This window comes from Cynocephalus volans, chromosome Y (genome assembly GCF_027409185.1).
Source record: "Cynocephalus volans isolate mCynVol1 chromosome Y, mCynVol1.pri, whole genome shotgun sequence".
Classification (NCBI taxonomy): domain Eukaryota; kingdom Metazoa; phylum Chordata; class Mammalia; order Dermoptera; family Cynocephalidae; genus Cynocephalus; species Cynocephalus volans.
The window spans coordinates 6,712,532-6,784,620 of NC_084479.1; positions in this window are offsets into that span (position 1 = coordinate 6,712,532).

The following is a 72,089-nucleotide window of genomic DNA, read 5'->3' on the forward strand; positions in this document are numbered from 1 at the left end:
TCTGTCCTGATGGTGGCCTTGCCGCGAGTGTGGGCGTGATCCCACCAAGTTCACACTGTGTGCGCCAACGGGCCTCAACTGCCTTGCCTGGGACTCTGATGGGGTCAAACTGTGCAGTGTTGGGCTCATATGCACAGGGCTTATGCTGGCAGGTGCACACTTTGTAGCTGACCAGTGTGTCTTGGGAGCAGCTGTCTTCAGAGGACAGCAGTGTCGTGTCCCTGGCTTACCCCTGTCAGCTGTGGACAGGAAGACTCTCGTTTCTCCTGGGCCTTTCTCAGGAAAACGTGTACTTCAGCTTTGTGGTGTGTGTGAGTGAATGGCAGACGTTTGGCCACCCTTGCCTTCCAGTGTGGACCAGTGCTCCTGGCCCCTATCACGTGCTCAAGCTCGACCTCTAGGGGCGGAAAGTCACCCATGCTTTGAGCTCTTTTATAAGACATCGCCTCAGCCCCTCCCTGCTCCCAAACCTCTGCTCATCCTGCATTCCTCCTCGCTGACACGCACCCTCCACCCACAGGCCCCTTTGGCTTCCCCCCTCCACACACAGCCCAAAGGATACAACTTTGGCCCAGAAGCCAGGGATGTCCTGGATGATGGCCATTCTCCGCTCAAGATGACGCCTGCATGTCTGCCCTAGTTTCCGCTTCAGCATAGCAGAAGCCCTGCTGCCTCAGGTGTCCACGGCTTCCAACTGCGAATGTAGGATCTCCAAAGCCTCCAATGGTGGCACGGGCACCATGGGACCCCAGGCTAGCGGTGCCTGCCTGTCGTCCCGGTGGTCCTGCCCGTTCCGGGAAATGTCCCTGCTCTGGGGATCCTCATTACTACTCTCTATTCCTGGAGCGAACATTTCTCAGTACGCCTCCTGGTCTGGGATGGAATGCGAATGCCCTCTCTGTATGAGTCACTACGTTTTCTGTCCCAAAGTGTGTGTCTATCATGGACATTCCCACACTAAAAACAATCCATGTAGCCTAAACATATGGAATTAACCACCTGTCATAAACATCCTGGTTCACTGAGATATGAAAGAGTTTCCCTTTATGTCAGTGAAACAAGGTGAGATGTCCAAGTCACCCTGCGACGGGCTGCAGAATAATGGTGACCAACATGAGAGAAAGAGCAGTAAGGGCATGTGACACAGAGTGATATGGACATCTTGAAGTGAAAATTTTGCCATGCAGGCGTAGAAGACGCCAGACTCATCGAACAATACACCTAGGGAGATCAGGTGACACCGTCTCACTGACACAGACAGAGAGACAGAGAGAGAGATAGAGAGAGAGAGAGAAGCAGAGACTGAGGATATGAATGGACGAGTACGGGGACATCCTCACGTTCACGGTGCACTGTAAAAGACTAACTACAAACACCTCGTCGAAGAGGACACGACGAAAGGAATTGTTACAGAGGGATTGAGACAGAAAACTCACAAATTGATCAGGTCATTACCCCTGAATTGTGATGGGCTTGGGCCCATTGGAACTGGCATTGAAGAGAGGACAGCAGGGGCAAATCAAACCCATGGAACCTCCCTTGGGATATCCCCCCCCCCCAACATTTGGCCCCGGAAAAAGCCCTAGTGAGAATGGGTTCCCTCTAGGTGTAGATCTGTGCCCCGACAAGACACTCACCTTAGTCGTGTTCTCTGGGATGGCACCCGAGACCAAGCGATGGTACAAGAGCCTGAAGACGGCTCCGTCAGACTTCACTGTCCGGAGCACGTCATTGCCCTCCACCTGTATGCTTCTTTCTAAGGCACGGCAGAGTTTATTGGTGCCATCGTTTGTCCCTGCTGGGAGGTGACCTTGGCTTCGAGACATAGCCCATGCTCTCCCCCCATCTTCAGAGTCTCAGTGGCTCCTTCCTGAAAGCCTGGAAGTGACACGAAGAAGCCTAAGGCACAATGAAATGGACCAGACTCATGAGCTCGGAGTTGGGCACCAGGTTCCTATCGCATCAACACTGTCCTGGAAACATAGTTGCATGTCCCATCAGGATAAATCCTGAGCGCTGGGACGTGACAGGTAGCATAGTCCCTGAAGTTAGGGCCTGCGGGATATGAAGGCCTGTCTCCGTCCTGTGCGTGGAGTGTCTGTGGGGACAGCAGGGAGAACAGGTCAAGACTTCCTCTCTCCAGATTCACTTGCCTGCCAGCCCAGGTTTGCACAAGAGGGGCCATCGTTCTGCATTCCGATGCTGAGAAACAGGAAGTGACTTCGAGGGCCAGAAGGAGGGGTGGGCAAGGGGATTCAGAAACCCGCTTACTCAAGCTACCGGGGCCACAGGGATAACTCTGCCGCCATCACATGTGAGGAGGAGTCCTTAGAGCTTAGGGAGAACGTCGGCATGACATGTCCCGTGATGGCCAGAGCTATCACATACGCAGAGTGGGAGGAAGACCTGAAGCACACATTGAGACCTGCCACCCGCAGCTGTGGCAGGATACACCCTTTACCGTGAGTGCCAGTTTCAAGTATTCCCAGGGAGCAGCAACCCAATACGGAAGGAGCCGTACTCAGGAAGTTCCTGCCCCCAAGAACGTGAGGTTTTTGACCTTTGCTGTACCTGCCCTGTTGTCTCTCACTTCCATTCTCCTCACTTCCATTCTCCTGCATCCCACAAGCTGGGAAGGCCTCAGAACACAGACGGGCCCGGGGTTCTTAATACGTGTGTGGGCGGCCAGTCTACCCAGAAGAAGACAGAGCCTCACTGGACTGTCTCCTGAGCAGAAAGTACTCATAGCGGGCACTTGTGTTTCTGAGTCATGCGGCCTGGGTCCAAGGCCTAAGCCTTCTTATCGGAAACACACATGGCACAACCATACTGGCCACCTATACCATCGGTGGGGGTAGACGCGCGGGTGGATTGGTAACTTGGACGTGGCTTTTACCCTGGCCTCTCACCATTCGCCTGCAGTGGACGCCAGCCCCGAGTAACACAAGAATCCACAGGGGCCCACGCAGTCACGAGGGCTTGTGTTTCTTTCCGACACTGCCCCATTTTCCCTAACCTCTATAGTCAGAATCCCAGCATCACTTACGCGTCGCCCAACACCCTCCTACTCTCCCCGTAGACGCCTCCCACCTGCATATCCAGCCCCGTCTGTGCACCTTCCTCCTGAGGGCTTGCTTCATAGTCCCGAAGGAAGCCTGTATGTATGTGGATTCTAATCAATGTGGATCTGCGAGAGATCCCAAAGATCCCGAGTGAAGCTCAAGGACGCATACTGCACACGGAACATATTGTGACCAGCCACTTACACCCCTGCTCACCACACTTGTTCTTTGATGCCTTGGCCTCTCTACGTGGAAGGTCTCCGGTTTAACAGCCTGTCTTGTTCTCTCCCCATACTCCCTGGCTCCCGCCCCGTTGGCTAGATTGCTGGCCTCGACAGTGCTCAGCTGGGGCTGTGCCCACCTCCTGCCCTCTCCCAGGTCATTCTCCAGGCGCGTTCTTACACAGGGATTCCCAGGCAGCCAATTCAACAGTCCACTCCCGTTTCATCTATTCACCGGGTCGGTTCGCTTTCCCAGACAAGCACACAGAAGACCCATTCAGTCTTTTAGTGTTTTATTGGTCCCTGGGGGCAGTTCCAGACCCACGGCATCTTCTCCATATACGATTTTTCTTGGAAGCCGTTCCTTGTTTATCTCCTCTCCTTCAGTAGAGCTGGGGTTCCTTAACACGCACACACATGCACACAGGAAGACATGAAAATGTGTGTCTCTGAACAGTACTGCACATACTGTCAGTTCTCAGGCCCCGTTCCGGGACACACCATCCCTTGCCATTTTAGGATTCCTCCAAAAGTCCCTCCCTTAAAAGTCAGTGGGATCCTTAGAGGCCCTGAACCCTTGCCCTGTACACAGACTGCATGGTTCTGGCAATCTGCGGATTGAAATGGAAACTCAGAGCCTGCTCACATTATCACCCCAGTGAAAGGAGACACACGAAAGCGCAATTGTACAAGAACGTGTGCACATCTGAGTGAATGGCCAGAGAGTGACCTAGGTGGGCCACAACTCAGTGGACCTCAGCAGGCCTGAGTTCGGGAGGGGGTGTAAGGGAGCCATGCAATGAAATTTAAAAGGAACATCGTTACTGTCTTAGCCTGGCTTCTTCTCCAGGGACCATGGACGTGGCAGGCGGCCTAGCTGGCTTACGCTTACCAGCTCCTAAGCTGCTGCCATTACGTTTCCCCTGAGCTCCTACCTGTCCCACTCCCTGGATGACCACGTTGTGGTCACTGTGGTCATCCCTGAGCCTCAGGTCCTCCATCTGAATCCCAGGTACCTCACATGCACACATTCAACCCCACCTTCGGGATGCTCACCTGGATTCCTCTACGTTTCCTCTCAAGTTGTCTTCCTCCCTGCGGTAGTACTTCAGCGGATCAAGCCACAGGTCCTCGATGATAATCTGGTGGGGGAACCAGGAAATCTCAGATCACCATTCATACCCCATTCCCAGAACACAAGAATCCCCGCTCCTTACTTGCACATCACGTCATTTCTGATGATGCCCAGAGGGGCCTCACCTCAGCAATCCAGTCTGGCCCCGGCCAGTTGTGGTCACACAACCAGTCGAAGAAGCTCTGTCTGATGGTGTCCTCCGTGGGGTAGGGGGCTTCAAACTCATCATCCCAGAACCACTGGATTTTACTGGAACAAGATGCCCTGTACCCTGCAGGAAGTGGAAAATGTAGGGAAGAACCAGGTTTGGCCTTGCCTCCAACCCCAACACCTACCTCCCCAAGTCCACAGAGACACTTCTGACCAGTGAGGCTCAGGTGATACTCCTTCATGATCACTTCATTGCGGAAGTAGGGGTTGTTGCCAAACAAAAACTTTACGCGGCAGCGGTACTTGGGTTGGCTGAGTTCCTCCACCTGCGTGACCAAAGAAACAAATAAGGGAGAACCCGCTCTAGGTCTGTGGACATTCCTGGTTTTCTGGGATGAATCAGTTCTACTTCCCAGCTGTCCCTCTTTCACACTCAGTCTTCCCGCTCTGACCTGCAGGTCGGTCATGTAGCTAAGCACGTCTTCATCTTGGGCGCTGATCACGGCTGATATCTGGGGGTGGTTCACAATCTGCCTCAGGTCAAGGAGCCTTCCCTTGCTATGCAGGCAGGCGCTAGAGGCTACTGAGCACTTGTAAAGGGCAAGCACAGTGTGCTGTGCGGGAGTCTTCCAGACCTCATGAATCGCACCCTGCCATCCTGGTCCTGAGGAACTGCCTTCCATGACAAAGGCTCAGGGCTATGGGCACCTCAGGGCTGTGAAAATAGGAGACTGTCCACGAAGACACAGGGAGGGGCTGTTTTCTGGGGTTCCTAAGCTCTATGTGATCCCTGTGTGCTGGGGGCTGGACAGATACTTCTGATGTCCGGAGGGGCTCTGTCCTGACCGTGGCATTGCCGGGAGTGTGGGCGTGATCACACGAAGGTCCCGCTGTGCGCAAAGGGGGCTGAACTGCTTTATCCGGGGCTCTGATGTGGTCACACACTCCAGTGGAGGGCACATATGGCCAGGGCTTTTATGCTCTCAGCTGCACACTTTGTAGCTGACCGATGTGTCTGGGGAGCTGCTGTCTTCAGAGGACAGCAGTGTCGTGTCCCTTGCTTACCCCTGCCGGCTGTGGGCAGGAAGACCCTCGTTTCCCCTGGGCATTTCTCAGGCAAACGTGTGCTTCAGCTTTGTGGTGGGTGTGAGTGAACGGCACACGTTGTGCCACCTTTACCTTCCAGTGTGGACCAGTGCTCTTGGCCCCTGTCACCTGCTCACGCTCGACCTCTAGGGGCGGGAAGTCAGCCACGCTTTGAGCTCTTTTATAGGACATCGCCTCGGACCCTCCCGGCTCCCAAACCTCTGCTCATCCTGCAGCCCTCCTCGCTGACACGCACCCTCCACCCCCAGCCCCCTTTGGCAGCCACCCTCCACACACAGCCCAAAGGATACAACGTTGGCCCAGAAGCCAGGGATGTCCTGGATGATGGCCGTTCTCCGCTCAAGATGAGGCCTGCGCTTCTGTCCCAGCTTCCGCTTGAGCCGAGCGTAAGCCCTGCTGCCTCGGGCGTCCTCGGCTCCCAGCTCCAACTGAAGGATCTCCAACGCCTCCAGCGGTGTCACGGGCACCACGGGACCCCAGACTATCGGAGCCTGCCTGTCGTCCTCGTCCCCCTCCTCCTGCTCCTCGGCCACGACCTCCACCACCTCCATTACGTCCAGCAGGTCCAGCGCCACCTCCTGCTCTGTCTCCGCCGCGTCCCTCTCCACAGCTTCAAACCCGGTCCTGGAGGCCTCCTCGGGCGTCCCACCCAACTCTGCCTGGGTCGCACAACACACGCCATTACTGGCCTCTGGCGGCTGCTCCCCAAGAGGCCTACCGGCCCCTCCCTCCCCAGGGCCCTTTCCCACACCTACGTTCATCCAGGGTTCCAGGGCAGCCCCTTCCTCCCGGGAGCCCGCCTCACTCACCATGCTGCACTGGTCCTCAGCAGGCTCAGCGGCGCCGGTTACGCAAGGACGAAAGCCTTGAGCTGCACACCCCCAGCAGCAGCTAGAGAAGCCGAGCCGCAGGCCGATTCCGGCTCTGGGAACATCCGGGAACCTCGCGGTCGGGCTCTGCCTTGGGCGCATGCGCAGGTCTTTGGCGCCCTCTCCTGCCTTCTTAGCGTCAAGGCGCCAGCCACGCCCAGACAGCTTTGTGGCTCCACGGCCAATGGATGAAGAGGTAGTGGCTGTCACCCACGACGGCTCCGCCTTCCGGACGCAGTCATCTGGGGCACAACTGCCCTGCATGCGAGCCCTGGCCCGTGTCTCCAGGAAGCTCTCCCAGCTTGCCAGGTGCAGTACGCACACACAGCCGGTTTGCCCATTGCAAAGTCCAGTGAGTGTTCCACTGCAAAATCCAAAGAGTGTTCCACTCCAAAGTCCATGCCAGCGTCTTTTGTGGCACCGAACTCAGACAACATAAAGTCCTTAAGGACACGAAGCGGGCGCAGTGGACAGTGCTGGGTATTTCAGTTCCAGGCCACAGTCACAGTGAGGTTCTCTGAGGGCCGGGCCCATGTGCTGATGTATATGTTGCTGCGCTGGATTTCATCGGGTCTAGAGGCACAGAGCACTACTGCAAGGCCTCCCTCAGGATTAGGAAAATTAGGGGTCTCAGACATCGTGCACGATTGTCTCTGTAAGTATCAGACCCTCTCCTCCTCAGTGCCTGGCACAATGGAGATGATTCAGGAGTGTCCGGCTGCTTGCATGCACACATTTATGCAGTGCCTTCCCAGAGACTGAGAGAGGAAGCCGTGGACTCCTTTCTACCAATGGCAGATGGCCCCCGGGTGGATGTCACTGGCCGTGTGTACTTTGGAAGAAAGGAAGTCCTTGGAAGGTTTTCAGGTTCCTCTCTTCTGTATGTATAGTGGGTCCGTAGGTCAAGGGTGCCATCCAGATCTCCTACACCCTTCTGCCTCGTGATCTTTCTCTTTTCTCCCCTCCCTGTTGGGTAGACGGTAGCGAGCGTGGTTCCACACATGCTGTGTTGGGTGACTGATGTCCCTGTCTTTTGTTCTAGTGTCGCGATGGAATTGTACACGGGCACCCCTTTGCTTCACAACTGTGTTTTCTGCCCTTCCTTCTTTATTCTGTTAACATGGCTTTGCGCTTGCACTTGCACAAGTAGACTCCCGGGCTATCTCCTGCAAAAGAGGCAAGGTGAAAGCGACCAGGGCAAAGAGCGCACGAACTACACAGTATAAAATGCCTGGGGCAAAGATGTGTGAAGTCCTACTTGTCCTTCGACCCTGTCGATGTTCACAGATTAGCAGCAATAAGTACACCTGCACCTCCACATCCTTCTTTCTGGATGCAACCTGTCCCCAGACACCATGCTTGAGCCTCAAGCACTCTCTGGTCAATCAGACTTTGAGTCCGACTATCTCTTCACGGCGCACACATCTTCCCATGCTTTCCCCTGAACTTCCCCGGGAGGGTCCTTACACAAGCTGCTGTGTGAGCCCGTGTCTTCACTGACTTCTATTCTCTCTAACAAACCCGGAGGAGGCCCCTGGGGGCCAGCGAGCTCTGAGATGTTCTCCTTTGCCCCTACATGCACAAATGTAAACTGTCTAGGTAAGTATCGGGAAGGGGATGTTGAGGGAAGTAGAGCCAGGCAAACTCGTGGAAGCATTAGGTCATCTGAAAGCGATTAAAAGAGAAGGCGGCCTCCCCTCCTGACCGATGGAGACTTTCCGCTGCACACCCATGGACACTGCTTGAGAGTGGCCGTTCTGGGAAATGTCCCTGCTCTGGGGATCGTCATTACTGGTCTCTTTTCCTGGAGTGAACATTTCTCAGTACGCCTCCTGGTCAGGGATGGAATGTGAATGCCCTCTTCGTATGAGTCACTACTTTTCCTGTCCCAGATTGTGTGTCTTCCTTGGACATACCCACACGAGAAGCAATCCCAGTAGCCTAAACATATGGAATCAACCACCTGTCAGAAACATTCAGGTTTATTGCGATATGAAATTGTTTCCATTTATCTCAGTGAAACAAGGTGAGCTGTCCAAGTGACCCTCAGAAAGGCTACAGAATAATGGTGACCAAGATGAGAGAAAGAGCAGTAAGGGCATTCGACACAGAGTGCTATAAACATCTTGAAGTGCACATTTTGACATGCAGGCATCGAAGACGCGAGAGTCATATAACTATACACCTAGTGAGATCAGGTGACACTGTCTCACTGACACAGACAGCGAGACAGAGAGAGGCAGAGACTGAGGATATGAATGGCCTTGTACGGGGACATGCTCACATGCACCGTGCACTGTAAAAGTGTAACAGAAAACGCCTGGTTGAAGAGGACATGAGGAAAGGAATTGTTAAAGACGGGCTGAGCCTGAACACTCAGAAATTATTGAGGCCATTCCTCCTGGACTGTGATGGGTTTGTTCCCATTGGAACTGCCATTGAATAGAGGACAGCAGAGGCAAATCGAACCCATGGAACCTCACTTGGGATAAACCCCTATCCGTTGGCCCTTTAAAAATCCCTACTGAGAATGGGTTCCACCTACGTGTAGATCTGTGCAACGAGAAGACACTCACCTTCGTCGTGTTCTCTGGGATGGGCCCCGAGACCAAACGTTCTAACATGAGCCTGCATACGGCTTCATCAGACTTCACTGTCTGGTGCACGTCATTACCCTCCACCTGCACTCTTCATTTTAGGGCAGGGAAGACTTTCATGGTGCCATTGTTTATCCCTACCATTAGGTGACCTTGGCTTCAAGACACAACTCAGGCTTTCCCCTGCCCTTCAGAACCAGATTGGCTCCTTCCTGAAAGCCTGGATGTGACACGAAGGAGCCTAGGACACAAGAAATGGACCTGTCTCAGAAGCTCGGTGTCGGGCACCAGGTTGCTATCCCATCCAAACTGTCCCGGAAACATAGTTGCATGTCGCATCAGGATAAATCCTGAGCGCTTGCGCGTGAGAGGTGGCATACTCCTTGAAATTAGGGCCTGCGGGCTATGAAGGCCTGTCTCAGTCCTGGTTGTGGAGTGTCTGGGGGGAAAGCAGGCAGAACAGGTCAACGCATCCTCTAGACGGATTCACTTGCCTGCCAGCCCAGTATTGCACAAGAGGGGCCATCGGTCTGCACACCGATGCTGAGAAACGGAAAGTGACATCGAGGGCCAGAAGGAGGGGTGGGCAAGGGGATTCATAAACCCACTTGGTCAAGTTACCGGGGCCACAGGGATGCCTCTGTCGCCATCATTTGTGAGGAGGAGTCCTTAGAGCTTACTGTGAAACTTGGCATGATATGTTCCGTGATGGTCACAACTATCTCATACGCAGAGTGGGAGGAAGACCTGAAGCACACATTGAGACACGCCACCCCCAGGTGTGGCAGGATACACCCTTTACCGTGAGTGCCAGTTTCAAGTATCCCCAGGGATCAGCAGCCCAATCAGGAAGGTGCCAAACTCAGGAAGTTCTTGCCACCAAGCACCTGAGAATTTTGACCTTTGCTGTGACTGCCAGTGTCTTCCAGCCCATAATCTGGGAGGGCCTCAGAACACAGAAGGGACCGAGGTTCTTGAAACTGTGTTTGGGTGGCCAGTCTTCCCAGAGGAAGACAGAGCCTCAGGGGACGGTCTCCTGAGCAGAAAGTACTCAGAGCGGGCACTTGCGTTTCCGAGTCGTGCGGCCTGGGCCCAAAGCCTAAGCCTCCTTATCGGAAACACACACACGTGGGACAACCGTACTTGCCACCTCTCCCATCGGTGGGGGAAGACGCACACGTGGAGGGGTAGCTTGGACGTGGCTTTTACCCCATCACCTCTTCTGACCTTGGCCTCTCACCATTCGCCTGCAGTGGAAGCCAGCCGCGAGTAACACAGGAATCCACAGGAGCCCACGCAGTCAAGAGGGCTGCTGCTTCTTTCCAGCACTGCCCTATTTCCCCTAATCTCTATATTCAGAATCGCAGCATCACTTACGCCATGCCCAGCACCCTCCTGCTCTCCCTGTTGATGCCTCCCACCTGCATATATCCAGCCCCGTCTGAGCACCTTGCTCCTGAGAGCTTGGTTCGTAGGCCCGAAGGCAGTCTGTATGTATGTGCTTTCTAAACCATGTGGATCTGCAAGTGATCCTAAAAACCCCGAGTGAAACTCAAGCACGCATACTGCACACTGAACAGGGTGTGACCAGCCACTTACACCCCTGCTCACCGCACTTGTTCTGTGATTCCTTGGCCTCTCTAGGTGGAAGTTCGCCGGTTTAGCCGCGTGTCTTTATCTCACCACATACTCCCTGGCTCCCGCCACGTTGGCTAGAATTCTGGCCTCGACAGTGCACAGATGGGGCTGTACCCACCTCCTCCACTCTCCCATGTCACTCTCCAGACGTGCTCTTACACAGGGATTCCCAGGCAACCAATTCAACAGTCCACTGCGCTTTCATCTATTCACCGGATCCGTTCGCTTCCCCAAAACAGGCACATAGAGGACCCATTCAGTCTTTTACGGTTTTTTTTTGTCCCTGGTGGCCATTCCAGAGCCACAGCATCTTCTCCGTATACGGTTTCTCTGGGAAGCCGTTCCTTGTTTATCTCTCGGGCTGAGAAATGTCCACAGCAGCCAAATGTTCTTCATTAGTCCTCTCCTTCAGTAGAGCTGGGGTTCCTTAACACGCACACACATGCACACAGGAAGACATGAAAATGTGTGTCTCTGACCAGTACTGCACATACTGTCAGTTCTCAGGCCCCGTTCCGGGACACACCATCCCTTGCCATTTTAGGATTCCTCCAAAAGTCCCTCCCTTAAAAGTCAGTGGGATCCTTAGAGGCCCTGAACCCTTGCCCTGTACACAGACTGCATGGTTGTGGCAATCTGCGGATTGAAATGGAAACTCAGAGCCTGCTCACATTATCACCCCAGTGAAAGGAGACACACGAAAGCGCAATAGTACAAGAACCTGTGCACATCTGAGTGAATGGCCAGAGAGTGACCTAGGTGGGCCACAACTCAGTGGACCTCAGCAGACCTGTGTTCGGGAGGGGGTGTAAGGGAGCCAGGCAATGAAAATTAAAAGGAACATCTTTACTGTCTTAGCCTGGCTTCTACTCCAGGGACCATGGACGTGGCAGGCGGCCTAGCTGGCTTACGCTTACCAGCTCCTAAGCTGCTGCCATTATGTTTCCCCTGAGCTCCTACCTGTCCCACTCCTGGATGACCACGTTGTGGTCACTGTGGTCATCCCTGAGCCTCAGGTTCTCCATCTGCATCCCACGTACCCCACATGCACACACTCAGCCCCACATTCAGGCTGCACACCTGTCGTCCTCTAAGTTTCCTCTCAAGTTGTCTGCCTCCCTGGAGTAGTACTACAGCGGATTATGAAACAGGTCCTCGATGATAATCTGGTGGGGGAACCAGGAAAACTCAGGAAACCAGAAAACTCACCCATCATACCCTATTCACAGAACACAGGAATCCCCGCTTTTTACCCGCACATCAAGTCCTTTCTAATGATGCCCACAGGGGCCTCACCTGAGCAATCCTGTCTCGCCCTGGGCGGTTATGGTCCCACAACCAGTTCAAGAAGCTCAGGCTGACGGTGTCCTCCGTGTGGCAAGCGGCTTCAACTTCATCATCCCAGGACCACTGGATTTCACTGGAACAAGATGCCCTGTGCCCTGCTTGAAGAGGAAAATGGAGGGACGAACCAAGTTTGGCCTTGACTCCAACACCAATACCTACCTCCCAAATCCACAGAGACACTTCTGAACGGTGAGGCTCAGCTGATGCTCCTTCATGATCTCTGCATTGCAGAAATCTGGGTTCTTTCGAAAGCAAAATAGCATCGATCCAGTTCCTCTACCTGATAGTGGAATGAGGCAAGAATGGAGGTAATGTTCCCCGGCTGTACTGAGATAACAATGTGATTTTCAGGGATAAATCACTTCTACTTCCCAGCTGTCCCTCTATCACACTCAGTCTTCCCGCTCTGACCTGCAGGTCGGTCATGTAGCTAAGCGCGTCTTCATCTTGGGCGCTGATCACGGCTGACATCTGGGGATGCTTCACTGTCTGCCTCGGGTCCAGGGTCTTTCCCTGGCTATACAGGCAGGAGCGAAAAGCACCTGAGCACTTGTAAAGGGCTATCACAGTGTGCTGTGAGGGCGTCTTCCAGACCTCAGGAATTGGATTCTGCCATCCTGGTCCTGAGCCCCGGCCTTCCATGACGCAGCCTCAGGGCTATGGGCACCTCAGGGATGTGTAAATGGGAGACTGTCCACACACACTCAGGGAGGGGCACTTTTCTGGCGTTGCTAAGCTCTATGTGGTCCTTGGGTGTTCGGCACTGGACAGATAATACTGATGTCCGGAGGGGCTCTGTCCTGATGGTGGCCTTGCCGCGAGTGTGGGCGTGATCCCACCAAGTTCACACTGTGTGCGCCAACGGGCCTCAACTGCCTTGCCTGGGACTCTGATGGGGTCAAACTGTGCAGTGTTGGGCTCATATGCACAGGGCTTATGCTGGCAGGTGCACACTTTGTAGCTGACCAGTGTGTCTTGGGAGCAGCTGTCTTCAGAGGACAGCAGTGTCGTGTCCCTGGCTTACCCCTGTCAGCTGTGGACAGGAAGACTCTCGTTTCTCCTGGGCCTTTCTCAGGAAAACGTGTACTTCAGCTTTGTGGTGTGTGTGAGTGAATGGCAGACGTTTGGCCACCCTTGCCTTCCAGTGTGGACCAGTGCTCCTGGCCCCTATCACGTGCTCAAGCTCGACCTCTAGGGGCGGAAAGTCACCCATGCTTTGAGCTCTTTTATAAGACATCGCCTCAGCCCCTCCCTGCTCCCAAACCTCTGCTCATCCTGCATTCCTCCTCGCTGACACGCACCCTCCACCCACAGGCCCCTTTGGCTTCCCCCCTCCACACACAGCCCAAAGGATACAACTTTGGCCCAGAAGCCAGGGATGTCCTGGATGATGGCCATTCTCCGCTCAAGATGACGCCTGCATGTCTGCCCTAGTTTCCGCTTCAGCATAGCAGAAGCCCTGCTGCCTCAGGTGTCCACGGCTTCCAACTGCGAATGTAGGATCTCCAAAGCCTCCAATGGTGGCACGGGCACCATGGGACCCCAGGCTAGCGGTGCCTGCCTGTCGTCCCGGTGGTCCTGCCCGTTCCGGGAAATGTCCCTGCTCTGGGGATCCTCATTACTACTCTCTATTCCTGGAGCGAACATTTCTCAGTACGCCTCCTGGTCTGGGATGGAATGCGAATGCCCTCTCTGTATGAGTCACTACGTTTTCTGTCCCAAAGTGTGTGTCTATCATGGACATTCCCACACTAAAAACAATCCATGTAGCCTAAACATATGGAATTAACCACCTGTCATAAACATCCTGGTTCACTGAGATATGAAAGAGTTTCCCTTTATGTCAGTGAAACAAGGTGAGATGTCCAAGTCACCCTGCGACGGGCTGCAGAATAATGGTGACCAACATGAGAGAAAGAGCAGTAAGGGCATGTGACACAGAGTGATATGGACATCTTGAAGTGAAAATTTTGCCATGCAGGCGTAGAAGACGCCAGACTCATCGAACAATACACCTAGGGAGATCAGGTGACACCGTCTCACTGACACAGACAGAGAGACAGAGAGAGAGATAGAGAGAGAGAGAGAAGCAGAGACTGAGGATATGAATGGACGAGTACGGGGACATCCTCACGTTCACGGTGCACTGTAAAAGACTAACTACAAACACCTCGTCGAAGAGGACACGACGAAAGGAATTGTTACAGAGGGATTGAGACAGAAAACTCACAAATTGATCAGGTCATTACCCCTGAATTGTGATGGGCTTGGGCCCATTGGAACTGGCATTGAAGAGAGGACAGCAGGGGCAAATCAAACCCATGGAACCTCCCTTGGGATATCCCCCCCCCCAACATTTGGCCCCGGAAAAAGCCCTAGTGAGAATGGGTTCCCTCTAGGTGTAGATCTGTGCCCCGACAAGACACTCACCTTAGTCGTGTTCTCTGGGATGGCACCCGAGACCAAGCGATGGCACAAGAGCCTGAAGACGGCTCCGTCAGACTTCACTGTCCGGAGCACGTCATTGCCCTCCACCTGTATGCTTCTTTCTAAGGCACGGCAGAGTTTATTGGTGCCATCGTTTGTCCCTGCTGGGAGGTGACCTTGGCTTCGAGACATAGCCCATGCTCTCCCCCCATCTTCAGAGTCTCAGTGGCTCCTTCCTGAAAGCCTGGAAGTGACACGAAGAAGCCTAAGGCACAATGAAATGGACCAGACTCATGAGCTCGGAGTTGGGCACCAGGTTCCTATCGCATCAACACTGTCCTGGAAACATAGTTGCATGTCCCATCAGGATAAATCCTGAGCGCTGGGACGTGACAGGTAGCATAGTCCCTGAAGTTAGGGCCTGCGGGATATGAAGGCCTGTCTCCGTCCTGTGCGTGGAGTGTCTGTGGGGACAGCAGGGAGAACAGGTCAAGACTTCCTCTCTCCAGATTCACTTGCCTGCCAGCCCAGGTTTGCACAAGAGGGGCCATCGTTCTGCATTCCGATGCTGAGAAACAGGAAGTGACTTCGAGGGCCAGAAGGAGGGGTGGGCAAGGGGATTCAGAAACCCGCTTACTCAAGCTACCGGGGCCACAGGGATAACTCTGCCGCCATCACATGTGAGGAGGAGTCCTTAGAGCTTAGGGAGAACGTCGGCATGACATGTCCCGTGATGGCCAGAGCTATCACATACGCAGAGTGGGAGGAAGACCTGAAGCACACATTGAGACCTGCCACCCGCAGCTGTGGCAGGATACACCCTTTACCGTGAGTGCCAGTTTCAAGTATTCCCAGGGAGCAGCAACCCAATACGGAAGGAGCCGTACTCAGGAAGTTCCTGCCCCCAAGAACGTGAGGTTTTTGACCTTTGCTGTACCTGCCCTGTTGTCTCTCACTTCCATTCTCCTCACTTCCATTCTCCTGCATCCCACAAGCTGGGAAGGCCTCAGAACACAGACGGGCCCGGGGTTCTTAATACGTGTGTGGGCGGCCAGTCTACCCAGAAGAAGACAGAGCCTCACTGGACTGTCTCCTGAGCAGAAAGTACTCATAGCGGGCACTTGTGTTTCTGAGTCATGCGGCCTGGGTCCAAGGCCTAAGCCTTCTTATCGGAAACACACATGGCACAACCATACTGGCCACCTATACCATCGGTGGGGGTAGACGCGCGGGTGGATTGGTAACTTGGACGTGGCTTTTACCCTGGCCTCTCACCATTCGCCTGCAGTGGACGCCAGCCCCGAGTAACACAAGAATCCACAGGGGCCCACGCAGTCACGAGGGCTGGTGTTTCTTTCCGACACTGCCCCATTTTCCCTAACCTCTATAGTCAGAATCCCAGCATCACTTACGCGTCGCCCAACACCCTCCTACTCTCCCCGTAGACGCCTCCCACCTGCATATCCAGCCCCGTCTGTGCACCTTCCTCCTGAGGGCTTGCTTCATAGTCCCGAAGGAAGCCTGTATGTATGTGGATTCTAATCAATGTGGATCTGCGAGAGATCCCAAAGATCCCGAGTGAAGCTCAAGGACGCATACTGCACACGGAACATATTGTGACCAGCCACTTACACCCCTGCTCACCACACTTGTTCTTTGATGCCTTGGCCTCTCTACGTGGAAGGTCTCCGGTTTAACAGCCTGTCTTGTTCTCTCCCCATACTCCCTGGCTCCCGCCCCGTTGGCTAGATTGCTGGCCTCGACAGTGCTCAGCTGGGGCTGTGCCCACCTCCTGCCCTCTCCCAGGTCATTCTCCAGGCGCGTTCTTACACAGGGATTCCCAGGCAGCCAATTCAACAGTCCACTCCCGTTTCATCTATTCACCGGGTCGGTTCGCTTTCCCAGACAAGCACACAGAAGACCCATTCAGTCTTTTAGTGTTTTATTGGTCCCTGGGGGCAGTTCCAGACCCACGGCATCTTCTCCATATACGATTTTTCTTGGAAGCCGTTCCTTGTTTATCTCCTCTCCTTCAGTAGAGCTGGGGTTCCTTAACACGCACACACATGCACACAGGAAGACATGAAAATGTGTGTCTCTGAACAGTACTGCACATACTGTCAGTTCTCAGGCCCCGTTCCGGGACACACCATCCCTTGCCATTTTAGGATTCCTCCAAAAGTCCCTCCCTTAAAAGTCAGTGGGATCCTTAGAGGCCCTGAACCCTTGCCCTGTACACAGACTGCATGGTTCTGGCAATCTGCGGATTGAAATGGAAACTCAGAGCCTGCTCACATTATCACCCCAGTGAAAGGAGACACACGAAAGCGCAATTGTACAAGAACGTGTGCACATCTGAGTGAATGGCCAGAGAGTGACCTAGGTGGGCCAAAACTCAGTGGACCTCAGCAGGCCTGAGTTCGGGAGGGGGTGTAAGGGAGCCATGCAATGAAAATTAAAAGGAACATCGTTACTGTCTTAGCCTGGCTTCTTCTCCAGGGACCATGGACGTGGCAGGCGGCCTAGCTGGCTTACGCTTACCAGCTCCTAAGCTGCTGCCATTACGTTTCCCCTGAGCTCCTACCTGTCCCACTCCCTGGATGACCACGTTGTGGTCACTGTGGTCATCCCTGAGCCTCAGGTCCTCCATCTGAATCCCAGGTACCTCACATGCACACATTCAACCCCACCTTCGGGATGCTCACCTGGATTCCTCTACGTTTCCTCTCAAGTTGTCTTCCTCCCTGCGGTAGTACTTCAGCGGATCAAGCCACAGGTCCTCGATGATAATCTGGTGGGGGAACCAGGAAATCTCAGATCACCATTCATACCCCATTCCCAGAACACAAGAATCCCCGCTCCTTACTTGCACATCACGTCATTTCTGATGATGCCCAGAGGGGCCTCACCTCAGCAATCCAGTCTGGCCCCGGCCAGTTGTGGTCACACAACCAGTCGAAGAAGCTCTGTCTGATGGTGTCCTCCGTGGGGTAGGGGGCTTCAAACTCATCATCCCAGAACCACTGGATTTTACTGGAACAAGATGCCCTGTACCCTGCAGGAAGTGGAAAATGTAGGGAAGAACCAGGTTTGGCCTTGCCTCCAACCCCAACACCTACCTCCCCAAGTCCACAGAGACACTTCTGACCAGTGAGGCTCAGGTGATACTCCTTCATGATCACTTCATTGCGGAAGTAGGGGTTGTTGCCAAACAAAAACTTTACGCGGCAGCGGTACTTGGGTTGGCTGAGTTCCTCCACCTGCGCGACCAAAGAAACAAATAAGGGAGAACCCGCTCTAGGTCTGTGGACATTCCTGGTTTTCTGGGATGAATCAGTTCTACTTCCCAGCTGTCCCTCTTTCACACTCAGTCTTCCCGCTCTGACCTGCAGGTCGGTCATGTAGCTAAGCACGTCTTCATCTTGGGCGCTGATCACGGCTGATATCTGGGGGTGGTTCACAATCTGCCTCAGGTCAAGGAGCCTTCCCTTGCTATGCAGGCAGGCGCTAGAGGCTACTGAGCACTTGTAAAGGGCAAGCACAGTGTGCTGTGCGGGAGTCTTCCAGACCTCATGAATCGCACCCTGCCATCCTGGTCCTGAGGAACTGCCTTCCATGACAAAGGCTCAGGGCTATGGGCACCTCAGGGCTGTGAAAATAGGAGACTGTCCACGAAGACACAGGGAGGGGCTGTTTTCTGGGGTTCCTAAGCTCTATGTGATCCCTGTGTGCTGGGGGCTGGACAGATACTTCTGATGTCCGGAGGGGCTCTGTCCTGACCGTGGCATTGCCGGGAGTGTGGGCGTGATCACACGAAGGTCCCGCTGTGCGCAAAGGGGGCTGAACTGCTTTATCCGGGGCTCTGATGTGGTCACACACTCCAGTGGAGGGCACATATGGCCAGGGCTTTTATGCTCTCAGCTGCACACTTTGTAGCTGACCGATGTGTCTGGGGAGCTGCTGTCTTCAGAGGACAGCAGTGTCGTGTCCCTTGCTTACCCCTGCCGGCTGTGGGCAGGAAGACCCTCGTTTCCCCTGGGCATTTCTCAGGCAAACGTGTGCTTCAGCTTTGTGGTGGGTGTGAGTGAACGGCACACGTTGTGCCACCTTTACCTTCCAGTGTGGACCAGTGCTCTTGGCCCCTGTCACCTGCTCACGCTCGACCTCTAGGGGCGGGAAGTCAGCCACGCTTTGAGCTCTTTTATAGGACATCGCCTCGGACCCTCCCGGCTCCCAAACCTCTGCTCATCCTGCAGCCCTCCTCGCTGACACGCACCCTCCACCCCCAGCCCCCTTTGGCAGCCACCCTCCACACACAGCCCAAAGGATACAACGTTGGCCCAGAAGCCAGGGATGTCCTGGATGATGGCCGTTCTCCGCTCAAGATGAGGCCTGCGCTTCTGTCCCAGCTTCCGCTTGAGCCGAGCGTAAGCCCTGCTGCCTCGGGCGTCCTCGGCTCCCAGCTCCAACTGAAGGATCTCCAACGCCTCCAGCGGTGTCACGGGCACCACGGGACCCCAGACTATCGGAGCCTGCCTGTCGTCCTCGTCCCCCTCCTCCTGCTCCTCGGCCACGACCTCCACCACCTCCATTACGTCCAGCAGGTCCAGCGCCACCTCCTGCTCTGTCTCCGCCGCGTCCCTCTCCACAGCTTCAAACCCGGTCCTGGAGGCCTCCTCGGGCGTCCCACCCAACTCTGCCTGGGTCGCACAACACACGCCATTACTGGCCTCTGGCGGCTGCTCCCCAAGAGGCCTACCGGCCCCTCCCTCCCCAGGGCCCTTTCCCACACCTACGTTCATCCAGGGTTCCAGGGCAGCCCCTTCCTCCCGGGAGCCCGCCTCACTCACCATGCTGCACTGGTCCTCAGCAGGCTCAGCGGCGCCGGTTACGCAAGGACGAAAGCCTTGAGCTGCACACCCCCAGCAGCAGCTAGAGAAGCCGAGCCGCAGGCCGATTCCGGCTCTGGGAACATCCGGGAACCTCGCGGTCGGGCTCTGCCTTGGGCGCATGCGCAGGTCTTTGGCGCCCTCTCCTGCCTTCTTAGCGTCAAGGCGCCAGCCACGCCCAGACAGCTTTGTGGCTCCACGGCCAATGGATGAAGAGGTAGTGGCTGTCACCCACGACGGCTCCGCCTTCCGGACGCAGTCATCTGGGGCACAACTGCCCTGCATGCGAGCCCTGGCCCGTGTCTCCAGGAAGCTCTCCCAGCTTGCCAGGTGCAGTACGCACACACAGCCGGTTTGCCCATTGCAAAGTCCAGTGAGTGTTCCACTGCAAAATCCAAAGAGTGTTCCACTCCAAAGTCCATGCCAGCGTCTTTTGTGGCACCGAACTCAGACAACATAAAGTCCTTAAGGACACGAAGCGGGCGCAGTGGACAGTGCTGGGTATTTCAGTTCCAGGCCACAGTCACAGTGAGGTTCTCTGAGGGCCGGGCCCATGTGCTGATGTATATGTTGCTGCGCTGGATTTCATCGGGTCTAGAGGCACAGAGCACTACTGCAAGGCCTCCCTCAGGATTAGGAAAATTAGGGGTCTCAGACATCGTGCACGATTGTCTCTGTAAGTATCAGACCCTCTCCTCCTCAGTGCCTGGCACAATGGAGATGATTCAGGAGTGTCCGGCTGCTTGCATGCACACATTTATGCAGTGCCTTCCCAGAGACTGAGAGAGGAAGCCGTGGACTCCTTTCTACCAATGGCAGATGGCCCCCGGGTGGATGTCACTGGCCGTGTGTACTTTGGAAGAAAGGAAGTCCTTGGAAGGTTTTCAGGTTCCTCTCTTCTGTATGTATAGTGGGTCCGTAGGTCAAGGGTGCCATCCAGATCTCCTACACCCTTCTGCCTCGTGATCTTTCTCTTTTCTCCCCTCCCTGTTGGGTAGACGGTAGCGAGCGTGGTTCCACACATGCTGTGTTGGGTGACTGATGTCCCTGTCTTTTGTTCTAGTGTCGCGATGGAATTGTACACGGGCACCCCTTTGCTTCACAACTGTGTTTTCTGCCCTTCCTTCTTTATTCTGTTAACATGGCTTTGCGCTTGCACTTGCACAAGTAGACTCCCGGGCTATCTCCTGCAAAAGAGGCAAGGTGAAAGCGACCAGGGCAAAGAGCGCACGAACTACACAGTATAAAATGCCTGGGGCAAAGATGTGTGAAGTCCTACTTGTCCTTCGACCCTGTCGATGTTCACAGATTAGCAGCAATAAGTACACCTGCACCTCCACATCCTTCTTTCTGGATGCAACCTGTCCCCAGACACCATGCTTGAGCCTCAAGCACTCTCTGGTCAATCAGACTTTGAGTCCGACTATCTCTTCACGGCGCACACATCTTCCCATGCTTTCCCCTGAACTTCCCCGGGAGGGTCCTTACACAAGCTGCTGTGTGAGCCCGTGTCTTCACTGACTTCTATTCTCTCTAACAAACCCGGAGGAGGCCCCTGGGGGCCAGCGAGCTCTGAGATGTTCTCCTTTGCCCCTACATGCACAAATGTAAACTGTCTAGGTAAGTATCGGGAAGGGGATGTTGAGGGAAGTAGAGCCAGGCAAACTCGTGGAAGCATTAGGTCATCTGAAAGCGATTAAAAGAGAAGGCGGCCTCCCCTCCTGACCGATGGAGACTTTCCGCTGCACACCCATGGACACTGCTTGAGAGTGGCCGTTCTGGGAAATGTCCCTGCTCTGGGGATCGTCATTACTGGTCTCTTTTCCTGGAGTGAACATTTCTCAGTACGCCTCCTGGTCAGGGATGGAATGTGAATGCCCTCTTCGTATGAGTCACTACTTTTCCTGTCCCAGATTGTGTGTCTTCCTTGGACATACCCACACGAGAAGCAATCCCAGTAGCCTAAACATATGGAATCAACCACCTGTCAGAAACATTCAGGTTTATTGCGATATGAAATTGTTTCCATTTATCTCAGTGAAACAAGGTGAGCTGTCCAAGTGACCCTCAGAAAGGCTACAGAATAATGGTGACCAAGATGAGAGAAAGAGCAGTAAGGGCATTCGACACAGAGTGCTATAAACATCTTGAAGTGCACATTTTGACATGCAGGCATCGAAGACGCGAGAGTCATATAACTATACACCTAGTGAGATCAGGTGACACTGTCTCACTGACACAGACAGCGAGACAGAGAGAGGCAGAGACTGAGGATATGAATGGCCTTGTACGGGGACATGCTCACATGCACCGTGCACTGTAAAAGTGTAACAGAAAACGCCTGGTTGAAGAGGACATGAGGAAAGGAATTGTTAAAGACGGGCTGAGCCTGAACACTCAGAAATTATTGAGGCCATTCCTCCTGGACTGTGATGGGTTTGTTCCCATTGGAACTGCCATTGAATAGAGGACAGCAGAGGCAAATCGAACCCATGGAACCTCACTTGGGATAAACCCCTATCCGTTGGCCCTTTAAAAATCCCTACTGAGAATGGGTTCCACCTACGTGTAGATCTGTGCAACGAGAAGACACTCACCTTCGTCGTGTTCTCTGGGATGGGCCCCGAGACCAAACGTTCTAACATGAGCCTGCATACGGCTTCATCAGACTTCACTGTCTGGTGCACGTCATTACCCTCCACCTGCACTCTTCATTTTAGGGCAGGGAAGACTTTCATGGTGCCATTGTTTATCCCTACCATTAGGTGACCTTGGCTTCAAGACACAACTCAGGCTTTCCCCTGCCCTTCAGAACCAGATTGGCTCCTTCCTGAAAGCCTGGATGTGACACGAAGGAGCCTAGGACACAAGAAATGGACCTGTCTCAGAAGCTCGGTGTCGGGCACCAGGTTGCTATCCCATCCAAACTGTCCCGGAAACATAGTTGCATGTCGCATCAGGATAAATCCTGAGCGCTTGCGCGTGAGAGGTGGCATACTCCTTGAAATTAGGGCCTGCGGGCTATGAAGGCCTGTCTCAGTCCTGGTTGTGGAGTGTCTGGGGGGAAAGCAGGCAGAACAGGTCAACGCATCCTCTAGACGGATTCACTTGCCTGCCAGCCCAGTATTGCACAAGAGGGGCCATCGGTCTGCACACCGATGCTGAGAAACGGAAAGTGACATCGAGGGCCAGAAGGAGGGGTGGGCAAGGGGATTCATAAACCCACTTGGTCAAGTTACCGGGGCCACAGGGATGCCTCTGTCGCCATCATTTGTGAGGAGGAGTCCTTAGAGCTTACTGTGAAACTTGGCATGATATGTTCCGTGATGGTCACAACTATCTCATACGCAGAGTGGGAGGAAGACCTGAAGCACACATTGAGACACGCCACCCCCAGGTGTGGCAGGATACACCCTTTACCGTGAGTGCCAGTTTCAAGTATCCCCAGGGATCAGCAGCCCAATCAGGAGGGTGCCAAACTCAGGAAGTTCTTGCCACCAAGCACCTGAGAATTTTGACCTTTGCTGTGACTGCCAGTGTCTTCCAGCCCATAATCTGGGAGGGCCTCAGAACACAGAAGGGACCGAGGTTCTTGAAACTGTGTTTGGGTGGCCAGTCTTCCCAGAGGAAGACAGAGCCTCAGGGGACGGTCTCCTGAGCAGAAAGTACTCAGAGCGGGCACTTGCGTTTCCGAGTCGTGCGGCCTGGGCCCAAAGCCTAAGCCTCCTTATCGGAAACACACACACGTGGGACAACCGTACTTGCCACCTCTCCCATCGGTGGGGGAAGACGCACACGTGGAGGGGTAGCTTGGACGTGGCTTTTACCCCATCACCTCTTCTGACCTTGGCCTCTCACCATTCGCCTGCAGTGGAAGCCAGCCGCGAGTAACACAGGAATCCACAGGAGCCCACGCAGTCAAGAGGGCTGCTGCTTCTTTCCGGCACTGCCCTATTTCCCCTAATCTCTATATTCAGAATCGCAGCATCACTTACGCCATGCCCAGCACCCTCCTGCTCTCCCTGTTGATGCCTCCCACCTGCATATATCCAGCCCCGTCTGAGCACCTTGCTCCTGAGAGCTTGGTTCGTAGGCCCGAAGGCAGTCTGTATGTATGTGCTTTCTAAACCATGTGGATCTGCAAGTGATCCTAAAAACCCCGAGTGAAACTCAAGCACGCATACTGCACACTGAACAGGGTGTGACCAGCCACTTACACCCCTGCTCACCGCACTTGTTCTGTGATTCCTTGGCCTCTCTAGGTGGAAGTTCGCCGGTTTAGCCGCGTGTCTTTATCTCACCACATACTCCCTGACTCCCGCCACGTTGGCTAGAATTCTGGCCTCGACAGTGCACAGATGGGGCTGTGCCCACCTCCTCCACTCTCCCATGTCACTCTCCAGACGTGCTCTTACACAGGGATTCCCAGGCAACCAATTCAACATTCCACTGCGCTTTCATCTATTCACCGGATCCGTTCGCTTCCACAAAACAAGCACCTAGAGGACCCATTCAGTCTTTTACTGTTATGTTTGTCCCTGGTGGTCATTCCAGAGCCACGACATCTTCTCCATATACGGTTTCTCTGGGAAGCCATTCCTTGTTTATCTCTCGGGCTGAGAATTGTCCACGGCAGCCAAATATTCTTCATTAGTCCTCTCCTTCAGTAGAGCTGGGGTTCCTTAATACGCACACACATGCACACAGGAAGACATGAAAATGTGTGTCTCTGACCAGTACTGCACATACTGTCAGTTCTCAGGCCCCGTTCCAGGACACACCATCCCTTGCCATTTTAGGATTCCTCCCAAAGTCCCTCCCTTAATAGTCTGAGGGATCCTTAGAGGCCCTGAACCCTTGCCCTGTACACAGACTGCATGGTTGTGGCAATCTGGGGATTGAAATGGAAACTCAGAGCCTGCTCAAATTATCACCACAGTGAAAGGAGACACACGAAAGCGGAATTGGACAAGAACCTGTGCACATCTGAGTGAATGGCCAGAGAGTGACCTCTGTGGGCCACAACTCAGTGGACCTCAGCAGACCTGTGTTCGGGAGGGGGTGTAAGGGAGCCAGGTAATGAAAATTAAAAGGAACATCGTTACTGTCTTAGCCTGGCTTCTACTCCAGGGACCATGGACTTGGCAGGCGGCCTAGCTGACTTACGCTTACCAGCCCCTAAGCAGCTGCCATTACGTTTCCCCTGAGCTCCTACCTGTCCCACTCCCTGGATGACCACGTTGTGGTCACTGTGGTCATCCCTGAGCCTCAGGTTCTCCATCTGAATCCCAGGTACCTCACATGCACACATTCAACCCCACCTTCAGGATGCTCACCCTGATTCCTCTACGTTTCCTCTCAAGTTGTCTTCCTCCTTGGGGTACAACTTCAGTGGATTAAGCCAAAGGTTCTCGATGATAATCTGGTGGGGGAACCAAGAAATCTCAGATCACCATTCATACCCCATTCCCAGAACACAAGAATCCCCGCTCCTTACTTTCACATCACGTCATTTCTGATGATGCCCAGAGGGTCCTCACCTCAGCAATCCTGTCTGGCCCTGGCCAGTTGTGGTCACACAACCAGTCGAAGAAGCTCAGTCTGATGGTGTCCTCCGTGGGGTAGGGGGCTTCAAATTCATCATCCCAGAACCACTGGATTTTACTGGAACAAGATGCCCTGTACCCTGCAGGAAGTGGAAAATGTAGGGAAGAACCAGGTTTGGCCTTGCCTCCAACCCCAACACCTACCTCCCCTAGTCCACAGAGACACTTCTGACCAGTGAGGCTCAGGTGATACTCCTTCATTATCACTTCACTGCGGAAGAAGGGGTTGTTGCTAAACAAAACTTTAGGCGGCAGCGGTACTTGAGTTCGCTGAGTTCCTCCACCAGCGTGACCAAAGAAACAAATATGGGAGAACCCGCTCTAGGTCTTGGACATTCCTGGTTTTCTGGGATGAATCAGTTCTACTTCCCAGCTGTCCCTCTTTCACACTCAGTCTTCCCGCTCTGACCTGCAGGTCGGCCATGTAGCTAAGCACGTCTTCATCTTGGGCGCTGATCACGGCTGATATCTGGGGGTGGTTCACAATCTGCCTCAGGTCAAGGAGCCTTCCCTTGCTATGCAGGCAGTAGCAAGAGGCTACTGAGCACTTGTAAAGGGCAAGCACAGTGTGCTGTGTGGGAGTCTTCCAGACCTCATGAATCGCACCCTGCCATCCTGGTCCTGAGGAACTGCCTTCCATGACAAAGGCTCAGGGCTATGGGCACCTCAGGGCTGTGAAAATAGGAGACTGTCCACGAAGACACAGGGAAAGGTTGTTTTCTGGGGTTCCTAAGCGCTATGTGGTCCTTGTTTGCTGGGGGCTGGACAGATACTTCTGATGTCCGGAGGGGCTCTGTCCTGACCGTGGCATTGCCGGGAGTGTGGGCGTGATCACACGAAGGTCCCGCCGTGTGCAAAGGGGGCTGAACTGCTTTGTCCGGGGCTCTGATGTGGTCACACACTCCAGTGGAGGGCACATATGGCCAGGGCTTTTATGCTCTCAGCTGCACACTTTGTTGCTGACCGATGTGTCTGGGGAGCTGCTGTCTTCAGAGGACAGAAGTGTCGTGTCCCTTGCTTACTTCTGCCGGCTGTGGGCAGGAAGACTCTCGTTTCTCCTGGGCATTTCTCAGGCAAACTTGTCCTTCAGTTTTGTGGAGTGTGTGAGTGAACGGCACACGTTGTGCCACCTTTACCTTCCAGTGTGGACCAGTGCTCTTGGCCCCTGTCACCTGCTCACGCTCGACCTCTAGGGGCGGGAAGTCAGTCACGCTTTGAGCTCTTTTATAGGACATCGCCTCGGACCCTCCCGGCTCCCAAACCTCTGCCCATCCTGCAGCCCTCCTCGCTGACACGCACCCTCCACCCCCAGCCCCCTTTGGCAGCCACCCTCCACACACAGCCCAAAGGATACAACGTTGGCCCAGAAGCCAGGGATGTCCTGGATGATGGCCGTTCTCCGCTCAAGATGAGGCCTGCGCTTCTGTCCCAGCTTCCGCTTGAGCCGAGAGTAAGCCCTGCTGCCTCGGGCGTCCTCGGCTCCCAGCTCCAACTGAAGGTTCTCCAACGCCTCCAGCGGTGTCACGGGCACCACGGGACCCCAGACTAGCGGTGCCTGCCTGTCGTCCTCGTCGTCCTGCTCCTCGTGCTGCTCAACTGCCTCCACCTCCTGAATAACATCCACCAACACAAGCACCACATCCTCCTGCTCCTCGACATCTCTCTCCTCTTCTCCCTCTTCGGATTTCCCCTTCTCTTCTTGCTCCTCCTGCCACTCAACGACCTCGGCCGCCACCATTTCATCCACAAGCACAGCACCACGTCTTCCAGCTCTTTATCCTCCTGGTCCTCGACTTTTCCTTCCTCACACGCCTCTTCCTGTTTCTCCACTTTCCTCCTCCACAGCGACCTCCACCACCTCCACTGCCTCAAACAAAACTGGCGCCACCTCCTGCCCGGTCGCCGCCGCCTCCCTCTCTGCCAAGGCCTCGCTTTCCTGCACAGCTTCAACCCCGTCCCGGAGGCCTCCTCGGGCGTCCCACCCAACTCTGCCAGGGTCGCACACCCCACGCCATTACTGGCCTCTGGCGGCTGCTCCCCAAGAGGCCTACCGGCCCCTCCCTCCCCAGGGCCCTTTCCCACACCTACGTTCATCCAGGGTTCCAGGGCATCCCCTTCCTCCCGGGAGCCCGCCTCACTCGCCATGCTGCCCTGGTCCTCAGCAGGCTCAGCTGCGCCGGGTACGCAAGGTCGAAAGCCTTGAGCTGCACACCCCTTGCAGCAGCTAGAGAAGCCGTGATGCAGGCCGATTCCGGCTCTGGGAACTTCCGGGAGCCTAGCGGTTGGTCACGGCATTGTGCGCATGTGCAGGACTTTGTTGCGCTCTGCCGTCTTCATGGGGCCAAGGCACCCAGCCACGCCCAGACCTCTACTGTGGCTCCACCGCCAATGGATGAAGAGGTAGTGGCTGTCACGCACGACGACCCCGCCTCCCGATGCAGGCCTCTGAGGCACAACTGCCCCGCCTGCGAGCCCAGGCCCGTGTCTCCAGGAAGCCCTCCAAGCTTGCCCGGTGCAGTGCACACACACAGCCCGTTTGCCCTTTGTATAGTCCAATGAGTGTTCCACTCCAAAGTCCATGCCTGCGTCTTGTGTGGCACCGAACCCAGACAACATGAAGTACTTAAGGACACGAAGCGGGCACACTGGACCGTACTGGGTATTTCAGTTCCAGCCCACAGACAAAGTGAGATTCTCTGAGAGCCGGGTCCATGTGTTGCTACAGAGACATATAATAAGAAACAGCTACTTAGATATCAAGAAACAATCACCTTGCAGTTAATATGAAAAATAAAAACAAAACAAAACATATATTCATCATAGCTATCCAAGTAGAACATCAATAACTCTCTGAACAAGTGGCAAGCCCAAATTAAATCAAAAGGCAATCACAAAAGAAAGAGTGTGGAAGCCGTAGATCACTGCACAAGGAGGTCAGGAGCTCTCAAAGCCTGAGAAGACCTGCCCTGAAAAACCCATACAGGTCTCTCTTACCCCTTACATGCCAAAGAAGCATGAGAAACCTAAAGGAACATAGTCTCTTTTAATAATTAGAAATTAGCTAATGGCCCAGCTGAAAACCAGGTGTAACTTCAAAGGTCCAGGAAAACCATGTGACTCCAAACAGCTTTTCAGTCAGTGGCTAACCCTGGAAAACCCAAGGTTAGACCCTGCACTTTTTTAAAAGTCAAAACCCCTCCATAAACCATTAATTCCTCAGTAGCCCTGGTGAATATCAAAGGAGACTTCAGATCAGAGGAAGTTCTCATTTTCAGCACCCCCCTCCCACCTCCTTGTTGCGTGTGTCTCATTGACACCATTAATGAGCAAAGACCAAAAACATACACACACAAAAACCCTAAAATCTAACCCTAGGATTGCTAAGACTGGAGAATATGAGAAATCAATTCAAATTCCTTCCAATGCTGCACCTTTTCCTTTTGGAGTTCCAAGGTCTCAATAACTGCATAAAACAAATCAAGGGAAAATAGGGCCCAGCTGCCTATGGCCTTTGTTGATGAATAGGGCTCTAAGTCAGTCACTCAGCTGTTTTATTACTTGTCTTTAAGGCTGATGAGTGCCAAGCAGACCTGCATCACTGAATTCTCAATAAAGGGTTAGTGCTTGTCCTGCAGAATAATAAGAACCGCTAATGACACCAATTAAGAGCTGTAAATGTCATTTATACTTGTTTGTTATTTTTCAAATCAATAAGGCTGGAAAGACACAGCAGCAGGAGATAATTTAGATTGGAACAGTTTGTGGGGACACTTTAATGGATACATTGCAATCGGGATCCTTGTTCTCTTTTTGGAGAAACTGTGTTCCTCATTGGGTCAATTCTGACATTTATTTAAAGTAGAACTTAGGCTCCAAATAATTAAATATAGGGGAAAATATTTAGGGCAATAAAAAGGGAGACAAGTATGCACATTTCTAAATTCTGTTCATTAAATATCTTGTTTCAAAGTGCACTCATTTTATCTAAGACAGTATTTTTAAGTGGAATAAGAGTAATTTAATAAAAAAAAATCAGAAAGAAAAAGATAGTGACACATATTAGAGAAGTATATTCTGACACTGTGGGAATTGCAGGGGCACTTGTGTTCATAAGGTTTCTCCTCTTGCCAAAAGTCAGTAGTAGACTTGTAATGGGCTCATTCATAAGAGTGTGCTCATTCATAAGGTGTTTGTTTGGCTAGCATATGAGGAGTTGGTCAGAATTCTAAAGATATCAGTTTATTTCCAAAAGTGGCATGGAAGTCTCATTTCTCCCTGGGGCCCTGTTCTAGCAATAGAAAATTATTAAACATTTCACTGGCAAGCAGCAACCAGGGACAGACAACCCATTCCACATAAAACAACGGAGTTGGACCAATTATTATAACTAAAGGGACTTTTCACCAGAGAGTTTGGGAAAAGCTCACTGAGCTAACTTCTAGGTGTTTTTGTGAACGCATTTTTAAACGTTCTATTATAATTGGGGATGTTGACAAGCAAGTGGCACACAAAATTTCCAACTGCCTGTCCTGGGTGTCCACCTCTACATCTACTCCTGTTCGAGTAGGTTTTCCACTTGTTTTGAAAAATCAGATTTAAGTGGTTAACCTTTTGAATGTTCATTTTTAAGTAATTTGATTAGGACAGTAAAATCACCAACAAAGGAGGAAAATTTAAAATACAACTTGGGAAATTACTCTTTAAACAAAAAATCAATAATCATTGTGTGTAAATGTCTACCTGACAATAAAATAGTCAAAACCTTAACATTTTACATACTCAATTTATTGTAGCTACATAGCACTCATTGTCCAGTGTAATTATTTACATCGAGAATAATAAGCATGAGGAGTTGAAGAAGTAAATTAAAATTACTTTAAAAATTAACAAAATTTTAAAATCAAATATGCACTCATGCAGGAGGAAAAATTAAAAAGTATAGCAAGCACATTCTAGCCATATATCTTTTCTGGTTGATTCACTGGCACACATAATGCTGTTCTTTTTTGTTTCAACACTGTGATGTCATGGTAAAGAGAAATAAATTGTAAAAAGCTGAAAATATGATTTGGTGTCTGTCTTGATAGGCTGCTGCCCAAATTGTTTGTTTCATACAGATTTGATACAAAGCTCAATCTTTCCAGCATCCTCAAGCTTGTCTTTGATTTGAATAATGTAACTATTATATTCAGCAATTGGCTTACCTCCTCATTCCACTATATTTGCTCAATTTTCTTGTTTAACCCAATGTATCTACTCACTCTCCCCCAAATATTTCTCACACTTTCCTCCATGTCATTGCCACCAGAATTTTTTTTTATTTACCCTGTGTCTGTTTATGAAAATTCTATTTTCTACAGATGGCACCGATTTCAGCCACTGCATAAGGCATACCTTATGGAACCCAATTGGAAATAGTTTGTCTATTCTTTCATTCATTTATTCAACCACATTTATTGAAGGTTATCCATGTATCAGGAATTGTGGTAGGTTCTACCTTGCCTTATAAAATACCAGTTCTTTATTTGTACAAATCACATGGCACTTCCTATATTTTGCCTGGTGTTACAGCAGTTTGGGCATGGGTTTTATGTCAGCACACCGTGATGACTTCCTTGAGGGCTGAGGCTGTGCTTTGGTCATCTTTGAATTTCCCGCACTACTTATTATGGCACCTTTCACAGAATAAATGAGTAGAACAGCATCAAGCTAGATATATATGATTTCAAGACAAGTAAACTGCTCAGTTTAGGGTAGAATAGGAATCAAATTGTGTAGCTGTGTGTTAACTTAGATATACCACTAAGACAACTGGCTTAATTTCTTATACACTGGTTATCTGGATATTACACAAAAGCAATGTTCAAGGTATTTTCTTCATTCCAGAATTCGGTTTTGTTTTACCAAAGGTGAATCAGGATGTTTTGATAAATAAAGTAAATCAGGAAGACCTAATATTGAGGTGTTTTTAACACAGGTGTATACGCTACAAGTCCCTTGTGTTAATTGCTCATGGTGACAGAGATGGAGGCCAAGGTATATAAGCTTCCCCTACCTCATTTTGTCTGTGAAAAAAAATGCACTGTGAATGTCTTCCATAAACCCAGTCACTCTCTGGTGAGCTCTGCAGGAACCTAAACACAATCCCCAGTGAGCAGGGGATATGGTGGTGTCTGATACTAACTAAAATGCTCAAGGCCATGCAGAACTAGGTGGATAGAGGGGCCAACTTTGGCTCACTGTACTTGGTACCACATAGTTTCCTCTCAGTGCCTCTTTTTACTCCTCTTTAATTCCCACTTTTTTTCCTGTCTGATGCTCCCTGAACTCACCTTTCTCTCTTCAAAAGAGATCCACCACAAAGCAACAGATAAACCCCCTTGCTCTTGGAATGGAGTTCATTTTCAGAAGGAAAGAGAATTAACCCAAGGGATTCATCACTGTCTGTGGAATGGTAGACCCCAGAATGTTGTGTGAGACAGGACATTTTAAGGAAACGCAGCCTTAACATTAAAATTAAGGTAATTAGGTAGTTTCCATTTTAATAAACTTGTGAAAAGGTCATTGTGGCTCAAGGACTTAGGCTCAATAGACATCGGTTTGGTGATTTCATTTACCCATTAGATTTCTAAAGATTAGGAACTTGCTTCTGTTACTGACAAAGAATCCAATAAGGCATGATGACCTCAATGGCGGAATGAACATCCACTGTTAATATTATTTTCTCTTTGGAAAGAAATTTCCAACTACTTCCTCCTATGTGGGGAGTCAAAGGGTCACTAGTAAACAATATTATTTGTTCAGAGATTTATGTGAGTGTTCCCTCTCAGCTATCAAATACAGGTCAAAAAGTCTCTTATTTCCTGAAGGAAGGGCCCCTTCAGGGTCAGGGAGCTCATAAAACCATGTATCAAGCCAGACTGGGGATGAGTAGAGAGGGTCAGAGCTGGCAGCTGGCTGGAGAGCACAGGCTCATCTCCAGGGGCAGCTGCTCATGTCCGTACAGCAATGCAGACGTGGCATTGCCAGATTCTCTCAAGGAGCCAAAAATTTGACTTTTTACCTGAAATCTCCCATTTTTCAAGTGTTGGCTTAAAATTACTAATACACTTTAAAAGATAAATAAAATATGTCTGTGAGCAATATGCAGGCCATAAACCATTAGTTTGCCACCTCTGGTTTTTTAATAGCAGATGTGTGGTGTGGTAGAGTCTGGGCCTTTAACCTCCATGCCGAATTTCTCAAAACCAGAGCAATTACCTTCCCCAATCCCACCGTACCCACCCATTCCCATTCCCAGATCGTTTGATCCCGACATGGTCAGTTTCCTTGTCTATGAACAAAGAGAAAAGCTGTTTCTTGAAGAAGTGCCTTATTTATGGTGTGTGAGAAAATCTCCAACTAATGCCCCTGACCTTTTGATGTTGTCTTTGCCTGAATAAAAATTTGATCACTACAGCTGTGGAAGTAGTAGCCTTTACCTGGGGGCTTATGTTTATTTAATGGTAAACACCATCTATATCAATTCTGTATTTAAGAGTTAAAAAGTAATGAGGGGTTTTCAATTGCCATTTATGTCTGCAACTAAGAATTTGCTTCTGCATAAGGCTTGCCTATGCTAACTACTCAGTGATTTTTTTCTTATTCTAATGCCCTTAATTAGATTTATAGACTCTTTACAGTGTTTTATGTTGATGAAGGACTTAGAATACAGCACATTCTAATAAAATATCCCCACTACCCAACTTGTGCTTTTGCGTGTTTTATTTCAGTGAATAATGAGTCTTAAATAATGTTCTGAATATGTTGTCGAGGATGCTCTAAAGAAATATGGACTGATGATCCATCAGGAAACATTAATAAACATACAAATACATGGAACTGGTGACCAAGAGAAAGTGATTCATTGAGCCATAAACCATTAAAGAATTTGGGTCATGAATGCCTGCTGCAAATAAAAATGTATTTAGAAAACAACAGTTACACATTCTCATTTTTTAATTTCCTTTCCATGACTTTTAGCTTGCATAAATGTTTTAAAATTGAAGGTAATAACAGTCTCAATCCTGGGGTAAAGAAATTTACTCTACATAGTTTCCTTTTCACATGACACAGCCATTTTCATGGTTATAGCTAGTTAGCTTCCTTTCGACATTAGATACGGAGGATGTTTAAGCAACATAAACTAGCTGTCATCCAGCAGCATCATAATCAAAATGGCATAAAATTTGCCATAAAATCTGCAGCTAATAACATTTATAAGGCACCTTATTACATGGGGATGTTGGAGAAGCACAGACACTGTATATCACAATGCTTCCCCAGGGACCTGGTTCATTTTCCTAATGACTGTGTATGGGTTTACTTTCGGAGCTTTTATGCACCTGCTTGAGCACAGGGCTAACCCAGCTAGACTGATGAAAACTGAGGAGGAGTGAGGCCCAAACTAGATCTGTCCAAAAAGTGAATCAGCAACTGGGCCACCTTTGTCATTCACCAGCTAAGCCTTCTCACCGTTTCATGGCCAAGCTGGTTTTAGTATTCTTCCATGTTTTACTGGAAGATGCTTACCCCTGCTCTCCACCTGAGAGGCTTGAACCTTTCCTTCTCCATGCCATACTCCTGTATCCTCTGTGTTTTCCCTCATCCCTCAAGGCTAACCTCGGCCATGTTTCTTCATGGGGCTTTCCCTGATGACTTTGACCCACATAATCTTTACCTTTGAGCTTTTAATTGGCCTTGCACAATCCGTGTCAATCCCTGCTTATCTTTTCCTCTTTTAAAAATTGACTGCAACTTAACAGCTTATGTCATTACCAAATCATAGAGGGTCAACCTTGGGGGTACATTAGGGCCTCATGCTCCAAGATATTACCAGTCTTACACGGGATTTCTTTCCATCTCAGCACCGATGGGACAGTCAGCTACAACATAGTAGCCATGGCAACTTGCTGCCAGTTTCCTGACCATAGCGCAACTCATTCATGATTCCTAACTTGCTAACCTAGTTCCTGCCATTCCACAATACAGGACCCTGTTTCTGGTTGCCTTTATATTGCCTTATGTAGACTTTCTGGACCATGACTCAAAAAATCATTGGGTATCAAGAACAACTGTCACCTAGAAGTCTTACTACCAATCCCACTCAGTCATTTCTCATGCAGTAACTTGAATGTCACATATAATCTGCATAGAGATTTTTCTCCCTTTGCTTGGTGATTCCTCTCAAGGGAGGAGAACCAACTTTATTATCTCAACCATGTCCCCTGTCTGCTTAGGAGAGTTTCTGAATGTACTAAAACTTGAATCCTGTCTATTATGATAATCAGTTTAACTTATTTTCTAGCATTCAATTTAAGCATGTTGTTATTCCCTAGCCAGTTTGTATAAAGCTTTCCTTTTTCTTTTAACTAGATTATAAGCTTCTTATGAAGATGCTGCCATTATACTTTTATAATCAAAGGCTTAAAGTGTTCTTCAGTCCCAAGCATGTGGTAGTGCTCATACACTCATTAATGACTATCTTTCCAAAACCACCGTACTCAGTGTGATTCTAATGCAATAAAGGCATCATTCTCTCACCTAATGGGATCTGGACACTTACCACTGGAAGTAGTACCACGGTTGCTGTTTGTAAGATGTACCCCAAATCTACTCTAAACCTCCCTTTCCTTACTGTGATCTTTCTCTTTTTACTCTAAGTTTGATTCTACACATCATTCAAGTCTCAGTTTATAATTTTTGGCTTTATTTCCCAGTCTTCTACTTCTCTCCTGTTTCTTGACCCTTGAATTTAAGGGCCTTTCTGGTGGCAAATTTCTCATGCCTATCTCTGTAATAACTTTGTATGAACTGCCTAGCATGCAACCTGGTTTAGCCTGGCTTTTCTTCTTGGTGTATTTTCCTCTCCCAGGATCCAGTCCTGGATGACTGCCTTGCAGAAACAATATGCCTCTCTACTTCTTTGGTACTACTTGTACCATTATCTCTACCCATCCCATAGTGTTCTCTATGTGTGCCTAGACAGATGCCACATTTTCCCATGATAAAATAGCAATGATAATATATATTACATATAATATAATATAGATGTAAAATATTAAGTGACTTAGCATCTTAAACTCAAATGATGATGCAAAATATTATGATTGGAAGTTTGGAAAGGTTGTAAAAATTGGAATCCATGCAAATTAATTGGTGATAGTATAAATCACAAAATGCCAAAAATATGCCAACAATAGGAAAATATCACCAAAAGTGTCTCCTTTCCCCTATTTAAGGAGTTTATTTGTGAACTGTGGGTTATAGATTATTACAGTGAAATGAATGGACAGAATTGAGAGGAGATTGCCTTACAACAGGGCAAGCAGACATGTACAATATCTTTATAAAAGACTTGAAACTTCTCATGGTGTGTTTGGACATGAATGAGTCAATGAAGTTTCCTGAAACTGAGGGATCTGCAGAACAATTGACATGGCTTGAGAAAGGGAATCAATCTCTTCATCTGAGAAAATGAGCACAGTTTTTATATCTGACAAACAAAAGTGTGGTTTACTATGGGCTATTCTAGGGAAAGTCTTTGTCCTCATCAAACTTACTTTTGAACGTGGTTGAAGTAGTCACACCGTACAAAGAAGAGGAATACATAGCATGTCAGATGGTGCGGAGGTTAGGAGAAAGCTAAAGCAGAGTTAAGAATGCCTGTCAAGGCGGGGGTGCACTATTTTAAGTACAAAGATCAAAATAGATTTCACTGATATTGAGCAGAGAAAGAGGTTGAGAAGCAAGCCACATGGGTATCTGGAGAAAGTATACTTTGGGCACAGGAAGCAGATGGAAAAAGGGAAATATATTTTTTTGGCCACTCAGTACCAAGGATCCCTTTGAGATTGGTGGTCATAAATTTAAAGTGGTATCAGTCATCATGGTTTTGTATATTTTTGTTTGCTTGTTTTGGTTTTTGCTCTGGGGGTCAAAGTGGGGGTAGTTGCATTTAATAAAGTTTTGGGTTTTGCCAAGAGAGTCCAAAGAGAAAGAGGATTAAGACAGTTGAGAGCATGAACAAGGAAGTGAGAAAGAAGATGGAATCTGAATTAAGGAAGAAAAGAAATGAGGACATAGGGGAAGGAATAAGGGACACTGGGAAGGTGACGGAGTCAACTAATAGTAGGTCCACGTGCAATCAAAGACATTAAATCTGATGTCTAAAGTATAAGCTGGAAAGGTAGGTGATGATAATCAGAGAATGGGGTGCTTAAAATGGAGGCCGTAGAGGGAGGGGGTCTGTTGTGTTGACAAGATCCAAGGTGTAACTGTCTGCTGACAGCAGAGGAAAATGCAATTCAAGACCTTTGGAGAAGAAAGGTTGCAAAGAACCCAGAGGACGGAATATTGGACAAATCACCCAGGTGGCTACTCAAATTATAACATGGGATAAAATGAAAGAAATGAATAGAATGAGAATGAACCAAGAACTAAAATATTCCAGGAACGAAGCGGAATGATCCCATGAGTTTTTAGATAACATCAGTAATGAGGAGGAGAAGATCCTTTAATCTAATGGCGTTAGCTTAGGGAGGAGAAAAAGTGAATTAGGGAGAAAAAAAGAGGAGACTCACCCTCTCACCCTACCATCAGGCTCAGGGATAAGTGGATGTGAGAGAGAAACTAGGCAGCCTTTGAGAAGACTGTCGGACAATCAGCATCCTTGGGCAAAGCCAGGCTTGTTTTGAGTAAATCTCAATCCTATCAGCCCCAATGACCTGTTTTTATAACAAATATTTTATATTGCCTCTTTAAATCTTAGTACAAAGTCACAGATAATTTATCCTACATAAACTGTAACTTAAAAATACATATAAAGGTAAAGGAGAAATAAAAGCAAAGTTATTTTTAAAAAAGAAAAGTCATTACAAATTGAATTATTTCAACACATGAGTGCTCATTCATATTGACCCAAGAAGTCAAAATGAGAGGGCAGATACACTGTGCTGATGACAGTCTCAGGTAAAGACTGATAAGGGCATATTTTCTGGACAGTTCAAATACCACCAGCAGTGTCGCCAGCAGTGAATGATTTACTGAAATGATGGTGACTCTTGGTAAAGTTCTAAATAAAACAAAGTAATGTGTACCCTTGATTTTCATAATAGATGCATTTCTGGATATTTTCATACTGTCACTGGAAAAAGTATTATGAGTTCGAAATCTAAAACTAAGTTGCTTTCTATCCTCAGGTATTAACAAACTAATTTTTTACCTATGTGAATGTCCAGTGCAACATCTTAAAATAACATGGAATGCTAACAGTTGTTTTCCTGTGAAGGATCACGCCACTCATTGAAAACAATCTAGTGACCTCTGTCACTTTTGTGCCATCCCCTGATCCTGGTCATTGTGAAAATCGAAAGTACCCTCACACATTTTTGAAATGCACTCATGCTGTCCCTGATGAGAACAAGAAGACTGATATTCATTTTAGTTTATAAAAACAACAAAAAAGAGAAACTTAAAGAAAAGTCTGAGACACAAATGAAACTTTAAAACTGTAATCAGGACAATTACCAAATTGATTAAAACCTAGAACATTTTGAACAAAAGCTAAACTCATATGTACACATATACTCAGATGAGTTAAAATTGTCGGCATTTTTCACAATTCAAAAATCAGATGTCTGTCTTCTATCCACTATATTTTAAATGCACATATTTTAAATGCACAAGATTAAAGGAGGGGAAAGCAGAAACTGCTCAAAGGATACTGCATATTTCTAGTACCCCACCCCCAAATACTATAAATTCAGAATATTTTTGGAGAATTCTGTGTACCAGAATTTCAACTGGGTTAATCACCTAATGAATATGTCTTCTGTATGTTACCTTAATGTAAGCCGGTGAGGGCTATGTACATGCAACCTGCCTGTTTACCATAACTTCATATGGAGAAAGCAGCCCATTTGTGATAGGAAATCATAAATCTAGTATTTGCATTTATGTGTCCAACCTGCTAATCAGTCGCAGCCTCCAGCTAATCAGGAAGACAGCAAGTGTTGCTGGCTAAACGGAGGACGATGGCGATGGTAATAATAATGAGGAAAATCAAACGTGAGAGTCCAACTCACTACTGTTGCAAATACTATTTTCAACAAAAGGGTTGAAATGGTACCTCGTTACTCAGAGCTGAAACAGAACAACAGAGTAAATCGCCCCCCATTCTATCAATATTTATTACAAAATTTTCACCATCAAAGCCTTTTCAGGATGTGAAATAAATACAACCTAGTTCTGTCTTTACACATATGCTTCTACATATGCAAGTGAGTTTTGTGTGCATAGATAAGCATAGTTTGGTTTTTGTTCATCAAACATTTCAAAATATTTTTCAGATATTTTAGCCCTCTCTTCTCTTAGCTTTTTGAAGAAATTTAATGTAAAGGAAGAGGAAAAAAATCCATTTTTTTTATTCATTTAAACTTCAATCATCCATGTTGTTTAATATGAGCTATTTGATATTCAAGAGCCCTTGGGCCTTTTTAAACATGCTTTGGAAAATCATTTTTCCCCCTCTCCTAATATAAGAAGTAGCATTTTGCCAAAGGCAAGCCATATTGAATGCCAGGGGGACAGGGTGCTACTTTAATTTGAGTAATGTCTAAATTGGGGAAAAGAGAGGTCCTGGTAGCTTGCTCTGTGTACATAGTTGGACACCTCTGTCTTGGACAGTCACATATCAATTTTTATGGTCTGTATTATTTTACAGAAGGAGTATTTTATCTCATTCTAGGAAGACCCCATGCAAGTAGATGATGAGCATATCTTCCTCCTCCTCTTCTCCTTCCTCCTTTTTATCCTTCTCCACCCCCCCCCACCTTCTTCTTTCCATTTATGATGTGAAAAGAGCCATTGGGCCCAGCTGATATTTTCTCTTAAGATAATCTTTCTTGTGTTGAGAAATGGAGCAATAAAACAGCTGTCAAAGAATCATAGAACTTTGACCTTTCAACTATTTCATAAATTTTTTCTGCTAAATTCCAAATTGATAAGGACATGGCCCCTAGTTAATTCCAGATCTTTGAGGCTCACAGATTCCAAAGGGGACAAGGCACAGCTTTGCAAATGACCTAAACTGACCTCCTTGGAGAAAATGTCCAAGATTTGTGGAGCTGCAGGCCTATAGATTTGGGGGAGATTCAAAATTATAAGTACAAATTTAATAATAAGTTTATATTTATTTATAATGAGAAATAAAACCACAATACATTATACATTTTTGTAACTATTAAAATCCAGAAAAATAATATATTTATATTTATTTTAATATGTTCATTTATTAACTCTCTGGCACAGTGTAATGACCATTTCTATTAAACTTTTTTGACTTTTAACCTTTGATCACCTTTCCATATGACAAAGATTTTGTAGCATCATTTTCTTATGAAGGAGATAGGAAGATAATTCAGTCTTTTCTTTAGCAAAGATGATGGAAATCTGTTTTTACTCACTGATGTTTTATTAGATTCTCCTTCAGCATCTTGACTTGTTGGTAATGCCAAGAAATTGTTAAGATCGTTGTCAAATTTGGGGAAACATCCCTCAATTTTCTTTCACATACAAGCTATAAGATGTTAGGTTATTTCAATGTGTGTGGGGGGGTGTGGGTGTGGGTGTGGGTTTACACACGTGTACAGTGACAAACATAAAATCCTCTGAACTGATGACACACATTAACCAATTTGTGATAAATGCCCTCCTGGTAGTGGCCTATTAGGAATTTTATGTTATCTTTATCAATGTTTGTGCTTTGTGTCTAGTCATCAAGAGATTAATAAGAGCTTGTATAGATGAAAAGGGAAAGACCATGTCAGACAGAGAAGAAAAAGTATGCCAAAAGCAGGGCTGGAAAAGACAAAGAGACTGCTTCAAATGGAGTGGAGTGGGAAGCTCCAAATGCTGAAGGGACAAGAGGTGTGTGTTGGAGCCATGTAAGAAGGTAGAGCTGATAGAGCTGAATTCTGGGGAGTGGCTTTTAGTCCAACACGCTTCAAAGTTAAGGAAGTGACAGTCTGTTAATGGATTATTATGCATATAAAGTGTAGCTTTATGATCATTTGCATTTAAGTCCCATAAATCCAATCTTTACCTTTAATAGCCTATGGAACCTAGTTAGAGGTAATTTAACTACTCTCAAAAGTGACTGTGCACCACATACATATATTCCACTAAATACACATGAGATGTATCTCCAAACTAACTTCCCCTCACCCAAATTTCAAAAATGCCTGCAGCCACTCTAAAGTCACTTGACACTAGGGCTAATTCGACAGAAGGGAAGTTAGAGTGGAAAGAGAAAGTGGTCTTAACTTACTGAGGTAAAAATATCTTACTCTGCGAATTTTGCAAAAGGATATGACAATGGGAACAATTGCATGGATTGTTTCCACATCTTGGACCATGAACCTGAAGGGCCCTGACATGGGCAGCTTCACTGGCTTGATATCAGTATGCCTGTGTCCTTTCCCCTTCTGTGCTTCAGCCCTGGTTTTACACTCTGAGAGACCTGCTGCATGAGTCTTTCAAACATCTGAGGACAGCTGTATGGTTCTGTTCATAACTCTCTTTTCCCATATTGACGTCTTCAGCTCGAACTCACATTCCATGGTGTGTAAAGCATCTCCTCCCCGCCTTCCCCATCTGAGCCTCCAGTTTGCTGTTGCACCTCCAGTGTAATCTCAGGCACTAAACATAATAGTAGGTGTTTGGTGCTTATGACTTGTTCATTTGTTATTTCAGCTATTCTTCAGTATGTCATTGTTCTGTTAGAGTCATTTATGGCAACTATATGGGGTATGGCATACTCTTCATGCAGCTGGTCAAAGTGTAAATTGGTACAACCACTTGAAGGGAAGTCATTGAGCAATAACTATTTAAAAATCTGCATACTCTACAATCTAATAGGAGCACTTACCAGGTTCTACTCCAGAAAAACATGCATGTGTGCAAAGTGAATCACGTAGGAGAATATTCACCACACCATTGTTTATTGCGGGAAAAACTGGCAATAATACAAATATGAATTTAGTAAGGAAATGACTTAAATATGTGGTATATTCATATTATGATGTATTACAGAGAAGATCAATAGTGAGATTGATATATGTACAGATTTATGGATTGTCAAGACTTATTTTTGAGTGAAAATCAAACAGAACCATCAGAATGATACACAAATTATAATGTCTTTATTGTAAAACAAACAGGCACAGAGTGCACATAGACATACATATAGAAACATTTAGCAGTAATTGATATGACTGTGGAGGGCCAGAACTGAGATTACTGGTTAAAGAAAACTTTTGCCTTATGTGTAGCTTTTTATCTTTTTATTTATTATTATTGGCAGCCAGTATGGATATTTAAACCCTTGACCTTGGTGTTATCAGCACCACATATAATGTGTAGATTTTTAAAATATATTATTTTAAACAAAAAGAACATATAAAGATACATCAAAAAGTTTGTAAAAAACATAGAATTAAAAATTGATATGAATCTTTCCATGAACTTTTTGAAGTACCATTGTATTCATATATTACTTTAGTGGGTAAAATTACCTAATTATATTACTTCCAGAACAGATAATGTTGCATTGCTTTTTGCCTGCTTATTTTTACACACACACGCACGCACACACGCACGCATGCACACACACACAGGAGAGATTCTGCATGATTGGTTTAATGAATAGGAATTAAAAAGTTAGATTTAAAGTGCACACATGCACAAAACACACACAAACTCTTCTTCAAAGACTAGAGTCAAGTTCTCATGTCCATCAGATGGGATCAATTGTCACTGGGATAATATTAACCTGGCAAGAGTCATAAAATTTCCTGATGAAGTTTCAGATCTTGAGAAAAAAGTTTCCTTTAGTTCTCTGACAAAGAACAGAATTCTGAATGGAATGTATATTTGCAATTGATTGGGAGTGAGGCAGGAGGAGAAGGGTAAGGGGCAGGGGATGCACATAATAGGGGGATGACTTGAGTACCTCCCTCTTTTCTGCTCCAAGTCTTCACCTGTACTCTGCACTGAAATCAACCACACCCACCTTCTGGAAACATCGCGAGGGTCATCTGGACAGCATATACAAACAAAACTTTCTTTTGAAAGTATAAAATGCTTTACAAAAGGAGGCATTGTTACCCACGACTTGGCATTTAATCAATAAGCACAAGATTGACATATCCTTACCAACCATAAAAGGCCAGAATGAAACTAAAATGAAAGCTCGGTGCATGGCAACTGAGCTGCATAATGCCCGATGCTGGTAGCATGCACATAGTACTGACTGGCCACTGCAGTATGTTTCTGTAAACAAGGTCAGTTATATGGGCAATGCTAGGCAGCATAAAAATAAAAATACACGATGTGGTCTTGATTGTTACCATTGCATTTTAAGTGGAACACTCTGGTCCAAATAATATATGCTCCGCTTCAATGGCAAAAGTCCGAAGCTGGCCAGACAGGGAGAAATATTTATCAGAGGACCCTTTAACTGGACGTGTATTGGACTAGGATGTTAAAAAGATTTACTCTTCTTCTCTCTCAAACAAAATAATAGCTTCCCTATTCTTCCCTTTTGCTCTCAAGCCTGAAGATGATTTGTGCCAGGCAGAGATCTGAATCTAATGCTTTAATGTTGTTTTAACATAGTTTTCATTTTTAATCTGTAGATAATCCTAATATAATAGACTGTGAATCAATATTTATAAGTGAATTTTAATCTTTTATAGCAGATCCATTAACAAACCCCAAATTTATTGAGCCATAAAAGTTAGGCCAAAGCGATGGCATGTAGTATAGTCTTATAGTTCGCAGTTGAATCACTAGGCGCTGCAGATATGCTGCTCCACACAGCACAAGTGCCCTCAAAAAAAAAAAAAAAAAAGTAGTATATTTGTCTCCTCTTTTACTTTTCCTTGGAATAAACACAGAAACAGTAAAAAGGAGCTAAGGTACTACAGGGTATGCAAAGCATACAGGCTGCTCAGCCTAGGAGGAAGGCCATTACAGAGTTACTGAGGCTATTGCAGGACGACCAGCTGTGCATCTGGAATGAGCTGGTGTAAATGAGATGCTTTTAATACAGGACCAACATTTTTCCTTGGACGTTACTTCATTTGCCTTCAATTTTTGTTAAGGCATTTTCAAAATTTATCCTTCCACCACCAGCTGTGCAAACAATGTAATAGTGGTTTTTCCCCCATGGCATTTTTTCAATGATTGAATTGAATAAAGTCAAGTATAGTCAAAACTGCCCAGTTAAGTGTTTCTGGGTTCCTAATCCAATGAAAGAGGTCATGAGAATGTGTGTAGTCCTCCCTCTGCCCACTTTAGTGATGTGTGTTGTTCATCATTGAGTTTTCCTGGATAGATTTTTTCCCTACAGTCCCTCATCCACCTCATCAGGGAAACACAGACACACTCTCACACACACACACCTATGTGTATACGCTCAGAGACACACACACAAAACAAGAAGGTTCTTTTTTTTCCTTTTTTTCTTTTTTGTCTTTTTGTGACCGGCCGCACCGCGCTCAGCCAGTGAGCACACCGGCCATCCTTATATAGGATCCACACCTGCCGTCCTTATATAGGATCTGAACCCGCGGTGGGAGCACTACTGCGCTCCCAGCGCCGCACTCTCCCGAGTGCGCCATGGGATCGGCACAGAAGGTTCTTTCAGAAAATGGGTTTGGTATGTTGGCTTTAATATGCATCTAAAATTTCATAAGGAGAAAATGCTGACATTTGAAGTCTAGCACTTGAAGTTGCTGCAGTGTTTTATAAAACTGACCAAACCACTGGAGCACATGGAATAAATCAGCAGACCTTGATAAGGCACTATCACTTTGTAGTGTATTTAAACTGCATTTTCAAGGTTATGAATTGGTGAGAATTGTCCTGACTCTCCCTATTTGTTTAAAGATTGATGAAATCATTGCATTATGGAAACCAGGGGAAATGCTGTAGTGATTTAACAGTTCTCTGGGCTTTCCTGGACACTTCAGTTGGAGGTCAGTTGCCAAAGGTCATATGATCTGTGTAAGAAATAGCCTGAATCAGCACTTACATCACTGTGTATTATCTTGCAAATAAACATTATTTTAAAAAAATAATAATTTGCATTTTCTTCCTATTTCTCCATGGGCATGTATACTGTTTTGTTCAAAACTGGAGAGCAGTTTTCCAAAGTAGCAATGAGGCACAGAACTCCAGCCTGGATGTCCTTGTGGTCTCCTGGCTTGAAAAAAACATATTTGGAAATTGTTCAGGTCCCCAAGAACCAGGTGATTCTGCTTACCACTCCCAGTGCTCATTGCTGAGTTGAAGGAACTGCCTCATACACCAGCCTTCTGAAGGACAGAGTCTACTCCTCATTCATTCTATGTACCCCTAGGCTTGCATGCACCTTTGGTCTGGCTGACTCAAATGCTGTTACAGAAATACATTGCACTATCTCTTCTGATATTCTTCCGATATGTTGCTCTTTTTCTCAAGGATGCATTTAAACATGCTGGCCATTTTTCTAATTTGGGAAGAAAGTCAGTAAGTTTCTAATGTTTTAACTAATTGGCAGAGACCTAATACCTAGCTTTGGAAATAATCTGGTTGTAAAAAAAAAAAAAAATGAATACTACTTCTTAGAAATATAGCAATATATATATATATGTATATATATATATAGAGAGAAAAATTTCTATTAAAAATAGAAAAAGAAACGTGGAGAAAGGAAGAGTGAAGGAGCAAGGGCCTTTGTGACCAAATTTACACCGCTTTCTCTGACTCCTCTCTAATGCCCCACATGCCTAGAATCATAAATCCAGCCCTAAGAGCATAAGTCTCCACCACATTATCCCAAAATCAGCTGCATTCTTCTGCAAGGACATAGTTCCAAGAGTAAGCTAACCCATGTATGCTGGAGGCCAGCTCTCTTCCTAGAATGTCCAGAAATTCCCTGTGCCCCTACCTACATCAAAGCTGATTTTGCTTATATGTCTCAGCTTCTCAATGACCCACTTTCTCATTAGAAGTTGATGGACTAACTGCACTGAAGAGAAGGCTGTGTTATTCTGAGTGTCTGCTCAGGCCACAGATCTCTTTTGAAGGGCTCCTTACACATAGTTGGAAGGGGTTTGGACCTCTGACCCTGCCACTCTGGACACAATTGATGGATATAGGGGTGATGAGTCACTGAATAAAAGGAAATTTTGATGGCTTGTCCAACAGTCCGTGGGGTAACTGGATTTGAAAGCACTGCCCACAAGGGCATCTTCTAGTAGCTGGTCATGCATTCGGTTCTTTGGTCAACTCTTTGTTGGAAGGTGTGAATGCAGGACACAGAAGTAAGGGTCAATACAGGAGTAAGGCAGAGAGTCAATGAGATGCGGAGGGAGAAGGAAGTAGGCTAAGCCATGAGCAGGAAATCATCAGAAGGAGAGAAAAGAAAGTGAATTAAGTGACAGTGGCCAGAGAAGTGGTACCAGTAGAAAGAGAGAAAGACAGAAAATCCAATGACCACAGTGGAGAACATCATTGTGAGGGGCAACTGTCAGCTTTTACTGAGGGGCTACCCCAACTCTTGTGGTTGAGTCACATGAAATTCTACCTGATCTCGAGGTAACAAAAAAGAAATGCTAATGATTGCTTCCATTTGGAAGGGTAGTAAATGAGTTTCTGGGTCCCACAAAGTTTTGCAAGGTACCTGCTGAAATGCTTTCTTCTTCTTTCTTTCTTTCTCAAGTTTTCCTGCAGTAAATTCTTATTATCTGAGATTAATTTACACACTAGTGAGGGCCAATATATTTTGCCTTACACTTGTCATACATATTAGTAATTTAACTCCTTTATTTTTGAAAAATCTGTACATAAAATAAACTATAAATGTTTCCTGTTTCCAAACCTAGTTTAACTATATTGTTTCTTTATTAGAAGTATTATCAAAAATCAAATATGAAAGGTAGAATAGTTATATTTTGATGGTGGAAGAAGAGAGAGGACCAGAAGAGATATAAATGCTGAAACACTGGTCCAGGAAAGTAGTATATGTTTAAAATGGCATTTAATGAATATTGATATAGTGCTTACTATTTGCTAATCACCATTCTGACCACAAATTTGCTTTATTAAGCATATTAACTGCACAAATTTTAACTCACGTAATCCTCATAACAACCTTGTGAGATAGGTACTATTGTTCCTGTCCTATCGATGAGGAGACTGAGACACAGAGAGTTGAGATGAATTTCCAAAGGCCTGTTAGTAGCTGAGGAGCTCTACTCCAGGGTAGGGCCACTTATCCACTACGTTATGTCATGCTCAAATTCAAATTTGAAAACTCAAATTTAAACCAATCAGCAGATATTTATAAAGCACCCCTGATCAGCAAAGTAAAGCACCCCCAAACATAAATTCCCTAGATCTAAGAAATGCATTATCTTGCTCATGTGTCAGAAATGTGAAGGCAGTAGATAGAGCAGCATTCAAGATTACTGTTGTTCTACTTTTAAGTTTGTGTTTTGAAACTGTTTATTTAGTGCTAACTAACCAAGCCCAAGTCCTTTAAATATATTATCAGTAGCCACGACAGTAATTCTGCAAGTCCTCTCCATTTTACTGTACAGGCAACAAAGCTTAGGGAGATCAGAGACTACAGTCTGCAGTCCTTCAGATGATTAGGGAAAAGCCTATGATCCAAAATAAATATGCAAAAGCTATAGACACCATCTTGTTTTCAGATAAATGAAAGATCAGTATGGCCTGCTCCATCAATAAATAGCTTTAAGGAATAGTCAGATATGATTTTTTTTTAATTTATGCATTGAATTAAAGGTAATATTTCACAGAGCTGAGAATTGAGATGGTTTGGGGGGCAATACTTCCTACAAATGAGCTGTGAAAGACATCATAACCAAAGGTTTGAAGACATTCTGGTCTGGTGGGGAAAAAGTAGAACATAAATTTGGGTAAATCAGGTGAAACCCTATTAAGAAAGCCCTGAAAAACAGCAGAGGAGTTTGGACTTAACGCGCTAAGAAATAAGGCCATGAACGTTGTCGAAAGGAAGAGGATATGATAAAAGCAGTGCTTGGGGAAGATTAATCTGTCAACAGTTTGCAGGATGAATGCTATTTTAAACATTGTATATTGTTATAGTACTTTATGTTTCCTTGGGGGTGTTTTGTATATATTTTTCTCTCCTCTGGTACATGATAAACTCTGAAGGCACAGCCCATGCTTTCAGCTCACTCTTTCATTTTCCCACAGCATTTAGCCCAGTGCTGGTCTGTTACTCTTGATGTTTAGGAATGTAGAAAAGCCACCTAGCGATGAGAAATAATTCAAATATTTCAGGATATTTAGTACAAAGCAACAATGTCTTCCCTAGGCTACATTAAAAGGATTTATTTTATTTTATTTTTTTCCCCTGAGTCAGAGATTTTGGAACCCTGTGCTCAGTGACTTGAGAAATTATTCAAAAAGAAGAGAAAGTTAAGTGGGAAGAAAAGAAGAGAAAGAGAAGAAAATACTTACATAAGATAGGCTTGTTAGGGCTCAGAGGCTCTAATTCCACATGGGTATTAGATTGAATAACTTTACTAACCACAAAAACTGGGAACTGAAAAGACCATAGAGCCAAATCATATGGTCCTGTAATTATATTGTAGCTGAAAGAATTTCCTCCTATAGCCTTATTGTGCTCACGTGGCAGGCAGCAATTAGAGATGCATTGTGTGGGGAACTGTGATGACATTTCTGGGTTCAAATTTTTTAAGTGATAATAAATTTTGAGGCTGGCTGGTCAACTCTCTTGGTTAGAGAGAGGTACTAAAAACACTAAGGTCCAGGTTTCAGATCCCTGTACTAGCTAGCCACCAAATAATAGATAAATAAAATTTAATAAATATAACAATGATAGCATATAAACCTTGTCTTTGTCAATCCCAACTTAGTTTGATATCTTCCCTCAACTAAGAAGAAACTGAGACCTAAAGGGAAATGACTTGTCCCAAACAGATAGGGAGTGGAAGAACCAAGACTGGAAATCGTAGTTCAAGGGACACGGTCTAGCCTTTGTTCACTATTCCAATACCTCACATGCCATTTTGCTTAGAATTTCAGGTTGTTTTCATTTTTCTCCATCCTTCAAAAGCGTAAAACTAAATGACAACTTTTGACCCAAATATTTAGAATACCCGAGGCTTTTCTGAGTGTATTTATAGGTGGAAACACATATTCCATTTGCTTCCAGAGTCTGGTTTTCAGTCCTGTGATGCTAGATTTGCCAAAGGGAAAATAACTGAATACCCTCTGGGGAAAACTGGCACCTGTAGAAGTTGCAGCACTCTACACCCACTTAATGTCTACAGTGTGAAAGTAATTTAGTGTTCTAATTTCATAACATGATAGATCAAATCTTTCCTTCATACCTACCTTTCAGGTCTGATGGATATACATTTTCCCTGGGTAAAGGAAATATCTTTATCTCCATGGTTTCTCTATGATCATGGCCAGTCCCTGCTCAGATAATCTCCTCCACCTCCATGGTGGTACTCTTGGTAATGGGAAGTTCAGCTAGCAGTGTAGTTTACATCACCATATACAGTCAATTAATGGTTGCTTTATTAGGTATCTCCAGTGAGATGATGAGCCATGAAAGCGCATTAACACCTGGATTTAAAGTCATCATGACAGAGCACATTGAAGATCTTTCATAGGCTGAATTACTCAATAACATCTTAGAAACATAAATAATCAAGAAGCCTCATTTTCGAGCCTGAAAGCCAGGACTCTGTCTTGCTAATTGACCATGATGGAGTTATAATAGTGAAATGCAACACAGAAAAACTGTCTAGAAGGCTGCCTTGGGCATATAACATCAATAAAGCAATGGTGATCCGATTTGCAGCCCCAAGTTCTTATGAAGGTTTACTTCAAATCAGGCCCATGTTTTGAGATGCAGGTCTATAGGAAGGTATTTTAAATGTCTGGTTATTTCACAGAAAACAGAGAGAATAACTATCTCCATATAATTAAATGTGAGTTCCAAGATATTTGCAAAGACTTCTAGGTTTCTTAGGATTATATCTTTGGGGACCCAATGAGATTAGTTAATTCATCAAGGAAATATCATAAAATAGAATAGAATGGAATGGAATGAAACAGAATTAGAATGGAATCCAGCAATAGACTCTGGAACTAAACAATTTTCACCTATTCTTCCAAAAGAAAAAAGAAAAAGCCATAAAACATAGGATTAATATGTAAGAGTGGCTAATTTGACCAATGTCAGTAATAATAATAATAAGTACTCATTTCCTTAAAACTTTATGATTATCAAACATTTGATCCTTAAAATATAGGTAAGGAAGGCATTGTTTTCATTTTACGGATTATAAAATTGACTCAGAGAGATTACGTTAAATCAAGAACAGAACCTATGTGTTCCAATTTCTGCCGACTGACTATATATCCTCTGTTCTTAAATGTTGTATTTTTCTTGAAATTTGAGGTTTTCTGATATTTGTACTTCTGTGCTCGTTCCAGTCATGTAGAGTGATGGGCTATGAAAATTTCATATGGCTCTAAAGCCACATAAATATTATATAAACAGTAAGTATGGCTTATTCTTCAGGCTAATCTGGCTAGATTACTCTCTGGACTGTTGGTCACATGCTGACCAACCAGTGTTTGTTGTTCCAAGAAATAGTATTTATGACTCAACCTGCATTACTAGGAAATAAAATGGCAATCACGTCTTGAGAACAGTGGTCTTCCAAATATTCCAAAGTTTTCAAATGTCAAAAATTGTGTCACATTCCAAACCACATGGACAATTAACAAGAAGAAAGATTTGCCTTAGTTTCCTAGAATTATTTATATATAATAAAAGCAAGCATACAGTTTAGATCTGTAGGATGCCTATATATTTTTGACCTGAGTCAAATACCATGTATTTCCTCTGTAGTGAAAAGGAACTGAATAATTGAAAGAAGTTGATCACTTACTTGCTTGATGCTCTGTTAGTCAATCTGGGCCCTTTCTACTTTTGCATAAGGTGATATTTGCCATGAACAGAGAATATGTGGTCTGCTGTGATCACTCCAAGCGGTTTCAATGGTTGTTTGAGATGTTACTCACCAGGAAGAGCTCTCCTTTTTCTCATCTATATCACTTTTGTCTTCATGCTCCTTTATTGCCTTAGCCTTCCACTCTTCCATTAATACCAGAATATAACTGTGTCAAACTGTGCTAACTCAAAATTCTGATCTCTTTCTCATTTTTGTCCACAAACTTTCGAAGACCCGGAGAGGTAGTAGCCCATTAAAAACTGTCTGGCAATCCTTGGATTTGCTGAAATAATAATTTTAAAATGTATATGCAAGGATGTGCACTGAGTTTGGGCAGTACTTTGTTGGAAATCTCTCCTGCCAATATGATTGCTGTGTCAGAATGAAGGTAAATCAGGAGGGAAGGCAACTAGAATAAGTTATCATCAAGTAAAGGAATGAAGGGACACACTTTTAAGAAGCAATAAGGGACAGGCGCCAGAGGAATTTATGTTAAGAGTTTTTTGCAGAGAGAGTAATTAATACATTGCATATGGAATCAACCCATCAAGGGATGCAATGGATGTAATTAGTATGAAGTTTTAATAAAAGAGTCAGACATGTATTTAGAGGAAAGAGAATGCTGTGATGTACAATTAATAACTCTGAGTCTGGGATGAAGCATACAGGACATTGGCTTTCTGGCTCGTTTTCCCTCTTCACCCATCAGCCAGTCAGGTAAGAATGTGCCTTAGTGAACATTTTCTACAGCAGGTTCCCAGGAGTGACTTGTCTGTGGAAATCAAGGAAATCTAAAAACAGCTCTAATCTGTTTCAGAAAGGTAAATGAAGCTTCTATGGAAAGCAGAGGTGTGAAAAGCTTTAGACAAACTCATTACAAGCTCCAGCACACTCTTAGTGAATGGAATTGTGACTTAGAACCTCATAGTACCCAGTGTCCCCAGGGGCCAGTAATAACAGATAAAGTACAAAGACAGTGCGTTCAATTAAATACTGTAAATGAACAGTAGCCTGGCTCATCTTGTACTGTCATTCTTGTTCCATACCTTTGCAAAGGAATATAGGAAATCGAGAAAGAACATAAACTGGGGCAACAACCCACAAACAATTGTCCGTGCAGTCTCCTGCTTTTGAGCAAAGGATCTCTACCATCCCAACAAGAATTTCCAAACTAATGAATGTGGAAGGTAAAATTTGTGATTGGCAGTCAGGTCTCATCCACTCATCTAGTCAAATACATGACTTAAGAGTTCAGACCATTAACTATATTTTATCTATGATCCAATGGGTAAAACAAACTCTGCTCTGGGCTATATTGGTTGCAGGAAGTTAGGCTGCGGTCAAGAGAAATAACTAAGAAGTTCTCGAAAGGGCTAGAGAAGAAATTAGCTACCTAAATAATTTCCCCCACCCACACCCCAACAGTATTCCACGGTGGTGTCTGATATCCAAAATTTGTCATCAGTTCTTTTGGGGAAAATTCTTTTCTGATGGGTAATATCCCACATTGAAATGTGTCTAACAATAAAAATGGGTAAATATTTTGTAGATGGCAAAACAGTCTAAAACTGATAAGTGCCATATCTGATGTTCCAACCCAGCTCATCCTGATGTCAACATAATGGTGACTTATCTCAGTGCTCTTTAATAGCTAGATATGTAACTATGGAATCAAACTATAAATTGTGGACTTAGGGGAAGGGAAGGTACAGAAAGGGCATGTAGTGGCTGAGTGGAGAGAAGGAATTGCAGGAGAAAAGCTACTCCTCCTCCTCTTTTTCCTTCTTCTACATCTTCTTTTCACAATTAGAGTAGGTAATCTTCTCTCTGTTTGCTATGACAATGACAATGGAAGGCAATACACATTGTGAGTTGGCTGAATACACAGCATTTCTTTTCCTTTTGGGTGAAAGGTTGTAATATGAGTTGTATCTTTTGTAAAAAAGAAAGCAAGAGTCGACTGTTCTTATTTGGCACAAAAATAGTGTTGGAAAAAGAATTAGTTGCTTCTTTCCCCTTCTTTCTGTGTCCTTTCTCTACAAGTAGTAATTTAGGCAATTGTCATCCGAGAAAAAGAGGGGACTAATGCACCTTAAGTAATATGCAGGCAAAAGTAGACTTCACCCATTTGTCAATCCAAGTATACAGGTATTCAAAACTGAAAAAAAAAAGTAAAATGTGTTGAAAACCATGACTTTTTAAAGGAGAAATATCTCAGTTCATTAACAAAGGAGTATGTGATTCTTCCAGAACCAGGTTATAAAATGTCACACTTTGTTCTAGGAAATTAAGGATTGAATGGTGCAGATTAAGGGAAACCCACATGAATACCCAACAAATAAAACTAGATTTTAATTTTATTCATTTTTTTCAGAATTCACTTCAGAATTCATCCAAGATATATTGGTGGCTTATCCTCCAGGGATGGTAGGAGATGAGAGACATGAAAAGATTCCAAATAGATTTTGGTCTTGGAATTGAGAGATTACTCTGATGAATTGGATATTGTTTTAGGAACTGATAAACAGCAATACTTTGGAGAATTTTCTTTGGTGTTTTTTGTTTTGTTTTTGTTTTGGTCAGAAACTCCAAAAGAGTACATATGGATACAGAAAAAGTTTGTCTGGGAAGGAGAACAAAAGGAATGACTTCTCTGCTGCCATACCTGATCTGAAAGTAGAAAGGAAGTCATCTGATAAAGAAAGAGAACCAGTATCCCCAGTTTATGGATGGATGTGTGGGAGTTTCAAAGGTAAGAAAGGGTAGTTTAGGTTAAAGAATAGAGTGGTCTGTGAGAGATCTGTGATTTTCACTGGGGCATCTGGATCTGCCTTACTCCGAAAGACTCAGAGGAACAGTCAGCACTAAGTCATCATCTTCTCTGTTTTTACCAGTTTGTAATATACTGCCAGACTCTGACAGGACTGCCTAAAGGCCTGGGAATGGGAGAGAGGACAGGTCAGTGATACATGAGTCCAAGCTGTAGAGAGACAGGAAGGCATATTCGGAAATCCAAGGATGAAACATAGAAATAACCAGGTGAAAAGAAACAAAGTGACTTCCATTCCCAGGTAGGTTTCTGAGACTGAGTTTAAGAGCTGATGAGTGAATAGACTTGGATGGGATGAAACAGGGGGAGCTGTTAGAAACCTGAGAAAAGATTGACAATATTTGGGAAGGGGAAGCACTCAGAAATAGGAGTCTGGACAATCGTCTCCCAAGAATTAAGGAATTCACAATGTTGCTGCAGAGTAGATGCTCTGTGGAGTAGGGGTGAACTGCTTCACTCAATGATTGTTTATGCTTCCGTCTATAAAAAGTGCCATTTTTACTCATGTAGCTCTTCATTTAATGAATGTGAATTTACAGAGCCCCATCCAAGCTCTAGGCTGCTAGCTCTCAGGACTAAGTTACGTCGCATTCTTTTCTGCTTGGGAGGAAGCAGACAAGGTAGATAATTCCTCACAAGGCAACTCCAGGGGCCCTTGGTGGCAGCACCACCTCACCTGTCCCACCCAGCGCTCCCCTCCCTTCAGGCTGCTGTCTCAGAGCTTCAGCTCCGGGCCAGGTGAAGTCAACAAACCAGATGGCACCCTTGTCCTCACAGAACATTTTTTTCTCAGGCTACAGGGAGAGTGTGGATTAAGAAAACACTAATATTAGTCAACTAAACACAAAATTAAGTGTAGAATTTCAAATACTGTGGGTATTGCTTTTAAAATTTTAAAGTGCATTTAAGTGACTTTTGTTCCTAGGCTTTCTATAACACCTCATTTTCTTCCTTGAAGTATTATAAAGCTAAGGTTAATAATTGCAAGTATACGAACTCAAACATTTTCGAGTATTCTTCCCACTCCTAATTAATCAGTTGTAGAAGAACAGACTTTAACAAAACTTTGCATTTTCTGCTGTATTGTCCCCCTCACAATATTCTTTCATTAATACAATACCAGTGCGTGCACAGGCTGAAAACTTTAAATGTGTTGTATTGACTCCCTGGGCCATGAAGTCTTGGCCCCTTGCTAACACCCCAAACCATATCATTGGTGTCATCTCTGGGCTCTGTAATCTTCCCAGGGATCCGTTGAGTGTTTAGCTCACACTAGTACCTCCATGAAAGACTGGTCTCCTATTCAGAAGTCAGGAGGCAGCGGGTTCGTGCTTCTGCTGAGCCGCAGGGAAACATGCTGATTGCTGCCAAGAAATAAAGGCAAATCAGTCACAGAACTCTGCCAAGTGAAAGGAAATCTCATGAAAGGCAGGTTACAAAGGCAAGTGAGGAGCTATCACATTCACTTCATGTTGCACTCTTGAGGAAGTTAGAAGTTGGTTGGGATTCTTTGTTTGGAAGGAAGGAAGCTGTGGATAGGCAGGGCAGGCAATCACCTGCTCGGGACCATTAGAAAGCCACACAGCCCACCAGCCCCTCACTTAGCCCACTCAGTCCTCTCTTTTTACCTGGTCAGTGCCTCAGCGCCTCAAACTTTAGATGAAGACTAACTGCATCAAGAAAGAGAGACCAGAGCTGCTGCAGTCTAACTTCAGTGTTTTCCCTGCCGGCACTACTGCAAGTTCTGACTCCTAGCCTTCTTTGGTTGAAGAGTCAGCAAATTGCCTGTTGCCCTCCAAAGATGTTTCTCTCTCTCTCAATCATCTTTCACAGTGGCTCCTGGAAAGATCACCAGGCACTTCTATCTGAAATGGGGAAAAGATGTAAGGAGAAGAACAAAGGGGGAGTTCTTTGAGGTGAAAGTGGGGGTTTGAAGTTGCTCTGAAAAAGAATTGCTCAGTTAAGCTTAGAGAATACTTAATTCCCAAGATTAATCCACAAATGCTTGATGAGATCTCTATGATGATAAAGGTAGAGGATCACTAGGATATGCTATATTCCAAGAAATAACAAGCCACAACTGAACCACCTCTGTGTATTGTACTCAACAGTTTAAAAGTGCATTCATATTCAAAATACTTTGTATCCAGAAAAGAGTAATGGTAGTTATGCATGTTATGCTCTACATTTTCTTTTCCTTTTAATGTCAGAAAGTAATAGATCTGGTAATAATAGTTCTGAGAACTTTTGCAACCCCTGGGTCCCCAGATGTGTTGATAATTTCTGACTTCCAACAAACTTTCTTCTTAAGGAGTTGCTATAAATAGATTTGCATGGAAAGGGCCCCTGGTGATATTCTTAGGACAGCAGAAAAAGAGAAGAGGTAGAGAGAGTGCTTGGTAGAAATGGGCAAAAAGATCCCATATGGAATGAATGAGTGGTAGCAACTATGTGGAATAGGGAAATAACTCCACTGACTTTTTCTTACTGTCTTTTGTGCTAAGCACTTTTACTTTTAACTCATTTACCATTAGAGTGGTCCCCTTTTACTATGGGTCAAAGAGGCTATGCATTATTTCTGGGTAGGAAGTGGCAGGAACAGGAAGTGAACTCAGCCTTTGGGCCTTTCCAAGGAGTAACGCACTGATGAGACTGTGATCTGCAACAGAAAGCCACCCCTGGGGTCTTGTCACAGGAGATGGCATGTGGATTCCCTAATGGGGACTTCCCAGAACCAAGGTTCAGCTTTACAAGGAACTGCCACTTTATTTAAAATGGGGGGACAATTCTGCAATCTATAGGGTTGGGTTGTTCTCTTCACTTTGCACACAAAGTGGAGGTACTAACTGATCAGGTTGAACAAAGAAGATGTATATTTGTAACTAACTCTGCAAAGGAGCCTAAAGTAGCCAGAGCTGAGCTCCTCTGGAAGTTCTCTCTCTCCTGATTTTACTAACTGACACACATCCACAGCTTGAATTGAGTTAACTTAGAATCACTGCTTCACACAGTGTAGTGTTTGCTCATTTTTAATTGATTCTTATGCATCAAAGGCTGTGTCCCAGATGTGTCCCTTACTGACTTTGCTAGTTATTTTAGTCAGGCAGACCTTACATGGTCTTTGGGACTGTGATTAGACTGGAAAAAGCTGAATTAATTTACTTTTTACCGAGATATATCCTGATTGGGATGCGAGCAGGATACCTTAAGGAATACACCAACAGGACAGGTTAAAGGATTTCATCTTAGACAATTGTATATAAGTCTGGCCCATACCAACGACCAGATTTTCTGGCCTCTAGTTGATGCAGTATAATGCAACAATTATGAATCCTGTCCTCCAATGAACATTAAAGGCTAAGTGGACTTCTGTAATATGCACATAAATAAAAGAATTAGATGTTGTGCTTTGTTCTTCTGTGTTGGTCAGAAAATACACATATGCATACAAATTAACATACACACCACAATTGTGTACCATATTGAGAGTATAAGACTTCGCTAATTAGTTTGTTCTCCTTGCATCTAGGATTGAAGCAAAAATAAGTACCCTCTCCCTCCTTCTTGCACCGTTATTATCCAGATGTCTACTCTACATTTCGTTCCCTTTGGGATTTATTTACTAGTGTTTTGTCATAATTGAAAACATCTGCAAATATATTTCACATTAAAAATTTAAAGGATAACAATGCCAAGTGACCCCTTTTTCAGTGGGTACCCGAGGTCTTAACAACTCCAGAGTCAAAGGTAGGAATCTCTATTAAGTACAAGAGAAGGAAGATTGGGCTTGGAACCAGGAGACACTAACCACAATTCTCATTCTGCCACTAGCCAGATCCATGAATTCTGGAGGTCACTTAGTTTCCTTGGTTAAAAAAAGAGGGAACAAGTGAAAAATCTCTCAGGTCTTTCCAGAAATGGCACTTTATCAATTCATGTTTCTGTAATCACAGACATTCCAGGAACCGTGATGGGAGAGTAGGGATGATAATTTTCACTAGCATCCTTCAAATACAACCCTATATGGAAAGTTATAAAGCCCTTGGCCTGTTTCTTTGCTCTGTTGTATGTAATTTATTCCCTCAATAGGTAGATAGATAGATATTTAAATGTTAAATTCCTCCTTCTAGTTTTAAGAAATAGATATATAACTTCAATATTCTAATACAAACACTTAGCTGCCAAATAAAGCTAGTTGTCCAGTAAATGCAGATCAATCTGCATGTTATGTGGAGACATATGTGCCTTCTCCCTCTGAATGAGCTCAGTATGAGAAATTCATTTAACCTTTAGCTTCAAGTTTGATGAACCTATGGTGACACTGTACTTCCTTTCCACAGAAGGGTTTACAATGACAATAAAACAAGGGAAACATAGAAAATGGCAAAGATTAATTTCTTTTTACTCTTCCTGGTGAGAATCTAAAATGATAGTTGTCACTTTAGAAAGCTGCACCTTCACTATAGTACAGAAGCAGTCCAGGTCATCAACTGCACCTTTTCTGTTGAGCAGTTGAGCTGCAATAGAAGTTGAATGTGTTCTGAGGAGCATAAACTAAGAATTAGCTATTGTTTTTTACCTGGCAGAGTTCACACTGGAAAATTTCTGAACCAAAGCCAGATTCCTATTTTATAGTCAAAACACTTCACATCTGTGGCCAGCCTGTGGCTCACTCAGGAGAGTGTGGTGCTGATAACACCAAGGCCATGGGTTTGGACCCCATATAGGGATGGCCGTTTTGCTCACTGGGTGAGCGTGGTACTGACAACACCAAGTCAAGGGTTAAGATCTCCTTACCAGTCACCTCTTAAAACAAACAAACAACAACAACAAAATAACACTTCACGTCTTATCTCTTTGCTGATATATCCAGTAGTTTCTCTGATTTGCCTCAGATCATCTCATCTTTTCTGATGAGGGTGAGAAAGGATACTTTTGCCTTAGTTCCTCAGATCTATGCTGTTCTTAGTATTAGGGATAAGAAAAAAACTGCGTAATTATTTTGGTATATCCTGAACCAATTTAAGATGCTTTAATAGTAAACATTTATGGATGTTTAAAGCATACTACTTATTCACTCATTCAAGAAATTTAAAAAAAAAATCATTCAGTTTTATTATCAATTCCATACATGTGTTAGTAGATACAATTCAGAGTATAATGTTCTTTTTTTTTTTCCTTCTTAAAACGATTTTTTTGGGTAATATATAGATGCCTCCAAAATGGTCCCTGTGTAGTCTGACATTTTGTAGAGAATAGTCTGGAACTTGTTTTCCAGCTAGAAACTTCAGGATTTTTATATAAAAACATTTTATATTACTGAAATCATGATTTCAGTTCAATAAAATAGCATGAGAGGATGCTTTTGCCTACTTGATATCAAATCATCATTCACAGGCTGTCTTACTTCAAACCGATTGTTTTGACTTTATAAATACACAGAGATATGTTAAGAATGTTTGATGATTTAACATTTTTTTGTGATAGTTCAGAAAAGTGACAGCCATTACTTGGAGAAAGAAAAAAAAATACAGAGAAATTACACAGAAATAGTTTTATGCACAGAGATGTAAGAAAACTTCCTTCCTTTGGGTAATTTTCAATCTAATTCAAATGATTAGGCCATTTGGAGGTGCTATGGGGGTTACCGAAATATATAACATATTCTCTAAACTTAAGAAACTTCTCTAATAATCATATTAATGTACATGCATAAGCATATGACACAGCAAACCATGAATTTGAGAATTTAATTTGGGGAATAGAAAGATTCCCTCCAAAAACAGAAAAGAAATTCTACCAAATAGTTAAAGTAAGGAATAAGCAACCAGCGAATCATCCTAATACATAGACTCCATAGTAAAAAAACAGGAAAGAAAATTCTACCTGAGATTTCTGAGCCGTATGTCTCAAATGTGAAATATGCTAACCATCTTTAATTTTATTATTAATATTATTGCAAATGCGAAGGTGCTTAAATATGAAGATGCAAACTGAATTGGATGTCCAAAATGTTATAAATGAACCTGAGATCTGCCATCCCGGAAGAGAGAAATGATCTATACTGTTATTATCCTGAAGAAGGAGGTGATTTATATAGCTATGACAATGCACCCAGCTCTGTACGGTGGGCAGGCAATGCCTGTCTCGGTTCAGTGGGCTTCCTGTCTAAATAAGACTGAAGCAAAAGAGGGCAAAGACAAAAACTAAATTTGTCATCAGAGATACAGAATTGATGTCATTTTTTTCACTGATCCAATTCTCTATGTCTTTTGTCTAAAGGTATTACTAAGAAACTCTTATAGAAAGAAGGATATCATCTACCCTCCCTACCACAATTCAAGATGTTCTCAGATTTAGCACTCCCCTTCTGTATTCCCTGGGATGTCACCCCAATGATTGTGGCTTTTCTTTTCACTCCTCTTCTCAACCTCATCTGTCGCCTAGTTCTGAAGATTATTCCCAAATGCCCATAACTTGCATAAATGTCCAACGTCTTTTCTAATTGCAGATGTTATTTCTGGGCTCATAGTGATTGGGGAATAGAATGATCAGTCATGCTTAATGGGGGTGGGGGGGGTGGGGAGGGGCAAAGGATGGCACAGCCAGGTGAAATCACTTGTGTGATTAATGAGTGACAGATGATTCAGCCTCATCACTCTCTCATTCAGAATCTATTCTTCCTTACTTCCTTCCATGAAGTTTCTCTGTGAAATCTTTAAGCACGTAGAGAAGGGAAATGAGAGCTCATCTCAGAGGAGAGCATTGTTATTCATTCTGCAAATCCTTTCAATAAATATTTACTGATCTCTGAGCTGGGCCTCTGAGGGTGGCTAGGCATTTTATCAATGGAGCTAAGTATGTAGGAGGGCAGTGTGGAATGAAGGATCAAAATGAACACAGGCATTAAGGCAAGTTGGTGCATAGCTGAAAGAAAACTCATCAACCAATTTAAATTGAGCAAAGGTTTGTTATCAGGCTTCCATGTAACTCCTGTGCATTCACATGACTTTTTAAATGTTCTGTACCTGTGCACACATGTGCATACACCCTGTGTCAGTAAACATGCTCTGGGTAGGAAAATTGATTGCCCTGGAAAATAACTTTTTTTCAGTGTATTCTCTTTTTCTTGATGGGAGAATTAGTCTATAAAGAGTATTAAATGAATAAAAGATAGTTAGTATAGGAGGAGCAAGAGAAATAAAATGATAGAAATAAAGAGAGATATCTGGGAAAGTCCAGAAAGAGAACAACAGGGGAGTGAAAGAACAGAAAAAGAGACATAATACTCCAAACAGAACTTACCAGAGAATCCCCTTTTCTCAGACTTTGCCTGGCCTTTCTTTGTCTCAGTTACTCAAGCCTGAGTCAAAAGTTATTCCTTCAGGGCCAAAGGCCTTCTCTTTCCTTCCTCATATCAAGCAATTACAATGTCACTAACCCAGGTACACATACATGAAGAAACACAACCACAGGCAAAACCCAAAGGACCATGTTTCTGCTGTTCCTCTGAAACTATTTTTCCTGCCATCGTAGCCGGAGTTCACATTTCAGTGACACTGTTCCACAAGCGGGTTAGGAAACAGATCTTCATTGTTCCCACTTTTGTTCTTTCTTCTCTATGCACTCCTGTATTGATCCTGAGCCTGCAACCTGAATGTTGACTCTGATTCTGGAGTTCTCTGAGCATTAATCTAACATGAAATCTCCTACACATGTTGGACATTTAATAAGTTTGTTGAGTATCTGAGTGGGTTGGAGAAGGAATGACTCACCAGCAAAAGTTTGAGGGCAATGCAAAGATAGAGAGAAAAAGGAATGAGAAGATGGCATTTATCATAATTGACTCTGGTAAAAATTGGAGAGCTGGCAAAATTTATTTGTGACCCCATGACTTACTTTCCTAGAGACCCTCATCCTCTCTTCCTACAACTCACAGATGTCAAGTGCCCTCAGGCTACCTGCAACAGTGAGTAGCAAAACCAGCTTAAAGGAATAAATCTCAATTTCTTTGTGTTTTTTCTTTTCTCTTTATTTTGCTATTTTTTTTTAAAGTTTTTTTCTTCTTCCTTGAATATTTGTAGTTGACACAGTACTTAGTAAAGTATTTCTGACTGTAAGTTTCTCAGCAAATATTTGAACTAAACTGAATGAGTAAGGGAGTGAATGAATGAGTGAGAAAGTGAATTAGTGCTTCATGATAATGTCTTATCTTCTCTTCCCCGTACTCTTGGGAATGCATAATCATCTTCTGAAGTATCACCAGTCTGAGACATCCATCTAGGGCCAAAAACTTTCCTGAATGTCTTTTTTAAAAATAAGTTATTCTATTTTATAATGCATTACTTTTAATTCCAAATTTTATTACATCACAGATAAGGCATTGCTCAATCCTCTATGATCTATAAAAAAGTACACAGGTGATCCTGGTTTGGCTTTTTCAGGTATATGAAATTTCACCATTGAAGAACAGCTAAGTTTTTAATCAAATGGCTTCTTTGGTCATACATATAGAAGGCCACTGAAAACCAGAAGCTTATATGGGTAATAAGCACTTAAACAAAGCTAAGTACACAATGTCTACTGTCAGTGGAATTCAGCCAGCTTTGATGGTTAATATTAATTCCAATAGCACAGCTTGTGAACAGGTACAGGGTCCAAAGACCTTGAATGTTGAAAAGAGCTATAGATCTTCAAAGTCAGTCACACAAACTGAAAAAATAAAATAATAATAATTAATTAAAAAATAAAAAATAGTAGTGTGCCATGGAGCCCTGAATAATGTAAAAGCCTTAGTTTGGAGGAATGGGAGGGGAGGGCAGGTGAAAGAGGGACTTGCAATCATTCTATTTGCATAACACTCATGGAGAGTATATTTTAGATTTACTTAATGAGCCAGAGCCATTTTTAAAAAAAATGCCTGAGAGATGATCACAATGCCAGATATTAAGGACAAAGACAGAGTAGAACAGTGGAGGGTTAAGATTATGAGAGATAAAATGAAATCAATCCTTCAGAAGTCCTTTAGGGGAGAATTTCTTAAAAATGCAAGGCTTTGGTGCAGAGTTAAAAATTCACAACTGATGGGAATAATCACGTGGCTGTTTTATCGCAAAGAGAACGGCCAGTGATGAAAGAGAGCACACTCACCAGTGTCACATAGGGTTTCTTTGCTTTGCGTTTTGCTTATTAGTCTTCCTAAAAAGGGGGTTGGGGAGATAGTAAAGGCAATTGAAGCTTTGGGAGCAACATCAGGACAATAATTATTAACTAACACATGTTTCTTGCTATGTTCATCGTATTAATCCATTTCTGTTGCTTGTAACAAAATACCTGGAACTGGATAATTTCCGAAGAAAAATAAATTTATTGCTTATAGTTTTTGAGACTGGGAAGTCCAAAGTCCAGGGAACACAGCTGGTGAAGATTGTGGCTTCAGTGACACAGGGTGTTACCTTTCAACATGGCAGAGCAGAGTGAGAGAGAGTGAGAGAGAGACTTTCATGTGCTCTCCTTTTAAAGCCCCCAGAACCACACCATGACCACCATTATTAATCCCTTAATTAGGGTATGATCCTTAGACTCTAATTACCTCTACAAGGCCCCACCTTTCAATTACCTTAATAGGATTTCCCACCCTCTTAACACTGTCACAATGGGGACCAAGCCTCCAACACATTAAACTTTGTGGGGAAACAATTCAATCCATAATAATCATCTCAAATATGCCAGGAGAGTAAACTGTCTGTATAGTGGGGAACAAAATAAGATTTATAAAGACTTTTTGATGAGTACCACTTTTTATTAATATATATTTTTAAAGGAATATCTCATATTTTTTCTTATAAATCCAACTGGAATTGGTTTAAAGTGAACCCACAGAAAATTTCTATTTTCACCTGTGAGGAACACAAATGTACACACATAAATAGACATATCCACAACTTAGCATGTATCAGCCTCAAACTTATCTGCCTTTACATACCCAGGAACAACTGCCAATAAGGAATCCTTGGGACAATACTTCCAGGTATATAGACCCTTTCAAGAAAATATTATTTTGTAATGTGAATTTTTAAAATTTCTTAGTCATCACATTCTCTCCTTTAGTTAAAGCTTGCAAAATTTAAATATAAAGCTGGCTGAACAATATCATTTTATACAAAATTTAATCATAGATACCAAAGCTACACGTGAAAAATCAGTGCCAAAGGTTTTTAAGGGATTGTTGAGTTTTTCTTGTTTTTCTTCCCCCCCCCCCTTTTTTAGCCCAGGGAAAATTGAGCACATGTGCTTTGCAGCTCAATACTAAGTACTTACTTTCCCCTGATGAAAGAGGGTAGCAGATCTCCACTTTCTTGGAAGCTCCTAAGTAAATCAAATTATGTCTAGCTGGCACCCTAAGAAGGGGAGAACTTAATGACCTTTCTCAAAACTAGCCTGAGGCAAGATTGTTTGCACATGGCCGGAGCTACCACTCTGACTCCAGCTAGAGTGTGATATGGCAGTCGTTTCTCCTCTGGCCTGATAGAAAGGATGCAGCTCTTCCAGGACCCGCAGCTCTCAGGTCAACAGCCCTCATCCCACTTTGCCCATCAACCTGCCCCTTCCCTAGCCTGGAATTGTGGACTTTTGTAATCCTCACTACCTCTTTCAGAGAGTTTACTGGAATGTGTATGTGTGTAAATGTCCCCTCATCAAAAAGAGATAAGAACCTGATCTACGTTTACTCCAGAACTGGAAAAGATTAATGTCTAATTACTTGTCCGTTTTTCTTCTTTATCCAAAAGCACAAGCCTTGACAGCTAGCTTGAGCTCTCTCTCTTATGTCCTCTACTAAGTACTCTTTTGGCTGCATTGATATCATTTACAATTGAACAGAAATGTGAAAAATGCTTCTATGTGTACAAATTTGGGGAATCCAAATTAGTACAATAGCTGCTTCACAACCTCTGGGGATTCACAATGACCAATCAAAGATGCTTGAAAAAACTCAAGACCATAAACTCAGGACTCGAGCCATGGGGACAAAGACACACAGACATATGAGAATTGATTATGCCTGGGATATTTAAAATATAGGGTTATGAGTATTACTCATTTGTAAAACTGAAACTGGGGGATGTTAAGAAAATTGCAGAGTTGCATAACTATATATTTGCTCATTCATTAACAGATTGATAAACAGATGACAGATAACATAGGTGTGTGACAGTTAACTATAGAAGGTTCTTCAAAGATGAATAATGTGCAATTCCTGTCTTTGAGAAGCAAATATGAGACAAAGCTCAATGATAACAGAGCTATGAGAGAGGTCCATCTGCATAGTGTAAAGGTATGACAGAGTCTATAGGTTAATTAGAGGACTTCGGAGAGGAAGTACAGGAACTGGCATTTTCCAGATTAAAGAAGAAGGAGGAGGAGAAGAAATAGCAAAAGGAGAAAGAGAAGAAGAAAGCAGCATTACAGTGTTTCCCTCTCTTTTAAATGCTTAGTCTCTGAATATGCACAGGGCAGTCTTGGTGAATATGCCTGCCTCCCGTCATGCAACTGTAACTGGTATCTGCATACTCCACCTGACCCCTGTGGCCTAGATGCTTCTGACTTCTGAATAGGCCTGGGGCTTCTCAGTTGCCCTGATCCAACCTCAGTTTTAGGAAAGTCCTGTGTACTAGCTACAGAATAGGACTTTTACAGGCCTCCTGTGGCAGTCAAACTGCATGCCAGAGATGCAGGTTCTTGGATTTCCCAAGGGAGGAATCCCATAGAGAATCCAACATTAATTCCAAGCTTACATGTCAATGTCACATTCACACTCAGAGTTTATTGCAAAGCAAAAGTACACATAAGAGAATGCATGGGTGATCTCTCAAGTGAGAAGCTACCTGTGGATATTCAGGGGCATGGGTTTTATGTCATTTTGGGACAGGGGTGGTGTTCTAGCTTAACTAGGTGGAGCAGTATCTGGTTTGGGAGGAGGTTGGGGTAATCCTGGCTGGGGGCGCTGCTTCTGCTTCTGACCATGCATTGCCAAGCTTGAAGGAAAGGTTCGTGCACGGTGGGGCTAATTTCCCTAAAGTTGCCATTTTCAGTTGAGCACCACGTGAGGAAGGCCCTATAGCGGTCATTTGTAGCTCTGTCTTTCTTACTAAGCATGTATTGGGGTTTTTCTGGTTTTGTTTCCTATTTAGAAAACTAAAGAGTTCTGGAGTTCTTTAATTTGATTGGTCAAGTGGTTTTTCTTTTTCCTCTCCCATTATGGGCTCATTAACTACAAAACAAAGAAGTAGCTAATGTCTGATCAGCCTGAACATTCACAGGTAGCCTCCCTGGGGCAGGTGACTGCTCTCCTGCCTCACCTTGAACCTGGTCTTGCATGCTGCTTCCCACCTTCATCTCTATCCCTTCCCCAGGAGTAGCATACCTGTCAAAATAGCAGAAGTGTTTCAAGAAAGCTTCTTGCCTCCCTCTTGGGTGGAGAGTTTTCTCTTACCTATCTACCAGAGGTAATGTTTGCTATCTGCATTTTCTGGGAAAATGGCTTTTCTGTCCCTCACCCATGGGCCTAAACCTTTTGTTTTTTGGGAGAGAAGGTGGGGAAGCCTGCAGATGCTTCATGTCTGCCCCTCCCATATGGCCCATAGGAGCCCCTGCATCATTAGTATGCTTGCTCAATCTCAGGCACTGCCCCAAACTTGCTCCTGAGCACCTGGGAAAGGCCCCCTGAAACATAGTGCAAGAGAGTGCAGATTTCCTTAGCAATTGCATACTAACTTGCTGTCCTACACTTTTGTGTCTAATACTCCAATGTATGTTAATAAAAAGGGACTGGGATAATTGGAAAATTTTTACAATGGTGATGGCTTCCAGACTCTAGAGACACAGAATAGTTGAGGGTTTAGCAGGAGCTCCAATTTTAGTGTCCTGTGACAGCAAACGTGGCATGGAAGGTCCAGCAGTATTGAGAGCAAGACCATTCTTGGGCCATCATGTGCCTGCATATTTTACTGTTTAGACTCCTTTAGTTCTTGCTGGTTCTCCAACATTCCCTTTGATTCTATAAGCTATTCAATATTTCATAACTTTCTGCTTAAATTTTTTAGACTTGATTTCCGTTACTTGCAATCAAGAATCTCAGTAAAAGAGAAAAAAAAAATATATCCGAGATGAAATATTGCAAATTACTAGCCCTCAAATGACCAATGAGCTAGCCAGAGAATATATAGTGTAGGAGAGAGAAAGCCTCAATATTCCAGACTGGAAAGTTTTAAATACTTATTATTTAATAGTAAAAACTGTGTTTGAACCACAGCTTTTGTGTATTGGAAATATTTACCAATGACAAAAATAGCCTAGGAAAAAGAAGCACTATAATAAGATTCTTGCCAACTTCAGAAGGAAACAAAGATATAAGTTTAGTCTGACACTGACCATTTTGAAAATAGAAAAAAAAAAAAAAAGAAAGTAAAAGAAACAAGAAAACACATCATTGTCAACATAGAACCTCATATATTACAACATCTAAAATTTTAAGTACTTCCTTGACATCTTTGATCATTACTGAGCCCCAAAGACCTGAATGTTAGTTATCCTGCTCTAGTCCAATGTGTTCCAACAATCAGTGGGAAAGGCTCCCACCTGAGTAATTCCCCTATTAGTCTGACCAGCTGTGCCTCACCCAGTCCTCAACATAATGGGTTTGACCTCCCCATAAGCCCTCCAAATTATTCAGTCAAGCCAATCACATCCTCCTGTGGGAGCCAGGGTGTTCACCCTCTTGCTTCTACAAAGACTGCTTCCCACAGACCATTCTGGTGCACACCTCTGGCAAGTGCAGCTCCTGTGTGCCCTGTATAGGGACAGCATGTGGTGTCCCGTATGCTGTAGATATATGTGACTAAAAAACTGCTGTCGATCTTATTTGTCCAGTACTGGGTGTCATGCGTTCTGCCATCTTGTAATATTTAGGGCGGGACTCATTCTATGACTATAAAGAGGACAATCAAATTCCTCACGAAGATGCAGCCTGGAAACAGGAGCAAATTATCAGCAACTCTCCGCCAGAATCCGTCATTGTGAATCACCTAAAGGCAGAGGCTGTGATCGATACAGACATCTTTAAAGTAAGGACCTCAGAGATGGGCAGAGCTTTGAAGCCTTTTACTAGGAGACAAAGATCCCTAGACTCAAGTACTCTTATGAGACAAGATCTATGGCTCTAGCTACAAGCCCAGTTCTGCTCCGAAGCCAATCAATCCCTCTGCCATATAGTTTGGTATAGACACACGAAGGCTGAAACTACTACAACCATTCTGTCATTATGAAAATAAAACTAACATAGAAGACAGAACAGAAAGACCAGAAGAAACTGGCTCCTTGGCATCTTTGAACTACTGAATCAAACAAATTCTGAAGCCAGCCTTACCCCTGGACTTCCCCCATATGTGGGACCATAAATCCCACTTATCATTTAAGTCAATTTGATTTTTTTTCCCATAACTTGTTCTTACTTATATAAACTATTAAAAAATAGACCAGATTATAAATATTGAAATATTCCTAAACACCTTAAGATTTAAATTAGACCACTATACTTCTTAAATAATCAGTCCTTGAAAGTTTTTAAGAAAAGAAGGACTCATAGCTGCAGGAGGGTAAAAACTAAAAAGACTCAGGGATAGAAGTAAATGACAATGGTATAATGGCAGGGAATAGGTGGGGACAGTTATACATGTACTTCCTACCATATACTCCTCCTCATTGTCTTAAAACATTATCATTGTGTGTTATGTTTCTACCTACATTTTACCACCAACACACTCTTATATGTAACATCTTTAGTAAAACTTTCCCTGGCACATACAGAGTGCCTAAATGTTGCAGCATTTACCTAATTATTTTTGTATTACAGCATATTATTTTTAAATTTCAATCACTTGCTTATCTCCCTGGCCTATGGACAGAGCATGTCTTATTTATATCTATTTCTATAGTATGTAATAGTGCTTTACACATATTTGGCCCAAAAGAAGCATCTATTGTATGAACGAATGAATGAATTGGTTATTTTTACGTATACTATAAAATGCTTCTGAAACACAAACAGTGCTATTATTTAGATACAGAAAGTTAGATTTCAGAATTTTTTTTCTTTATTTAAGACCTTGATTTCTGTTCAATATTAATTTTCTTTGAAAAGATAAACCTTTTTTACTTTCTAAGCTAACCTAGATTCATCCTGATCACAGCTAAAGTCACTCCCTTGGGTTTACCTACTGTTCCCTGACTTCTCTTGGTCCGAATATGCTGGCTGGGGAGACTGATCAAGACTTGTGCTCAAGGGTGAAGTTTTTGACCAGTTACACTTTTATAATAATAAGTTTTTGATAAATTACTGAAAGTTATTTTTAATGATGGGTACAAGGGTAAATACACCTCTGAATGAGAAAGGAGTGGGACTGAAGAAATGTGAGGAATTGAGGGCTTATTGATGGTGGGTTTCTCTGGTCCACAGGAAATCATGATACTTTAACTGATTCATTATAGGATGGAAATAAATCACATGGTGAAATTTGAATTTGGGTTATAATCATATCCCAAATGAAATAATATCAGAATTTTAAAAATGACCCAAGTTGCTCCAATTGCACCTTTGAACTTTGACCTCCATTAGGTTTTTGTTGTTGTTTGCTTCCTAAGCGGCATAGGGTTCCATGCAGAGAATGATGGTGATAGCATATCAAAGCCCTTACCAACAGGCCACATTCCTTATCACTGCAAGATAAATTATTCACTATTTCAGCCTTCTTTCAACATTGGGATATGGAAAGAAGGTGAACCTTAAAGCTAGCTTTACACTTCTGGGGTCAGCCAAGTGCTTATCTTCAGAGCAGCAGAGGAACGTTAATTTCACAAGGTCCTCTACTTGATTCTAGTGCATTAGAAATCCAACCAGGACCTTATCAGCCCAATAGATCAGCTTTGGAACTATAAGAGAATGAACTCACCTTGAAAAGAATGATCTCAGGCAGGAAAAGTGAGCAATTTTATTGCAGTGAATTTGCAGTTTCAGATATGAAGCTGCCTTCAATTTGTGCATAAGTATCATTTTTACCTTTTAATTGGGACTTCCAACTTTCTGTCACACTTGAGAAAATACTGAATTCAAGGTTTCCCCTGTTTCTCTGACTCTATTATTCTAGGATGCTAGCAACCCCTGAGCCACTCACTTTACCTCAACTACAGGGTGTGTTTAAGGCTAATGATGAAATTGACCATATTTGTCTCTAATCTTCCTCTTTGGATTCTTATTCCCCATGTGGAATCCCTTTGTCCTTCTCTTTATTTTAGTCTTGCTGCTCTCAGCAAGTGAAGTAGTAAATTAACTTATAATAAAGTTAGATAATTCAATGTTCTCTTACCAAAAGGGTTTTTTATTTAAGGAAAGCACAAAGCAGGAAGTAACTCAAATAAATTACTTTCTCGGTCATTTTTTTTTTTTTTTAATTTGCTCTTTTATTGCATTTCTACAAACATTGATTAAGCACTTTCTATGTTCCATATTTTATAAACCAGAGATACTTAACAACACAGCCCCTGTCCTTAAAATGTTTGCATACTAGGAAAGACGCAAACATGAGGTAATTATGACACAGGGTGATAATTGAATTACAGAGGCAGACCAGGGTATGATATGTTGGACACTTACTTCTCACGGATGGTGTTTTCCAAAGGGTATGCAGGCTTGGGGAATGTTGAAGATATCACCTTCCAGATCCTCAGTGGTTCCCTTTGTCATCTATCTTGAAACTGATCTTCCACCCAGGTTTTCCTTTCCTGCCTACCCTCTCATAAAGGCTGTTCTCTAACTTTTAAAAAAGAAGGGCTTTCTAAGGCAGATCAACTTATTAAGGTGAGATATCAGGACTTAACTCCAGGGCACTAAACAAAGGAACAATTCAAAGTGATGGTTTCTGGGCTGAAAAAGTGTTAACAACTCTGATGACTTAAAAACATTTTTTTACAAATAACGTTTCTAATGTTTTGCTTTCAACAAAAGTGAAGGAGGACTAATTGAATGGTTGGAGTATAGATTATTAAAAATAAACTTTAATGCTAGATTACCATGTGATTTTCCTTTTTTTGCTTATAACTCAGAATGATGTCAAAGGACTGGAAGACACTGTCATAACAAAAGTCTTTTCATTCCCCTCTGTGCGCTTATGTGAACAAGGTTTATCATGCTCAGTCTATAAAAACTAAAACTGGGAAGAGAATTGTTGGTGAATTATGCCTCATTATAGAAATAATTAATATTCATTCATAAATAGATATACATATTGAAAAAGTTATAAATAAGAGCCTTTTTGTGCCACTAAGAGATTAGTTCAAGAATATTTTACTTTTTATGTGAGAATAATAATTTAACAAAATGTAATACAATACTTATATCATTTTGACCAACTATAATCTATGAGTAATTTTTATATAACTCAATCCAGAATAACTTTTTAACACTTTAGAACTTACAGTCACATGAAGGTATTTTTAAAAGAACATTAAAATATTATTTATTTACTTATTGTTTGCAGAGAAGTATGTGAGAGTGATCAATAAAAGGTTTTAAAACATAAAATGTATTAAATTTGGATAAAATACTGAGTAGATACAAAACTGTGGAGTATAATATAAAGCAAATGTATTTCACAGGGCCTAGTTTCTTGTACTTTCAGGTTTGGTCTAACTAACTTCTTAAAGTATACATAAAATGTTGACCTTGCAAAAACCAGAAAATTTCCCCCAGTCTATGTAGTCTCTGTTGTAAGATAAAAAATTGTAACACAGCAAGGCTGCTGGTTCAAAGACAGACAAGTTACTGATTGATATGTAACGATACTGGGAAGCTGCTGTGGGGAGAAGGAATGTTTGCTAAGATCAAGCTTTTGTTCGTGGATCACTTAAATTGCCTTATAGAATGTCACTTTGCTTGTTTTACTGAATGTTATCAGCCTATATTGTTAAACTATAACCCCAACTATGTCCTCTTCCTGTAACTTCCTGGTCTGGAGAATAAATGTGGGAAGAAAACCCCAATTCATGGTTAATTTCCCAAATGGAAGGAATGCTTCACTCTTGAGGGTTCCAGGAGATTAACCACTTCGGGGCTTCTCACTGCTCAGAAGAAATGGACTTTGAGTAATGCTTTGCAGCTCCATCACCCAGGGGAAAGAGAGGTGACAAATCCGTGGGGGGCAAAGCAACACAAAATGGAGATATAAGTGCAAAGAAAGAAGAACTTGTTGAGTGCACATACAAAAGGATTACTCAAGATGGAAGAAAAGAACATTTCAGGGAGAGGACAGGGCAAGTGTCAAAGCACATATTCCAGAAAAAAGTTTTGCAAACTAGGGGAATTGAAGGTGATTATCTGGAAGGAATTGCTTGGAAAAGGAATGGGGAACTTACGAAAGCAGTGTTGCTTCAAGGTGACAATGCATTAAAATTTCTGGGGTGACTTCCCTCTCTCTTCCAATGAGATACACATGTTGAGTTCTCATGAGACTTCAGCCTTTTCCCAGAATGTACAGCCAGAAAACTTCACATTCAATTCAAGTGCAGTGATTTTAACTCACGTATAGTGATTTTGAAGCCTTAGCAAAAAGCCAGATGGGTTGAGTCTGAAATTTTTCAGACTCTCCTGGACTTGGAAATAAACAAATAATCAAATAAAACAAACAGACAAACAAATAGATAAATAAGATACATGTCTCAGCAGCCAAGAAAATTAAAGTTGGTAGTGGTCAGAAAGATGTCATAATCCTTATTTCCATTCCTCAACTGAAATCTTCTCAGAAGATCCAAGTCCAGCTAGTACATGAATTGGGGAAGAGTGAAGTAGAAAGTATATTGTCATTACTGCTCAGTGAAGAATTCTATCTAACATCTGAAAGCCATTAAAAAACAAAAACCCAAAAAAAAAAAAAAAAAAAGAAAGAAAAGAAAAGATGTTTCGTGATGCAATCCTTGGAGACTTGAGTCTTCCTCCCAAGTGAAACTGTAGGTAAAAGAATCTGAACAG